At 36.3% G+C, this 72,089-nt stretch overlaps 7 protein-coding genes across 7 annotated transcripts; 1 reads left to right on the forward strand and 6 right to left on the reverse strand.

Annotated features, from left to right (window-relative positions):
- Window positions 1-4,154: 4,154 nt before the first annotated feature.
- LOC141282010 (lectin-like) lies at window positions 4,155-8,096 on the reverse strand. Its single transcript, XM_073814208.1, has 3 exons — window positions 7,758-8,096; window positions 6,316-6,401; window positions 4,155-5,008 (listed from the first exon to the last, which is right to left on the reverse strand). Exons 1-3 carry the CDS (start codon window positions 7,966-7,968, stop codon window positions 4,910-4,912), a joined length of 396 nt encoding a protein of 131 aa, XP_073670309.1. The 5' UTR covers window positions 7,969-8,096; the 3' UTR covers window positions 4,155-4,909.
- Window positions 8,097-16,785: 8,689 nt separating this feature from the next.
- On the forward strand, window positions 16,786-43,983 carry ptprb (protein tyrosine phosphatase receptor type b). Its single transcript, XM_065271023.2, has 30 exons — window positions 16,786-17,253; window positions 17,638-17,917; window positions 22,621-22,884; window positions 23,258-23,512; window positions 24,199-24,468; window positions 24,682-24,954; window positions 26,440-26,706; window positions 28,644-28,904; window positions 29,583-29,846; window positions 29,928-30,191; window positions 30,293-30,556; window positions 30,716-30,985; window positions 31,641-31,904; window positions 32,045-32,299; window positions 32,914-33,183; window positions 33,586-33,864; window positions 34,171-34,320; window positions 34,911-35,172; window positions 35,322-35,428; window positions 35,731-35,836; window positions 37,321-37,401; window positions 38,218-38,299; window positions 38,413-38,503; window positions 39,214-39,290; window positions 39,480-39,614; window positions 39,752-39,874; window positions 40,169-40,332; window positions 42,698-42,833; window positions 43,390-43,499; window positions 43,619-43,983. Exons 1-29 carry the CDS (start codon window positions 17,200-17,202, stop codon window positions 43,495-43,497), a joined length of 5,676 nt encoding a protein of 1,891 aa, XP_065127095.2. The 5' UTR covers window positions 16,786-17,199; the 3' UTR covers window positions 43,498-43,499; window positions 43,619-43,983.
- A 434-nt stretch (window positions 43,984-44,417) lies between these two features.
- Window positions 44,418-45,286, reverse strand: LOC135779277 (histone H2B-like). The gene has a single exon (XM_065290012.2). The coding sequence runs from the start codon at window positions 44,885-44,887 to the stop codon at window positions 44,513-44,515; it is 375 nt and encodes a 124-aa protein (XP_065146084.1). The 5' UTR covers window positions 44,888-45,286; the 3' UTR covers window positions 44,418-44,512.
- Window positions 45,287-45,635: 349 nt separating this feature from the next.
- On the reverse strand, window positions 45,636-46,077 carry LOC135752598 (histone H4). Its single transcript, XM_065271094.2, has one exon. It carries the CDS (start codon window positions 46,075-46,077, stop codon window positions 45,766-45,768), a length of 312 nt encoding a protein of 103 aa, XP_065127166.1. The 3' UTR covers window positions 45,636-45,765.
- Window positions 46,078-46,440: 363 nt separating this feature from the next.
- LOC135779268 (histone H3) lies at window positions 46,441-46,997 on the reverse strand. Its single transcript, XM_065290004.2, has one exon. It carries the CDS (start codon window positions 46,960-46,962, stop codon window positions 46,552-46,554), a length of 411 nt encoding a protein of 136 aa, XP_065146076.1. The 5' UTR covers window positions 46,963-46,997; the 3' UTR covers window positions 46,441-46,551.
- Window positions 46,998-47,723: 726 nt separating this feature from the next.
- On the reverse strand, window positions 47,724-48,296 carry LOC135779274 (histone H2A). Its single transcript, XM_065290009.2, has one exon. The coding sequence runs from the start codon at window positions 48,132-48,134 to the stop codon at window positions 47,748-47,750; it is 387 nt and encodes a 128-aa protein (XP_065146081.1). The 5' UTR covers window positions 48,135-48,296; the 3' UTR covers window positions 47,724-47,747.
- A 700-nt stretch (window positions 48,297-48,996) lies between these two features.
- Window positions 48,997-49,620, reverse strand: LOC135779284 (histone H1-like). The gene has a single exon (XM_065290019.2). It carries the CDS (start codon window positions 49,618-49,620, stop codon window positions 48,997-48,999), a length of 624 nt encoding a protein of 207 aa, XP_065146091.1.
- Window positions 49,621-72,089: the final 22,469 nt, after the last annotated feature.

The following is a 72,089-nucleotide window of genomic DNA, read 5'->3' on the forward strand; positions in this document are numbered from 1 at the left end:
CTGATATCACATACAACCATGTTGAGCACTTTTAACAGTGTTTTATGTAATTTCAAAGGGTTACCTGTAAAATGATACCAAACTTTTGTATGTAAACCTCTGCATGTGGGTATGGGATGCTTTTGAAATTGGGTAGGCCAAATCCAGGCGAAAATCCCCAAAATAGCTTCAGGGTGTAAGAAGTTAATGGACAAACTTTTTTTACTAAGTTGTCTCCGTCAATTACATGTTTTTCCGGTGGTTGCTACCGTAGCTTCTCAATGTTTTTCAAAAGCAAGGGGTGAGCGGTGGACTGAGCCGTTGGTTGCAATTCACAACCTCACCACTGGATGGCGCTAAAATTTACACACTGCACCTAAATAGTTTTTCCACTGATTGCTCAAAGCTGAGCTCAGGTGCTTACTGATTGGTTCACAAATTACTCAATTAACCATTTAAAGCTTCAACAAATGTGAAAATCATAAAATTGTAATAATTATTTTTAAATTAAAAAAATCTAAATAAAACACCAGCAAAAGTACATAGTATAGTGTCTTATATAAAAAGGCTAAATGAAATTAAAGACAAAAAGATTACTTACTGCAATTGACTCTTGATAGTAGTTCTTTATAAACTTTATAAGCTGCATAAAACCTCTACATTGACTTTTATAGTCATGCTATTGTCCCACCCATTCAAGGTGAACACTAAATACAATTTAAAACTATGAGGCTTTGTTTCACTTTCTTTTCTTGGAAATGTGGAGCTTCATAATGTCAACAGGTGGAGTGCAGGGGGCAAATGTTGGTTATCTACTTTATTACTTACCAAAACCTTTATTGTATGTTCAAGGGTTAGTTTACCCAAAAATAAGAATTTAGTAACTGTTGCCCCCCTGGACAATGATCACTTCAGTTTCTTCTTTAGTTCATTTGCCCTGGTTATTTTTTCTTTTTGTTTTTCTAACAGATACCAACTGCACTTCTTCTCTATACGTTTACCTACAGGCCTTTCTTCCCACAGCGCCCCCTAACCATATACATATTTTTCTTATGTTTTCTTTACATTATATTAGTGCCGATTTATCTACAATATATAAAGATATAAAAACAAATTAAACAATTTTTTAACGTCATTATATGACTTTATTTCTTATTGTATCATTTGAACCCCCTATTACTTTCTATGCTGTTTGGCAATTGTCTAAATAAGAGACGCAGTATGACTTTAAATGTTTTTATGTGGCATTGTGTAACAAAAAGCATTTCTTTAACACATCCTTTTGTACATTGAGTACATCTAATGAACCACCAATCAATAGTAAATTATTTATGTTTACAACCAGTTATGGGGTCAAGGGCGTACAGTAGTTTTGATTTTGACATTGGTGGCGACGCAAATAATGTCCTTATATTAATCTTAGGTGTCATATTTATTAGGTGTCATATAGGTTACATATGTCAAAAACAACAAAAATAGAATATGCCTATTTTATTTGTGTTTTGTATTTAACTTTTTTGTGATGTCAGTGAAAACGCTGACTGGGCAAGTAAAATACTGAACCATCAAATTTCTTTCCAGTCTACTCCAGTAGAAAAAAATATAACACATTATACTTATTCAACTTACCCCATCTCACGGAAAGTCGTGTTACAGTTATAGTCACAAAATATTTTATTTATTTGTGTTATTGACAAGATTTTCCGCTGTTTTTCGTGCCACTGGAGCACATATGTCTATAAAAAGTTTTTCGTGTATTGTGGCACAACTTTCTTTATCGTGTCATTTTATATTTTGTTTTCTCATTGTTTTCCTTCCGCTTTTAAAACTATTCTCGCCTGGAGTTGGGGTTAGAGCTGGGGTTTTGGTTAGGATGTCACAGAAAGTGATTCTAACCCCAAGCGACAATGATTTAAAGATAGGAAAAAAACAATGAGACAACAAAATGACACGATAAAGAAAGCCGTGCCACAAACACAAAATCTATTTATAGAAATTTGTGCTGAGTGACACAAAAAAGACATTTGTGCTCCAATATCAATAACATGAATACATTAATCAAGTATTTTGTGACAAAATTTCATTACAAAAATGCTCAAACAAAAAACGAATAACAATAATTGCTTAGTTACTGTAATTATTTTACTGTAACAATGATTTATATTCATCTCAGTTCTGATGGGGTTTTTAAAAGTGCGTCCTGAATTTACAGCGCCACAGTCAAAGAAATTTTGGGTTGGAGTCAAAGTCGCACCCAGAAAGTTCCTTGTGCTGCTTATCATTGATGAGTAAATATTCATTGACAAAAACCTAAACACACTTGGAAAAAATATAAAATAAATATGTTGTATAATAAGTTGTATAATCTTGGAGGATTTAAAAATATCTAGAGGTGATATTATTTTAGTGTTGACAGGAGTTGTAACATTTGAACTTTTTCTCAAATCCAGCTGTAGTGTGAAGTTTCATATATCTTGGGACCACCGGGGTCTTGCTTCTATCTATTACGTCAATGGTTTATGTTGTACGAGAGTGAATATTTCTAGGGCATTTGTTTTTCTATTGCATTTATTTGTATGATGATTATTGTTATTTCTTGATACTTTTATAAATGATTGATATTGTCGGTGCAAAATGTTGTGCTACAGTATATAACTTCCATTATGTGGCTTATTGTTAGGCAGTAAGTGACTTGTTTTCCTATTTATGCTTATTGATTATTAATGTGGAAACTGTAAATAATCAATTGTCCATTATAACCATAAAGTGCCTGTTTAGTTTTTACAGGTGGTAAATAGACAGTACTTTGATATGACATTATTTGTTTTGAGTTCTGTTCTATCACCAATGTTAAACTCTCAACCCTAAGCCATGTTTACATTTCAGCCCCACACATTCATCTAATCTGCTTCTTTAAGTCAATGATGTATAAAACTATGATTACAAAACATATAGTCATTACTGCCACTAAATGTAAAAACCACTGTGTGTGATTATGCTGTGTAATTATTATAATGTCAATTATTCAATTTTTGACTCTACACATATAAAGGAAGAGTTTACCTAAGGTTTACCTCATCTTAACCTGAGGTTTTTGAAAGCAACAGCTTGTTATGTTTTCATTGAAAGTTGTGTATTCAAATTATGCTAAAAAAATGGAATATTACATAAAACATTTGCAAATAAAGCGTTTCCTTCCATTGAGTTGAAGAGACCAAAATCATAACTTCCAACACAACTAGTCCTAAATATCAAAAAGAGAAGCAGGTGAAACCACTGTATATAATCATTTTTGTTTATAATAAATTATTTGAGCTTCATACTTTCGGAGGTAGATTCCTGCAGTCAAGTAAGAGGCCAATCACACCAAATGAGTTTTAAACCCTTGGAAACACAAGGCGTGCCACACTGCCTTTTTTGGTCACTTTAAATTCAATTCAACTAGATTACAACTGTAATAAAATTAAATGGGAGCCAAAATCATCACAATTAAAAGAAAAAAAAAAGACTTAATGAACTTTACTCTGTGTGCATTAAAATGATTTAATACACGAGTTCTACAGTTTGAGTTGAATTACTAAAATATATGAACTTTTCCAAGACATTCAAATTTATTGAGATACACATGTATATGCTAATACCTTGCTTATCAAAAAAATTACTGGCCTTGTCCCAAATGGCTGGACGTATGGACTTCCTCAGAGTCCAAACTTTGATGACATCATGTAGTGCAGACCTTAGAGACCACAGTCCACGAGGGGGCACTGGAGTCATCTTTTGGGAAAGACTCGAGCATCAGGCCGGAAATAGGAAGAGAAGTTGCCCATCAGTGTGAACTCCTCCCATCTATCGTCTGATTGCTCTTTCGCAAGGACTTCTGGGTTGGTAAAGTGTGAAGCTTGCAGCAGTGCAGGCTTTGCCGAAGACCACATCAATGGTGCAAAGGGGGAGCTGATGAGCAGACTTTGGAGCGTAAATATTTTCAGACGGGACACCCTATGGCAGGGTTTCCCAAATCTTACCCTGGAGGGTCGCATAGTTTAGCTCCAACCCTGATCAAACACACCTGAGCAAGCTAATCAAGGTCTTCATGATCACTAGAAAATCACAGGTGGGGAAGTTTGATTAGGGTTGGACATAAACTCTGTAGTGCTCCGGCCCTCCAGGGTAAGATTTGGGGAACCCTGCCCTATGGACTCATAGACTAAGCTAGGACGCGCAATTTAGGGCCACGAGATCGAAAGTCCACATGAGGTGCACCATTTGGGACAGGGCCATACCTTGCTGAACGTAAATTCCCATCCATCCTTGCCACCTGCTCCTGCATAGACTAATGATAAGATTGCAGAACACCACAGACATAGATAATGCCACAGACAAAACTTGAACATTTGCAGAACCTTGCTGAACAAAAAGCCTCTTTTTAATAAAAATAGGTAAAAACAAGATCTCTTTTAAAACACCTTTGACAAAATGGTTATTTTGGAAACCAAAATGATCCCTTTATGGCATCACTGTAAACCTAAATAAGCATCTTTAATTTTAAGATTGACACATTGCTGTAGACTGTAGGCCAGTTATAGTCTTCTGTTCAGTGAAATTAAATAAAATAAGCTGCTTAAAGGCGGAGTCCACGATGTTTGAAAGCCAATGTTGATATTTGAAATCACCTAAACAAACACGCCCCTACCCCAACAGAATCTGGACCTTCTGTTGATAGACCCGCCCCACACATACGCAACCCAGGCAACGATGACGGTTAGTAGACACGCTCCTTACTGCTGATTGGCTATAAGTGTGTTTTGGTAGTCGGCCCGTCTCCTTTTCCAAAGCGTTTTTCAAACATCGTGGACTCCGCCTTTAACTACAATTCACTTGCATACATTTTTTGATTAACATATTTATGACTCCTCTCCTCAGCACCATCTTCTTAATGATATTTTAGTGAAAACACATTTCCATCTGGCTGCACTCTCCATCTCAATCTTGTGTCCTCCTCTATCCCCTGATCCTTCAGTTTCTGCTTTATCTAAAGAAAATAAATCATGTTGTTAGATACACATAGACCATTAGATTTAGTTTGTTTATTAGAAATGTGAGATCACCATTGAGGGGTTTTGTTCAGTATTTATTTATCCCCGTAGGGAAATTGTGTTTGCAGTGAACACTCACAGACATTCGTCAGATTCACATTTGAAATTTATTTATGGTTTTTTGATTTAATGGTATTTTCTAACCATCGTTGCTTGGGGGTTAGAATCACTTTGTTAAATGTTTATACATCCCAAACCTCAACCCTAACCCCAACTCCAGGCGACAATAGTTTTAAAAGCGAAAAAAAAAAAAAAAAAACATGTAGAAACTAATACATAAAAGTACATCCTAACCCAAACCCCAAATCTAACCCCAACCACAAGATACAATGATTTCAAAATAGGGATAAAAAACATGAAAACAATACAAAAAATGACACGAAAAAGAAAGCCGTGCCCAAGGTACGAAAAAAAACCTATTTATAGAAATTTGTGTGAGTGACATGAAAAAGACATTCGTGCTCAAGGCACAAAAAGCTGAATTTCGTACCATTGACACAAATAAATTAATCAAATTTTTGTGACTATAACACGACTTTCCGTGAGATGATGTTGCGTGGACCTAGCAGTTCAAAAGTATTGGATAGTGGGTGCCTCTTATTATCCAAAATGATGTTAGCTTTATTTAACACTCTTTATTTATATCCTTCATATATGCTAATTTTCATCTGCACACTTATTAAAGAAATACTATTGCAAATACACCTGGTAGAAATTATTGTTTAGGTAGATGTTACATATTATAATAACTGTCTACTTAAACATATGTCGTTTTTTAAATAAGAAGAAGTTTTACTATTTTATTAATTCTTAAGTTAATTTGTTTAGTGATTATTTTCTTTATGTTTTGTTTATTGTTTTCTTTAGTTTTATTCAAGTAAATATCTTGCGATAGTGTTTTACTCAGAACACTTGTGTATTGAAGAAGCCTCAACAATGGTAACAATCAATCAAATTATTCTGATCAACTGAAACAAATGCTGATACCCAGAATGCATTGCTGCAGTATGAATTTTTATTTTATTGTCACCGCTGTTCAGTTTCTTATGCTGATTTTGTAACATGGTGAGGCAGTCAGGGAGTCCAGGGAAGCGAATCTTGAATAAATTGTTATGTATTTTTTCTTAGACTATAGAGCATCACACACCAGCTTGTATTCTTAAAGTGGTCAATCATAATGTTTTGCATCAGGAGTGTGTGTATATTATGCATTTAGGTTTAACACAAATACATTCATGCTTACCCACTGTAAGATGATCTCCATCACTGCAGTGTCATATGAATTCAGACCAGATTTCACCTCCACTTTCACAACCTGTCTCTTTGCACCTGTTAGAAGTTGTATTTATTTTAGTCTGCTAAAAATTAGAAAAAAAAAATGGAAAACCAATGCTGACAAACATTCAGGGCTCGTCGAGAATATCTCACCAATATGAAAATTATTGAATAAATTACTCATGCCAGATGAATGTTTTCTTTTTAGTTTATTTTTAACTGAAAATGTTGGACTGCAGCTTTAAAATATTAATTTTGGGTAAGCTAATCCTTTAACCCAGAACATAAAATGATCTTTAATAATATTCTGTGTTCGATAGGCTCTCCTGATTTTGCCAAGTGGTTGATGTTTTAAGGTCAACATTATGTTGATCCTGGGACAACATTTCAATCAAGATTTCAGAAATAAGTTTACAATTTGGTTCAAGTTTAATCTTACAATCAGGATTAGATTCTTCATTTCCCTCTGATTTTAGGGTTCTGTTATGGTAAGGGTTTGGTGTGGGTTTTAGGTTTTATTTACAAAATACCATATGTTGCCCTGAGGACATCTCTCACTTAGCAAAATCAGGTAGAGGATTTACCAAAGTCTTAAAGATGACATACAATAGAATGATTGAACGGGGTATTTATCCTTGTTCTGTGATGTGACATGTAGACAATTTTTTTTTGTTTGGGTCTGTAATGCCTGAGAAGCTTCCTAAAAATCTCCCTCAGATAGCTCTATTAAGGTGGGGGATTTTAAACAAGTGGTTTTGCACCTATTTGGCTCCCCCTACTGGCTTAACTTGCAATCTCATTACTGATTGGGTGACTTTGCTGCCACTCAAAAAATGTAGCCAATTATTTTAAAGTGGAGGGGCAGTTAGATGCCTGTGATGTCATTAGCATCAGTTTTTCAGATTGGGCTGTTTTCTGGCTGACATTTCTAAAAGTGGAATTTCTATGAGACTGAGATGTTTAGCATGTCAAGCACATTTTGTATGTTTGTGAATTCACGTAGACTACCATTATTCAACAAAGACAAGGTAAAAAAATTTTTTCATTCTTTGTCCCCTTTAACCACTCAACAGCAATATTAGGAAAATCTCTAGGCATATTTTTGTTATGCAAATGTGGCTCCTATCTACTTGAGTGGGGAAGACCAAAACATAAAACCTTGTTTCTTATGTTGGTCCAGCCATCGTAAACAAAGCAATGATTGGTAAATACAGTAGGTTGGGCCTGTCTCACTATACGATGCCTGCTACTAACTTCTACTAGTCTCTATATGACAACTACAGATAAGCAGTCCAGTACCAGTGATAAGGTCTGGAAATATTTCTTTTGATTTTTGCTTTGAAGGGTTGATTAATGAAAGTGTATTTATGATGCTTGTAATGTATGATGGGGATCAGAGATGAAACTTACGGATCCTACAGATGAAAGGAAAGGCTTCTGTGCAGAGCTGATCATACATCAGACCATCATTATTTACAGCACCACAGGGTGAGTTCTGGCCGGTTATGTCAGGTTGTCCAGTCATCCATTTCATGGCGGTATTGTTAAAGTCTGTTCCATCTGACCACTCCCACCAGTCCCTGAACAGACCAATCCATACTATACCCTGTCCTGCGGTCATTTGCACCAGATAGTCATTCTCACCTTGACTCCGGATGGTAGCCAGGTCTGTGAAATGTTGTCTACAGTAGCTCTGAGCGTCAGACCAGTTCAAAATCAAATTTCTGATAAATACATATCTTTTGCTGCCCGTTCCATTCACTGTAATTAAACATAAATGAAGCTGATTTTAAGGTACATTGTGAACTTTTAACAAGATATCTTCACAGAAATGCAAAATAATATGTTACCTCTAGGAGACATAATCAGCAAACACAATACAAGTTTTCACTGCTATGCAGATTATACACAGCTTTACATCTCCTCACATCCTAGCGTAACCCACCAAGCTTTCTAAGCTAACTGACTGTATTAGCAAAATTAGTGACTGGATGGCAAATAACTTCCTTATGCTAAACTCCAGTAAGACAGAGATATTAATTCTCGAACCGAATCGCTCCAAACACAATTTGTCAAATTACAAGTTGCCCATAGATGGCTGCACTGTGGTGCCGTCTTCCACAGTCAAGAACCTAGGTGTGATGAGCAATTTATCCTTTGATAGTCATATCTCCAACGTCTGCTGCATTCTTCCATCTTAGAAATATCTCAAAAATACGCCATATGTTGTCTGCATCAGATGCAGAGAAGCTTATCCATGTGTTTATGACCTCTAGAATAGACTATTGCAACTTCTTACTCGTGAGATGCCATGCAAATCAGGTAAACAAGCTTCAGCTAGTTCAAAACGCTACTGCAAGAGTGTTTACTCGTTCTAAGAAGTATGACCACATAAGCCAAATTTTGGCATCTTTACACTAGTTACCAGTTAAATATAGCATACAATTTAAAATATCACTAATCACCTATAATTAAGTCTAAACTAAAAGAAATTTATCTTGAACAAAGCATTTACATAATTTGTCTACTAAATATATTTAACACGCAATAGTTAGGGTGTCCAGAACAAGGCATTCACATAACTCGTCCGGGTAATATACTTATGCCGCAATAGCTAGCCTGTCTGAAATGGAACATATTATAAACCACAATACTGTGTGACACTTGCATTACATGTGAACGGCCCCTACGCTGATAGGATTTTGTTTCTCTTTCCCTGTCTCGTCCTCAATCCCGAGGACAATGAGACAAACAGACCCAGTTCCGGCTATATATATATATTATTAAATACTTTGTTTAATGTGCCTACTGCTGTGACATCATATGTTAGAGCGTCATTGGAATGCTATACATCCCTATAAATTTATTTATTTCTCAGTCCACCACAAAATCAAAATGAACCACCAAAAATGAATGTTTGGACAATACGGATGTTTGCGTCGCAAATGTGCCACCACAAACCGCAAGCCTGGAATCCCAACTGAGGTTGTACTAAAAAAGGTATCGGGTACTACGTACTGTATCCAGTGCAAAAGCCCTCAAAAGTAAGCTGACCCAACCCAAACCGTGGGGTCATTTCATGCAATGAAAAAGCGCCAAAAGGGACCTGAAACAAACTGAGATATGCCCATATGTAATCAAATCTGAGACTGTGGTGATCTGCATGAGGATACTATTGAGCAAATATTTCTTACCATCAAAGCAAAAAAATTGATAGGTTTCTCGGCAGTCGCGATCATTCCATGTGTTTTGCTCAAATGCAACACATTCCTGATGTGACAATTTGTTGTTTGGTTGAAAAGATAGCCAAATCACAAATGTCATATTTTCATTTTGATAAGACCACCGCCAGGCAGTAACGTCATTGTACAGTCCAGTCCAGGCCACTGAAGTAAATACAGCGTTGTCTGCTTTTTGTACATTTGTCCAGTTTTCATTGCTCTGAATGGTGGCCAGATCAATGTGATTCTGTCTGCAGTAAGCTTGTGCATCATACCAGGCCTTTGTTTCCTCTATGACAAGATAATCACACCAGCTCATCTGTGTAAACAGACAGAGTCCTGTTGAGATAAGAGTGTTAAAGTGTAAGTTTACATTGTTAAAATGTTAACATGTACTTGGTTTAAAAACTTTTGTGTGCTTATCTGAAGACACCAAATTACCCTGTACTCAAACCCTAAACACTTTTACCCCCTCAAATTGTTGTGAAATAATAAATTGAGAAGAATAAAAAAAACTAAATGAATCCTAAATCTAACAATGCCAACGAAAACAGCGTGAGGCGCACTTGAGAGTTTACATTTATTTCAGTCTTCAATCTTTTGGATTTCTTTATTGTGAAATTGGGACAAATAATGAACAATAACACTTTGTGGCAGTGCAGCACGAGAAATTTAAAATGTATGTAACATTTATATTTTAATAAAAATTTTTTTTTTTTTTTTGTGCTTTAGAGGGGGTCCCTCAATGCTTAAAGGAGTTCAAGGACCACCCCAGCCGTCCTCAATTAGAACACTGTTCTCCCAGCAAAAACTTGCCGAAAAGATGTTAAAACGTCAACTTCTAAAATCGAAACAAAGTTAAGATTTAGTTGAAAAAATAAAGCTAAAAAGATGTATTTTCAAAGTCGTTTAAAAGACATCAATAAAAGATGTCCCTCTACCTAAAGCCCGGTGAACACTGTGAGATTTTAGCCACGATTTAGCTGTCTGGGACAAATTTTAAAATCCTAAAAGATTTCTGGAATCCTAGGCTAAAATCTGTCGTCTTTGATCACTAGTTTGACATGTTCACAAACAGCCAATTAATGACCGATGCGATCAAAATTATCCTCTGCCAAAATTCTGGCAGTGTCAGAAATTTTGTGAGACAATCCTGCTATGTGACATCTCCCTACGACAACCGGCAAACCAAGACCCAATAGAAGCACAGAACCAGATGACGCAATTAGTGCGGCGACAACAACAAATCAACGCAGACAAATGTCAAAAAGAGCCAGATAGACTGTACTGCAGAAAGAGATATACTTGCGGAGTTATGGAAACATAAAGAGTGTTTGTACAATGTGTCATCGCCACTGTATAGGATAAAAATGAAGCAGCCTGGAGATAAATTGCGCTGGAAATACAAATGCCAGGTACTCGTCTCCTTCGTTTTTTCTTCTTTTATGTTTGAGACAAGTCATGATTAAAATGAATGATAGATGTTGTTTCGGTTTGCTAGCCTTCGCTTTAGCGTGTGTTTGCCCAGCCGTCGTCGATCGATGACGTAAAACTGCGGAGGCGTTTGCTTGCGTGCGTCCGATTTTTAAAAGTCATTAAACTCGTACAGTCTGACATTGATGGAAACTGAGATCATACAGTGTGACATGGACCTAACTACGATCTTGATCTAACAGTGTGGCAAGCGACAATCCTAAAGGACTTTTTAAAATCGCACAGTATATACCGGGCTTAAGGTGAATAAAAAAATCCCAGATAGCAAGCAAGCATTTAATCAATGTTAAAGTATGCTGTCCTCTTATTAAAAACACAGCTTGATTCTTTGGAATTAATTCATTATTGATCGATCTCAAATCAAACTTTGAAATGGTGTTTCCTCGACATTGCTCATGTTTGTGTAGGGTGAAGACGCCTGACTCCATTTGTTATTGTTTATTATTTCTCTAGTAAAACCATGACATATTTGTGGCTACTGTGGCTTTACCACAAATAACTATATGATTACTGTACTAAAACCATGGTTAGCTTAAGTCAGAATGTTTAACAAACTTTGCATAGGATTTTCTTTAATGTTCTCATGCGTGGAACAACATTCACATCCAGCTAAATTTAAATGAGTGCTGCTCACATAGCAGAACTGCAGGACAGAGCGCTTTTCTTGGTTTCTAAGTCAAGCATTTCATTTTACAACTTAAAAATAGCTTATTTGATCTCTGGTTTGATTTCTTTATTGTAACTGTATATAGCTTGTTAAATGCACTGTCCTAATGTAAGATGCTAAGATGACATATTTGTTGATATTAAATTATAGATTGGATTTACAGTATGTGTTTTATACACTCATCTAACATACATTAACAACTTTGTTGGGCTGTCTCATCATATTTTATTTTGCGTACCTGTCAGGTACCAACCGTGACGAAAAACGAATATAAATCCTCTTGCATTTACCATTTTATCTACAGATTAACATTTAGATTTGTAAATATACGTCAGCACTGAAAACTGAAATTTAAAGAAAACGACCCCCAAAAACAAAGCCTCAGTTATGTAATCACTTGAAAAAAAAATCAACTTCAAATTTTCACCTAAAGTAAAAGTTGATCAAACTTTTCAATATTTACAGTGTGTTTTTTTGTGTATTATTTAAAGTTGCTTATTATATGACTTACAGATAATAGTTTATTTATTTTTACACACTGACCTGTGAAAAACAGCAAATTAAATAGTCTCTCCATTGGTGATGGATTTACAATATGCAATGAATCTGAAAGAGTAGAAACATCATATTCATAACTAAATAACATATTTCAATAAATTCATATATAACCTGAACGATAATAAAAATGCAATGAAAAACAACAAAATTTTAAGAAAAAAATTTTTTACCTTCAACACAATCTGTACCTGTACACTTGTTTTGTCAGTGGCATCTGTCCTCTTCAGGAGTGAAGTACACTGCATCCTCGTTTACCCTTTATTTAGCTTTATACAAATGCTTATGTATCTCCTTTCATCTGAGAGATTAAAAATGCAAACATGTTTAAGTTTCCATTCGTCCTTTGCAATGTTATTTGAATGGTCAACTGGGGACAGAAAATGGAAGTTGACTGATTGGACATTTCAAAGATGTGTACATCTGCACCCGCCCTACACAAATATGCACACAAATGTGTCATGGGAAGATTTGTATGTTCTGTACAGTAAATCTCCTGTCTTGGCTTTCATGCACGTTCTGCCCAATATGGCTGTGCTTCAAAACTTTATCATGGCCTTGGAAAAGGTTTTCTCCTACACTTGTGTGATGGGTCAGCAAATGAATGCAAAGAATAAAGCTAGAAGTGCACTGGGGTTCGGTAAGATACAGGGTAAGGACCATTAATGAAATATTTGATACCACTAGGTTTGATAGGGTAATTGATAGGTTCAACATTAAAGGAATCGATATTAATCTAAGCCTTTACATTTTTTGCTAATAAAATCTAATGTATTAATTATTGCATTCAAATTATGCTTTTAAGATGGAAAATACAAAAGCAAAAACAACTTGTTGCTATATAAACTCTGACACGTAGGTTCGGTTAGCTTAATCCAGGACTAGCCCTTAGTTTAATTAAGAAATATAACTAGTTTTAACAAACATGCCTTACTAAAAATATTACTTGTGTGCATTTTGAGGCAAAACAAAGGGTACTGATGTATTTTAAGATATGTCAGTGCAAGATGTTTTCAGTTTGGACAGCTCTAACATTTATTTACGTCTAGGACTAGTCTAATCCCTGTCCGGAAAACCGCTCCATAAAGTGAAATCACCGAAGTGATAGTATTTAGCCCCCTAAGTTTGTATAATCGTATAATCAATAAATAAGGTTATCTCAAATCTAATATGGATAATCACGCGAGTAGTCTTAGAATAATTTTTGATGCCGAGTTGAAGTTTAATAAACTTGTGTTTTTTTCCAATTAAGGAATATGAAACTTAAATCTTTTATTTCTTTTAATAATTTGGAGGTTGTAATGCATGCTTTTATTATGTCCAGATACTGTAATTGATTTTACTACCGTATCTCTCATGCATCACTTTCGCGCATGCAGCTGGTTCAGAAGCTAGGCTTTTACCAGGAACTATTAAATTTGTATTCAGTCTTTTTTTAGATTTCTTCCAGCTATTTTGGAGTTAGGAAGAACCAATAAATATAATAACCAAATATTTTTCTTTGAACATGAAGCAGTGTAATTGTCCATGTTTGTGTTCAGCAGGTTCCAGTTATACAAAATTAAGTATTATGGTGCAAAAAAAAAAAAAAAACAAGTGAGGTATGTGGACATCCAGGTCTTAGAAGGTTAATGAACTGGCACCAGGTTATATTAGTGATCTTCTTCAACTAAATACTTCTAGGCCTCTACGATCTGGACAAAGATTTCAACTAGTTCTCCAAGTTTCAATTAAAATCAAAAGGGGACAGGGCCTTGTCAGTCGCAGCTCGTCGTTTATGGAATAATTTATCTCTCCTTGTCAGATCTTGTGCTACTATAGCATTTAAAGCATTTTATAGTGTTTTATACATTTTTAGATTATATGTGTCTAGTATGTAAAGCACTTTGGTAAACATATGTCGTTTTTAAATGTGCTATACAAATAAATGAACGTAAACCTGAAGCATCACCATTGTGTGATTTAATAATTAAATGTGCTAAAAAAGAAATTAACTAATGTGTATAAACATACTTAAAGATTGCCTATTCAAAAGTATTAATGCTCTTTTTGCTTTGATCCATAGTCAATGTGGAATGATTCTTACATTTTATACTACAAAATGTTTTTGTTAATGTCAACCAACAAAAATCTATGAATTTTATAGTCTGTTTTGAACTTGGACATAAATACATGTAAATCAATCTATGACCTACATCGATTTACAAGTGGCAAGCATGATGGACATGCAAATCAATATTTGCTTTAGCAAATGACGTGCAGAAAATGAAACTCAATTTGGCTAAGAGCAGAAGTGGGCAATCCAAATACAATGCTGTGAGTATTTTCTTATTCCATGTCTTTAAACTCATTGGTTTATTTAAAAAATATCAATAATGATGATCTGGGTATGTCAACGTTAATCTATTTTTACATGGACGCTTTATTCACTGTAAAAAATACACAACATTTTTGTCAAATCAAGATACAATTTAGTGTTACTTTAAAAAAAAATAAACATTAAGTTGAGCAATTCAACTTGATTTTATAAGTTCAGCTCTGAGTTCATACTTTTTTATGATGTGTAACCGCTAGTGTTGTGTCACACATTCAGCACAAGAGAAGAAAAAACACTTCTTGTGCTGATCACAAATCAGTATTTTAACATTGACATGCAGCCTAAGAAAACACAACAAACCCTTGGACAAATTACATCATACCAGGTACAGCAAGTGGCAACTACAGCATGGTAAAGGGTTTTCTGAAAGCAAAAACAAATTAGACTACTGATTACAAAACATTATGGAAAGGAAACCTAGCGGACCATAAAAAAAAATGCTACCGTGTTTGTTTTTATAACATTTGAAAAAAGTTTAATATCCTGTTGCAAGCGATTAAATTATTCTAGACTAACTAGACAGAATTGTGAATATCTTTATATTTAAAAATGTACATACAGCATCTAATAAAATATGCACAACTGAATTGTTGTTGATCATTTATTTTATTTATTTATGTATTTGGCAGACATTATAAAGTATACATTTAATCAGTATGTATATTGCCTGGGTTTTAACTCATGACCTTTTGCGCTGCTAACGCAATGCTCTAGCACTGAAACTATATACAGTAACATAGTGAGATAAAGAGATCATTTGTTTATGATTTAAACAATATGTAGATTAAAATTAATATTATGTATTGTATTTAACAAAAAAGTGCCCAAAATGTGTCCCAATGTTGCCGTTTTGTCACAGTTTTTGAAAAATTCACAACAATAATAGTGTAGCTAACAAATTATGAGACATGAGAGTTGAATTATCTTGTTCAATATATTATTATTGTTGTGCAGTTATCTAAGAACTAATCAGAATTTTGTTAGAAGTGGTCAAGACTTTACAGCCACATCTGAACGAGTTACACTGAAAAAGAAATGAACTCATTCCCCACCAGCCATTTTTGAAAAGTTGTCTAATTTTGTTAGAGATCAGATTCAGAACGATGATCAAAACATACAAAGTTTAAAATGAGCAAATAACATTTTGGCTTCAGTTTTTTTCATAAATTGGGTAATATAATAATGATTGTGTTATTGCAGATTAACATTAACATTAATCAGGAACATCTTATGCATTTTTTCCCTCTTAATTGATGATATAACTCCTTAATGGCGGGGAAAGAGTTAAATCGACCTATAGCTATACATTTTTGCCCTTACCTACAAAGGGGCAATTTTAACATGTTATAAAAATTATCTATGTGGTATTTTGAGCTAAAACTTCACATATGCACTCTGGGGACAACAAAGATTTATTTTACATTTAAAAAAATCTCATAATATGACCCCTTTAAAACATTTTGTCCAAGTGAAAATGTACAGTTTTGCTAGTATTGCTTCTATATGCTAATGACTAAAGCATACTTTATCTTTTAATGTGCTTTCCCTTTGCTTCTTAGAACACCCACTGTCACTGACAAATGTTGTTTGGTCGGCACAATTGTTTTTTAATTTTCATTGAATGCATAGCCCGTTTTTTTATTGTATTGTTGTTTCACCATCTTTTGTCAAATATATTTTATTTGTTTATTCTAAATGTCATGTGATCATTAATATATCAGAAAATTGAGAACTCACACAAAATGGACAGTATTTTTTTTAAGTTAAACATGCAAATGTGATATTACATTTTTATATTTTGTTAAATCTCAGGGCATTTTATTTAGGGTAATTTATATAGGTCAAGTTCTTTGCATAAGGAGATGTTATTTCATTTACAGAATAGTATCTTATATTATCAAAGGATGTAAATAGACACTTAACTAACTTTGAAACTAACCTTTTTTACACACGGCATTAAAGCAGAGGATTTGTAAACACATATCATATTCATGTTTCTTTTAATCATCTTTATTTGTTTGGTCAAATCTAATTTCCACCCATCCTTCTACGGGAGCACCGAGAACACAGGAAGGAAATGGGCTGAACCGCAAGAGTATTTGTGGAGAACAAAGTCATTGGTGTCTATTGTTTCAGTGAAAGTTTCAATTCACTGGCATTCATGACCTAAAAACATTCAAGCAGGCTTGTACAGTACGCTAAAGAAAATACTTTTTGACATTATTTGAAAATGGCAAAGGTGAACTATGATAGATGAAAGACAACCTCGAGAAAGACCGTACAATGCGTCTCCACCGGGCTACTGAAAACAATGTTTCTGTAGACGTTTGATTAAGGATATCCTTTGGAGACGGGATTGTTTTTTCTTCACACGTTCCTGATTGCTGTCGCTGATGAGTGAAAGTGAGCAGTTCCCACGGAGGTCCTCTCTTGCATGTTGGATTTGGTTAAATCTGGATTATACATCAAAGAATTATGTGCCTTTTCCAACAAGATTTCTATGTACTTACCAAAACCATCTAAAAACCAACAATAAGAATGCTGAAGAGTAAAGCAGATCGGGTAGCTGTTTGGGTAACATGTGGAATCTTGGTAAGTTTTAATGAACTTTTACCTGAAAGTCTCATTTTGTTAACTAATACATTTTTTTTGTGGGTAGCTAACACATAACATTTTATTTTTATCAAGATTATGTTTAATCATTATGTCCTTAATCTTTATTTAAATTTTTGTATAACCTAAATGTATATTTATGTGTACATACATACGTCTCCATCTTTTTTGCTGAGTTCACTTTTTTTCCCAATTTTGACAAGGGTTTTATTAATGAAATTTCTTAGTATTAACTTATTATTAACTAAAAATTAAACTAAAGTAAATTAGCAAATAAGTTTAGCATGTGACTGGGTACATCTCTACTACATTTCCTTTTCCAAATGTAAATATTTCAGTAAGAATTATTTTAATGTTTTTCAGAGTACCATGGTGGTTTTTACATGCCAATGTACCATCAATGTTGTGAAGACGATCTCCACCACCAAGTCCATAATCATCACATTAGATAATGAAGATGTGAAATGCCAGTACAGGATTTATGTCAGGGAACGACTCAATGATTCAACAGACTGTCGGCAGGCCCAGCGACACGTTGAGTGCAATATTGAAAATTTAGATCCTGGGACCTGGTATCACCTGGATATCATATCAGTGGTGGATGATCAGCAACAGATGCGACAGAATGTGTCTCTGCCAACTAGTAAGAAATCATGTTTTCATTTCAAAAATATATTTCACTTTTCTAAAGTATTGTACATCATATCACAGCACAAATACAAAAGGGCATGCATGTATTGAAGGAAGAGTTCACCTAAAAATGAAACTCACGCCAGGTGTTTATGACTGACTTTTAGCTGAACCCAATACGAAAGGATGTTCTCAGTGTCATTGTAGTGGCAAGCAATGAGATTTTGAAGAGACCCCTATGTCCATCATAAAAGGTTTCACTGAACTGATGAGACACCAAAATATACAAACACTAAAAATATGAGTAACCCAAAAATAAATTTGATAATATTTGGTAACATGTCGTTTTTGCAAAAAATACTTGGTGAGATGTCTGATAGCAGTGGCGGCTCGTGATTGCTCTTCCGAGGGGCGCAAGTTAAAAATAAGTGTTCGGAGTGTCGTGTGTTGCTCGTGTTTTCAAAATATGTGTTTGTTGCATCATGTAAACCATGTGCATCACGTGTTTTGTCAAAATAAGTGCCTGCTGCACAAACCGTTTATGATAAAAGAGACGCTCACGTTCACAAAATACACACAAGACACTCCCTTAACACTAAACTCTGATTACGCATGAGATTATACGAGTATCTGGCCAACACAAGCATCTTTTTCATCATAAAACCTTTAAAGGTGTCTGCAACAGGCACTTATTTTCAGTCAGTCATATTTATTTATAAAGCACATTAAAAAACAACAGCTGTTGGCCAAAGTGCTGTACAAATGTAGACATAACAAAATACAAGAAAACTACATAAAACACGGCAATAAGTACTACACAACAATTATGCTACTGTGCTTACTCATAAGTCATGACCCTAAGTGACAGTAAATAAGTACGTTTTAAGAAGAGACTTAATATCACCGTAGGTTTGTGCGGATCATACTGGTGAAATATGTTCCATCTTCCAGAGTTTTGAACGAGTTGAAGACATGACAAAAGAGACTGTGAAACACCTAAGTATAATACATAACAAAAGTCCAATCTGGATGAAATAAAAGCATGTATTACAGTTTCCATGTCTCTTGATGTTAAGAATTAATTCATTTTTGCAATATTCTTTAACTGATAAAAACAACTTCTGACTACCGCATTAATCTGTTTATCGAAGGTTAAAACAGAATCAAAAGTAACGCCTACGTTTCTGGCATGTGAATGGAGATTATCTTATAAGTGACCCAGTTTACTGGCCACAACCTCTGTAGAAGCAGGGGAGCCAAAGATTAAAACTTCAGTCTTAATCTCGTTTAACTGAAGGAAGCTGGCAGACATCCATTCTTTAACATCCCTCAGAACATCAAACAAACACTGTAAACTAGAAACATCCATTGGATGCAAGAGAACATAACACTGAGTATAATCTGCGTAACAGTGGTATGAGACACGATGCTACTTAAATATACAGTAGCATACAGAGGAAGCATGTTTAAAGAAAATAAAACAGGACCCAAAATTGAGCCCTGTGGAACCCCATACAAAACTGGTGCGCATGATGATGTATATTTGACAGTCTCTACGGAGAAGGTTTGATCTTTAAATAGTAAACAAATCAATCTAAAACATGTCCCTGGATTCTAATAAGCTGTAAGCATTTTATAAGAATACCATGATCAAGAGTATCGAAAGCCACACTAAGGTCCAATAGAATTAAAACAGCACACTTGCCAGAGTCAACAATCAACAATAAATAATTTTAAACTTTAAACAATGCAGATGTACTGTACTGTGTTGAGGTCTGAAACCAGATTTTGAGAAAACACGTGATGCACATAGGATCACTTGACATGGCGAACACATATTTTGAAAGAAGGAACCACACACATGACGGGCTACATACATGTTGTGACCAACCTTACATTGTGCGCCCTTGATAAAACAAGTCACCGGCTGCCACTGGATGTAAGCAAAGTCAACAGTGATTACAAGCTGTTTGCTTTATTTATTTATATTATTTCATTTGTTAATTTTAAAGCTATGTAAGGGATAATGTAGAGGCAGCCGGTAGTTATCGGGAAATAAGCCCCGACAGTGTGATCAGGACCAGACGTGAAGCGGAGGGTCTTGTATCACACTGAAGGGGCTTATTTCCCGATAACTACTGGCTGTCTCTACATTATCCCGCTTATTACACGGCTACTTGCCACATAAGAAAAAAAACTGGACATGAATATGAATTTGAAACATTTTATTGGCATATTTGTTTTATATTAACATTTTTATCCTTCCACGAAACTTTGCACAGATGCATAAAATGATCGTAATACCTTATTAAGATCCTCTGCTTCATACTTGTCTGTCTCCATTGTTTCTCTTTTAGCCAGTCTTGGAGAAGTTTTAATGCCCATTCTGTATTTTTTTGTGTGTTGGCTTCATAGCTGTCATGCTCTATTTTGTCAAGTTCAGTCTCAGTAAGCTCTCTGTGTCTTGTCGTTGTTCGTTCTTCTGTCCACTGTTTAAATGTTTTGTTTTTTCCGTACATGTTAAAATGAATGTCAAACTTTTTCCATTCTTAATTGTGGTTGTCCAGTGTTTGTCATAAGATGGCGCCAAACAGTAATCTTTGTTGGCGCGGAGGGATTTAAAACATACAAGTAGTACCGGCTATGCGTTATTACTTTGGAGCGGTTATTAATTGAAAAGAACGAACCTGCAAATGTCTCAACTGACCAATCAGAATCAAGCATTCCATAGAGCCATGTAATAAGGTGTTTTAATGGTGGGAGAGGTGAACTACTGTAATAGGATAAAAATACACGGCAAGCATCTCTATTGTCATCGTCTGGACATAAACTTTAAGCCTTAAGTATTTAATTTTGGTATGCAAGTGTGTAACATGCAATATTTCTTGACACAAATGTGCAGGTGTTCTATTACCTTAGCATGTTACTGAAGGGGCTGTTTACTCAGTGGACTATTAAATAAGTGAAAATCACAAATATGCACAATGTTACATTTCGACTTGGGCCAGCAACCATATAGCAACCACTCAAAACATCCTAGCAACACTCAAAACTGCATCAAGCTCTGGCAACCATCCCAACACCCTAGCAACAGCCCATAACATCCTATTAATGTGATAATCACAATCCCTATAGCAAAGCCCTGGACACCACAGCTATCACCCCAGTGACAACCCAGAACACCTAAGCAACATGTAAGGGTGTTCCGAACAGGACTTTTAGACCCAATCACCAATCGAGCAAAAAAAATCAAATAAAAAATTAAATAAAATTTGTCTGTCAGGTCATCATTTTATTTACATAACAATACATGATGTCAAAAGGTTGCCATTAAAATCAACTATCGAGTTTTAAACGGTAAACAAAAAGTAAATGTGAAGTTATTTCGGCAAAGAAATTTGAGAAAACTGAAAACAGATTATGTAAAACCAGACTTGTATGCACTAAGTAACTCCTAATAGAGCAAATGGCTATAGTAAGTGTAATATTAAATGTGAGGAAAGGTTGGTCAGTACTGATAATGTGCTGTGTTTATATATACGTGTCTGGGCTGGAATCCAAAACAGAAGCTTGACTGTGGGTCAGTTCTCCCCCTCCCTTCCTGCTCATTGTTCTTTTGTTCCAGTATGTACAAAGACTCTGTACCCCTCATTAGAGGGTCAATCTGATAATTGAGGCCCTTATATAACATCTATAGTCACCTAACAAAATATCTAGATGCTTACGTCACACCTAAAATTGTGGAAATGCCATTAAATATCAGGGCATTAAATATCAAAAAGTATAAGATTTAGACTAAAAATAGCTTAGAAGAGGAAATTAACTTTTGCTTTTGAAGTGTGGATTTGCTGTTCAGTTCTGTTACAATTCAAATGAAAGATAATCAATTAAATGTATTCTTTTAGCACTTTTTTACAATGTTACATTGTTTCAAAGCAGCTTTACATGAAAATAAAGATAGAACCATGAAATTAATTATTCAATATCGTTACATGGCACTCTAGAATGCTTTATTCTGATTGGCCAGTTGTGACATTCCATAGTATTTTATTCCGAGATAACAACCGCATAATGAAACTAATAACACAGCCTCATTCGGGTACTGCCAGTCAACAGGCACAGTTTATTAATACCTACAAATAAATATACTGTAGTTTAAAAAAGCATCAAAAATAATTGGGAATGGGATTTTAGTTACTAATGATAAAAAAGTTAGTTACAAATGAGTCTTTTTTGGACTTTGAACTTGTTTTACCGCGTCTTGGTTTCCCTCGCAGGAGGTTAAATTTTTTTATTGAACTAATAAAGGGTATAGAATCAAAATTTTGTGTCTATATATTTACTCGTATAGTAACTACCGTGTAAGTGCTTACCCTTGAGGTTTTGATCACCCCGAAGAGGATTATTCTGCGATAACAACCGACTGGCTTTAAATTATCCCTAATTTAATTATATACAAATTAAAATACATATTAAATGTTCTATACTATTTAATGAAAATAAAAAAAAAATGTATAATCATAATATATAAAATTATTTTTTGGTGAAGTGCGAGGTCAACACATGCGCACTTAATATGCAGTTAGCTTTGCAATCTGCAGAGCCTTTCTTATTTTTGTGGTTGGTGGAGGGGATTTCCATTTTTGCTTTTCACACAATTTGTATTATAATATTAGTCCCGTTATTGTTGATGGTACGTCTGTGTCTTCTGTTTAGGACCATCAGTAGTAGAAAATCTTCAGGTCTCAGTTGATTCAAACAGCTTGGAAGTTTCCTGGCATCCTGGCCCAGGCGAAACAGAGCGGTTTTGGCTAGTGCTCATAGATGGCAAGGCTACAGGTTTAAACTGGAATTCAACGCTTGCAAACACATCAACCTCATATGTAATAAAAAATCTGATTCCTGGACGACTCTATAACGTAACTTTGATAACGGAGGTTGGAGAAGTACAAAATTCGGTGTCAAGACAAACACAAACAGGTATTTTATATTGGACATTTAATTAAATATGAAAATGTATAATATACATGCTAAATGTACTTTCTTCGCATACTGTATATGTGTATCAAATATCTCTAGCTGTATGACTTCCTCTGCAGTATTTTAGGTTTGTTACACCCTTTCCTGTTTTCAGCACTGAAAGGTCATCTTTTCTCCTTGCATTATGTCACTTTACTTCTTTGCATTATTTTACAAATTCTTGCATTCACAATCACTTCTTTAACATATGTGCATCAATAAATTGTTGATAATAAGACCAGGGCCATTTAAAAAACCATAAGGAAAGTTAATAATTATTCAGTCATGTTCATGTTGACTTTAAACAATAATGTGACTGACTTCTTGTCTACAGTACCTGCTGATGTCTCGAACCTCAGAGTGGAGAAAAACGGCAACCAGAACATCCTCAAGGTTTTGTGGGATAAAGCCTCTGGTGATGTGGACAGTTACCTTGTCAGACTGACTTCACCTAAATCAACGCCCATTGAGAAATCTGTGTCTTCAGACACTACAGAGGTGATATTTGACAACCTAAGCCCTGAAAAGACCTACCAGGTCTCGGTCAACACCATCAGTGGTCAACTGTCTAATAAGATGTGGGCTTTAGGTAAGTTTAGCCTTAAAGTAATGTGTTTGCCCCAGGACTCAAATATTATATTGAACATGAAGTGTCAACCCAGCACAGTAGATGGCAAAATCAAACATTTAAACTATTGGTTTGTTTTCTCAAATGTTCTACAAACCTAGATTTATCTCTGAAACTTGAAGGGATATTTCCCAAAAAACAAAGTTGTGACTGCGTAGTTAGCGTTATATGCTAGTTAATGCTATATTCTAGCGTTTAGGCTGAAGTTCTACTATTGACGTTACAGTTACGTTTTGCAGGTCCATACTGAAAAAAACACAAACTTACCACTCAGAAACGTCCATTAACAATCTCCAAACAATTGAGTATTCCTCAAAATCTGATACAGACTCAAACATAAGATCTGTTTACACACACACACAGAGCTACTGAAGGAGAAACAGCCAATCAGAGCAGAGCTCAACATTATTATTAATGACCCTTTAAAATAAGGTAATAATAGATCATTTCATTTTAAAGACGAATTCTAGGGTTGTAAATGGAAAAAACTTACTCTAGATAATTTTTTGCACTTAATAAACACAAAAACTTTCTATGCAGATATCAGATAACAATTTAACAGATTATTTCAATGCATTTTTTTGTAGATTGGCACATCATTGTGTGTAATATACTGTATATGTTAATTGTATATATTAATATTGCAGCTCCAGGGATTGTGTCAGGTGTTGTGATAGAGAACCTGTCTGAAAATGACGCAGTGAAAATCTCCTGGACGCCCCCTTCAGGAAAACTGGATCAAATCCATGTGGTGCTTTCAAATGGAAGTGAGATCTTAGCAAACCAAACAGTGAATGGAGCATCAAAAGAAATGATTTTGTCAGGATTAAATCTGCAGTCTGGAAGATTATACGGCGCTGCGCTCAGTGTGGAGAGTGGAGGCGTAGCTTCTACAGTCTATTACCAAGGAGAAATAGGTACAACTTGTGTTTCAATACTTTCCAATAAATGACCGGTAAAAATAAATGTGCTGTAACAAGAGACTGGAATATGTTACAAATAAATAAATAAGTATATGGCCACAGTATATACTGCATATTGCAGAAACAGTAACACTTATTTTGTGTATGCTACAATCAGAACTGTGTGACATTTTTTTCTCTCTCTCGCTATTGGTAATTTTTCTTCAGGTTTTCCACCAGTGTCACAACTACACATTCGTCACTCAGATGAGACCTCCATCAGTGCTCTGTGGAATCACAGTTCTGGTTCATCTCAACGTGACGGCTACAGCGTTCAGCTCTATCAAGGCAACAACTTAACAGCTAATCAGACACGAACCTTGAGCCGTGACATGAGAGAGTGCACCTTTAATATTCTCACACCTGGTCGACTTTACCACATTACTGTAACAACCATCAGAAAGAACCTTCGTAGTTCTGCAACACTGGAAGGAAGAACATGTAAGGCAAATTATTTCAAAATCTTTTTTTGTGAATTGTAATGTAAGCCTATTTGCTAATGTTAGCGCAGTATGAAGCATATTGTTATCATTCTGCTACAAACTTTAGTCAGACTAGATGCCAAAGCTAATTTGGCAAGAAGTGGTACAAAAAAAATGTAATCTTAAAAGCAGTGGTGGCCAGTGAGTTCTTTATCAAAAGTGCACAATTCGAAGCTCGTCACAACATGTATGTAGCCCATCATGTTTGTGGCTCATCATTTCAAAATATGTGTGCACATCATGTGAATCACGCGACATTTCAAAATATGAGCCTGCTGAAGGCACGTCTAAAGGGTTTATGATAAAAGAGACGCTCGCGTTTGCCAGATACTCGCTTAATCTCATGCGTAATCAGAATTTAGTGTTAAATTAGTGCCTTGCGAGTATTTTGTGAACGTGAGCATTTTTTATTATAAATCCTTTCGAAGTGTGTGCAGCAGGCTCGAAATTTGACAAGAGGCATAATGCACATTGTTTACATGACGAAACAAACACATATTTTGACATGACACTCCGAACACATTTAAAAATTTGCCGTCACTGCTTGAAAGTATATTTAATTTATTTTGTGGATTTTTTGCCAACTAGTAATTCTCAGACAGCAGACGACTCCGTCCCGGAATCGTGTCAAAGTCAGCAGCTCCGGTGCTGATCCAGTGCAGATCCAACCCCAAATCTTCTGCTGTCTGAGAGATGTTTAATGTGGTTTACTGCATGTAAAACACAAATACACAGTGCAATAAAATAAACAAAATGTAATGTGCAACCATCTCCTTACAATACAAATATCATTATAATAGTAAAAATAGTAAAGTAATGTCTTAATACTTCTGTTAAAATTACGAATTGCATTCAATAAATAATTTTTTATATATAAATTATTAAGAGAAAACATTTGCATGAAAAAAATGTGTTCCTGATGAGTTTTATTGGTTGTCTGTAATACAGTGATTACCCAATTTATTGAAAAAACTGAAGCAAAAAATGACTTATTAATTTTAAAATGTTTATGTTTTGATAATCATTCTGAATCTGAACTCTAACAAAATTCCTTTACAAAAAATGCAATTATGAAAGCTATTTTTGATAAATATGATAAATATTTTTGAAGAAAAATACCCATATTTAAGTGTTTTTACGCCGAGAAAAAAATTTATGTAGGATGAAACGTTTTTTTTTTTTTTTTTTTTCGTTTTGTTTGTTTGTTTTTAATTGTTTGTTTGTAAGCAGAGGATCTGTTCTTTCATTTGATATATTTGTATGTTTATATATTTTTTAAAAGAACATGAGTTAAGATGTTTTCACTGTGTTGACATACCCTATTGAAATAAACAGATGATATATTGATATATTTAGATATATTTTAAGTAGAATTACCAAAATATTAATTTTATAAATTTTATATATATATTTTTTTTACAAAATCAAATTCTTCTGTTCTCAGTGCCTTTGAATGTGAATCATCTGAAATTAAGCAACAATGGAAATACAGACAGTCTGAAGGCCAGCTGGGAGAGACCGCGTGGCGATCTGGATTTCTACCATCTGCAACTCTTACGGGACAAACAGGCGGTCTACAACATTTCTATTCCAGCAAACACCACATCAGTCCTAATGCCTCGTTTAATACCTGGTGGTTTGTACAAGTTACTGGTAACCACTGTTAGTGGAAGACAGACGTCCATACACGCAGAGGCTGAATGCCGCACAGGTATGTGGAAATCTGCTGAAAGCTTATAAAATATATAAATGTTTTATTTATATGAGGTGGAAGTACCACACGTTATATAACATTTAATTTTATAAATAATATTAATTTAATAAAAATTATGTTTTAAAAAACAGTGATTGAAATAATGACACAACACCATCAGAGCCAATATGCATTGTAATGATTCCACAACATAATTTAGTATTCAATATATACAGTTATATGGAGCCATAAATTATTTTATTCTTATCACATGAGTAATACTGTGTAATAGCTAAAGAAACAATTCACACAAAAAAACTCTTTCATAATTTATATGTTGTTTGTATGATTTGGCAATAGAAAGTACCAGACTTTTACTCTATAGTCAAAAACTATTTTTCCAGACATCAAATTCCTGAGCCCTGCACAACAATAACCTGTTACAATCCAAAGGGGATTTGTGGAATTGCAGGAAATGCTATATAAAAGCAACAGGCCATATTTAACACATCCTGGTGTGCTGAAATGCTTTTTATGTTCTCAGTGTTGATGTATAATGAACTGTGAAGTGGCCCAAACAATAAAAGGGCAAATAGACTGAAAGGGGGCGTGAACACAAAGGCATTTAAATGTGGCTGAAAATACTAGGTGGACGCCGACTGTAGGAGCTTGCCAGCTTTGGTTGCTATGACACCTTTGCTTTGTTTATCAGTCTTGAACAATGAACCGGTTGGTTGTTGTGAAATGTGTTTCCGCCCCTCCTCCACTGTGATTGGATGGATGAGTGAGAAGTGACATTGATGAGCTGAGCGTTTTACACAAAATAGAAAACATTTGTTAACACTCAGCGTTGAAAAAATGCATAGTGGCGGCACTCAGCATGGACAAAACGCGCCAGCTGCTGGTGTTTTTAAAAGCGCGACGCTTTTATTGGAAACAATTAAAAACATAATTGTACACGTCTTAAACTGCTTTAAAGGATACAGATAAAAACACATCAGCCTACTCTCATAAATGTACTTTATTGGTACCTCTTAACAAATGTGTTTACTGATGAACATTACTCAATGCAATACAATTACTTTAACTCCCCGCCAGCCATTTTTTGAAATGTTGCCCACCAGCATTTTTTGGTAATTTTCACAAAAGTTTAACAAAATGCCTTACAGGAAAATTTTCTACTAAAAATATATAAACATACAAATATATCAACTGAAACAACAGACCCTCTGCTTTCAAACAAACAATAATCAAACAAACAAACAAAAGGGGAAAAAATCATCCTATATATATATTATTTTTCTTTAAAAAAAAAAAAAAATACAATTATAGCTGAAATAATTGCATTTTTGTGAAGGAATTTTGTTAGAGATCAGATTCAGAACGATTATCAAAGCATACACAGAGTTTAAAATTAGTAAATAACGTTATGGCTTCAGTTTTTTTTTCATAAATTGGATAAGTGCATCTATTTATCTAGTGGATAATTGCGGTATTGCAGATTATAATAAAAAATCATCAGGAACACTTTTGTTTATGCAAATGTTTTCTCTTAATTATTTATTTCGCACATGCTATTATCCAAAGCAAATTACAGTGCAGTAACTATAAAATATGGTGGCACCACTAGCATCACCAATTTTTTTTACCTGTTTTCCATTGGTCAGTAAAGAAGACAGTCTTCCCTAAACTAATCATGTTTACTTTGTTGGAGGTAACACGTTTACATTATAATATCGTATCGAGTTACTTTTTAAAATAAGCAATACTGATCAGTTTGTTTATCATCAAATACAATTAGCCCCCATGTTTTGGGAAATATGGGTTAGGGTTTAAGGTCTGTCAATTTTAGGATTTCTATTGATTTTATGACAGAATTCTTTTTTTTATATTTTAATAAAAAATACTGCTTACAAACCATAAGATTAATGCAAACTTCACTATCTCTGTTTCAGTGCCTGCTGCTGTTTCTATGGTAACCGTAGCAAATAACAGTCCAGACTTTCTGAATGTGTCATGGAAGGCTGCCGATGGAGATGTGGACAGTTATATGGTGACGTTGAAATACCAGGAGAAGATCGTACACACGCTCGCTGCATCTAAAGCCACTAGAGAGTGTGTGTTCAGCAGCCTTGTTTCTGGACGACTCTACACAATTGTCATCACAACAAACAGCGGCAGCTACAGAAACCAAACGGTTTTACAGGCGAGAACAAGTATGAGAAAACAAACATAGAGATCCGATAAGAATAATTCTCATAATTTACTCAACCTCATGCCTTCCTAGATTTATGCAAATTCCTTTCTTCAACTGAACACCTTTACATATTTTGTTTTTTTATAAAAAAAATTAATATCTTGTCTTCGTATAGGGTTCAGTGTTGAAGCAAAAGTGAAATATTAATCATTAACTAAATCCAAATGTTTTATGAAGCGAAATTATGTCATTGTGATTGAATATTCATGATTCAATATGATCAATATTAACGTCACTTTCACTTTTAATCATTTTCACTCTTAAACTTTTCGCTTTAGAAGACATTTAACCACTAGAGTCATTTTATCAATTTTATGATAGATGCATTTGCTTTTTGGAGCTTCCTCAATTGTTTGTGTTGATGAAAGGAAGTCACATCCATGATGGCATCATGGAAGGTTTATTATGGGAAAATACCGTATTCTTGTTTGGGTGAACCACTCCTTTCTCAACAATAAAACTTACACCTGATCCTGTTTTGTCCTTAAAAATTATATGCATAACATGGTAATAACGATTGTAATCTGATTGTAGAGTATAATATCATTTTTATCCATACATTTAAAGAATATTCTCTTTTCTTTCCATGTATTTAACATTTTATGAAAGACTGATGTTGTGTCATTTCTTTATCAAGACCCATCCACTGTGAAGAACCCAACAGCCATCCACTCGGCAAGAGATGACTTCCTTAAGGTTTACTGGAATCAAGCATTGGGGGATTATGACCATTATGAAGTGAGGATTGAGTTTAACGGCACACGTCTTCAAAGTCAGAACCTCAGTAGGACTCAGAGCGAGTGCGTGTTCAGTGATCTGGTTCCTGGTCGACTTTATAAAGTGACTATCACCACATGGAGTGGACCATTTAATGCTACAGTTTCTATAGATGGCCGAACATGTGAGTGACCTTATTTTTGATGCCTATCAAACCATAAAATGTCATCAAAACATCATATAATTTCACTTTTGTATCTTTCAGTCCCAGGTGCTGTGCGGAATTTGTCCCTGCTGGATAGTGGAACCACGTTTTTGAGGGTGACTTGGACTCCTGCTCCAGGTGATGTTGAATACTACGAGGTTCAAATCATCCACAATGACACTCCAGTGTTACCGGCTGTCAATCTGAGTGGCAGAGTTAAGGAACACGTGTTCTCCTCGCTCACACCTGGTCGGCTCTACAAGATCGTCCTGTCCACTCACAGCGGCTCATTCCAGCGCGCTCAAATCACAGAAGGCCGCACAGGTAAACGTAAAGCTTTACGGTGGATGTAGTTATTAAACTTGAATGCACAGAATGTAAGTTAACATTTCACGTTCGCCTTTTCTCTTTTTAATGCCACACAGTTCCCAGTCCTGTTCAGAGTCTCAGTCTCAGTGCTGGCCCCAGGGATGGCAGTCTCACGGCATCTTGGTCTGCTGCCGACGGAGACTTGGACTTTTATTCCGTGTCTTTGTTTCAGGGAAGTAATGTACAGGACAACAGAAATGTTCCTAAACACGTCACACAGATAGAGTTTCACCACCTGTTACCTGGTCAGCTGTACTTGGTGACTGTGCAGTCGATCAGTGATGCACTGACAAACAACCGCACAGCCAGAGGAAGAACAGGTAAGAAAACACCCATGAAATGTCTCTTAAAGGGACATTCCACTTTTTTAAAAATATGCTCATTTTCCAGCTCACCTAGAGTTAAACATTTGAATCTCACCGTTTTGGAATCCCTTCAGCTGAAACAATAGTTTGTGTTTATGTGTGTGTGTGTTTCAGATCCTGCCGCTGTTACATTCCTGCAGGCAGATAATGAACTTAGCACAGACAGTCTTCGGGTGCGCTGGAGACCAGCTGTGGGCATTTATGATGGATACAAACTGCAGTTACTGGATGAGAGCGAGAGCGTGATCGCAAACATGTCCGTGCCCGCAAATGCCAGCCAGCACCTCTTCAGTGGTTTAATTCCAGGCAGTTGGTACAAAGCAAGTGTTCAGACCCTCAGCGGTGCTTCTAGAAGTAAAGAGATCACAGCAGATGAACAGACATGTAAGATATGAACATTATATTAGAGTTACCCTACAAATGTGTTATGCCGTATCGTAATTACTGTAGTTTCGAGATGACAACATGACTGGATGCTGTCAGAGCCATCAGACTGGGAGTTATGCATTTCTATAACAAGAGTGTAAAAGTGTGTAAAACTGCACTTGACGGCCTTTTGTGCAGCAATTTTTTTTTTGACATACTAGTTAAGGCGGTAGGGTTTCCCAGCTAAGGCGGGCTGCCCGAACTGCAAAGTGCTGGTGGAAACCCTGCAAGGATGGGAATGATTTTTACATGTTCTTAACCTTGTAATTTTGATATGGCGTCCCATACATATGAACGCCCCATATATATTAAAATTTGTTTGTATATAAACTAGTGGTGAAAAGTGATGTCTAGCTGGAATATTTGTACAATATTTGCCTCAAGTCAAACTATGTGAAACCATATCACAGGATGAAAAAAGTGGGAGCACCTTGTGTTTTCCAGTGTGAATTGATTGGATATCAAAAATTAGTTTGTATAATTCCCAGGAACCACACATAAATGCGACTCTAAAACGGTTTGGATAAAGCATCTGCCAAATGTATAAATGTAAACGCAAACAACAGCTGCAGAACAGTTTACAACTTCACCAACAATCATCTTATTTCCTCAGGTCCAGCAGCAGTGTCCGGACTGCATGTCTGCTCCAACACAAGCAGTGAACTTTCATTCTGCTGGGCTGCTCCGGAGGGAAGGGTCGATGGGTTTGACCTGAGTCTGCACGATCAAAATGAGACCCTGGAGTCCAGCAAGACGCTGGAATATAATGCTCTGAGCTGGACCTTCACGCACCTGTTGCCCGGGACGCGGTACAAGATGATCATGATCAGCAGAAGAGGAAAACTGAGCAGTCAGGTGTCTATATGGGCACGTACAGGTAAATACTGACAATGCTCTCAGTGTAATGTTTGCTAGTTTTAGCCCTGGTAAATGTCTACTGCCTATGTATTTTTGAACTCAATACAGTAAAAAAAATTACCGCCCTAAACAAATTGTCAATTTCTTATTTCATTCCAGCTCCTGCCACAGTCATTAACCTACGTGTTGAGCATCAGGGTCGGACTGACAGCCTCCTCGTGAGCTGGACACGAGGTCCTGGGGGTCTTACTGGATATTCGGTCTCTTTAGATGGGCACAAGCCGATTTTTGAGTTGGGTCCAGTTAGCACTAAGGTGGTCTTTGAAAAGCTGGTGGCAGGTCGGCTTTATACCGCTATAGTTCAGACCTGGAGTAAAGATCTGACTAACATTACAACTGCAGTAGGACGCACAGGTTTGTACACTTTTAACCTTAATGCCCTAATGGCACATTCAATATGTGCTGAAGCCTCATTATCTAATAATGAAGTTTGGAAGATCAAACTTTGATAACTAAAAAAATAATAATAAATATGGATATCATTTATACATTTAAGTTATGTTTAATAAAGGCTAGATGTGTTATGGCGGAGTCTCTAAACGACCATAACTTGCTAAATTTTCTACCGATTTTCATGAAAATTATTCATTAAGTATGCAGTGTCAAAGCTACATCTCTGACGTTTAAAACAAACCAAACCGTTTGAAAACCTGTAGAAAATTGAGCAAGTTGTGGTCATTTAAATGTACCTGCATCATTAAAACTCAATGCTAGTGAGCTGCCTGTGGAAAGATGGCCGCCAAATTCGGACGTTCCACTCAATTCGCCAGCAGCGCAGGCGAGACATCTAGCCTTTTTTATACATATCTATGCATTAAACTATCAAATCATGAATGTGCCATAAACTTAAAGGCTATTGGCCATTAAAAACAACCGTTTCCTTCAAGCAATTTCATAAGGTCTTTAAAGTAAAGCAAAGTAAAACACAATTATGTTTAAGCTTAACTACTCATGATGTGCCATTACAGCTCCTGCACCACCATCATCAGTGTCTGTCAGCGATTTATCTGAGTCGCTAGAGATAACGTGGAATATTCCAGCCGCTGGAGACTATGATGATTTTGAAGTGACGTGCTTTCCTCACGACAAAGTTAATGTTTCTGGGGATCATCCCAATCGTCGCATCCTGACAGGACTTTATCCCGGCCGGCTCTATAATGTCAGCATTCGCACTATCAGTGGGAAGACAGGTGGTCACGTGACCTACAGTTCTCCGGTTTACCACACCATTAGAACTTGTAAGTACAGGATCATTAACATCCACTCACTGACCACAAGACCAGGACTGACAAAACATATAATGCTCTGAAAGTAATCCACTTCTAGCTTTTAGATACATTTACATTTAGCCATTCAGCAGACGCTTTTATCCAAAGCCATTTACAAAGATTAAGAAACAATAAAGCATTTTTTTTATATACAAGAACTCCATTTAGAGGAAACTTTCAGTATTTTGTTACCAACGTGTGGATATGCACATTTGTTTGTTTACTGGTAATTTTACAGTAATTTAGCAGTATTACTGTATGAAATGGTATAATACCTCAGATTGCTTTAGGAAATCTGAACCCTGAACACTTTAGTAAACACTTTGGACCGATGCATTTGCTAGGCCTTCTTAGAAGTTTTTTCTCTTGCAGCTCCACTTCGAATCCCAAATCTTCACTGTTACCCGTTGAGCTCCACCTCTTTGTCTTGCTTCTGGACGCCTCCAGAGTGCGATTATCACAGCTACATTGTTGAATGCTACAAGCAAGACAGCCAGACTCCAGTCTACAGATACACACTGGGACGCACGGCTCTTTCACAGCAATTTGACCAGCTGGAACCTTTCAGAAACTACACCGTCTTCATCACCGTCATCTCTGGGGACAAGCAAAGTTCAGCTGCACACAACAGCGTTATCACCATGATTGACCGTAAGTAGCAATATAACAATAACATTCGTATTAGAATACATACTTCACTTCAGGATTGGTTAAACTGGGGTTTGTGAACCCCTGGTGGTTCATGAGGGAATTGCATGGGGTGAGTTCATTCATTCACTTAGCTGATGCTTTTTATCCAAAGCATTGATAAAACAATTAGCGTAGCTACGATTATACAAAGTATTTTATAATTTACTGCTTTTTGAAAACAGTTCCAAAGCAAACAAACTTTAACTGTTATGTATGAATTTGTTTAACCCACAGATGAACTGAAATGTAAATTTTAATATTTTTTAGGGCCTCCCACGCCACCGATGACGGTGCGAGTCAGCGAGCAAGCGGCGATTATCACACATTCCACTATTCTGTTTAAGTTTAACTGCAGCTGGTTTAGCGATGCAAACGGGGCTGTTCGCTTCTTCACAGTTATCATCGCAGAGTCAAATGGTACGACCACATTTTTTTTCATGACTTACTGACTTCTGACTTTGGATTTAAAGAAACATTACAAATGGTATTTTTATTAAATAAAAAGATCAATACACTAAAAAATCTAAATCCTGTCAAATTGATAGTAATAAAAGCAAATTTGTAACATGAATAGCTATTGCGGCATTAGTAAATTACCCAGATGAGTTATGTGAATGCTTTGTTCCTAATAAGCTAACTATTGCGAGATAAGTACATTTACTAGACAAATTATGTGAATGCTTTGTTAAAGAGAAAAGTCTTAAGTTTAGATTTAAAGTGATCGACTGTGTCTGATTTTCGGACATCAGTTGGCAAATCATTCCAGAGCTTAGGGGCTAAGTAGGAAAAGGATCGACCACCTTTAGACACTTTTGATATTCTAGGGATAGTCAAGAGACCAGAATACTGCGAATGAATGCTGTGCGGAAGACGTTGGAGATTTGACTATCCAGGGATAAATTGCTGTCGAACATCACACCTAAGTTCTTAACCGTTTCCCTTGATCTCTTTAACGCCTTTAATGTCTGTAACAAATGTAATCCAGTCTTATTTGTTTCAATTTGCAGAAGTTGATTATGTCCAACCAGAGCAGAGACATCCGCTGCCCTCTTACCTGGACTACAGACACAACCGGTCCATCAAGGCTTACCAGACGGGATACTTTCACAGTCTGTGCGGCGAGCTCCCTGACAGCAAGATCCGTGTTTTTGAGATAAACCTTGGAGCTGGGATGAAACGTTTAGGCGGAGCTTGTAAATGGGATCCTGAATCGATTCCACCTGGGACACATCTCTGCGATGGACCGCTCAGACCAAGAACTGCATATAGGTACCGATGAACTGTTTCGATTATTTGTTATAAGGTCTAAAGTTTAAGGTGTGTAGAGGGTTTATTCAACTTATGTAATGTTCCCAAAAGTACAGTTTCATTATACATCACAGTTGATTTATTTCTTGATTTGGTTTTGTTTAATCCAGATTAAGTGTGCGTGCCTTTACTCAGCTGTTTGATGAGGAGAACAAAGAATTTGCTCAAGTACTGTACACAGACACCTACTTCTCCATCCCATTATTAACTCAATCAGGTAAGACAATCACATGTTAGTGAACTTAAGGATTTAATAACAGGACTATTGAGGATTTTGTGTAGGTAGTGCGAGGTAAGGTTGTTGTTGTTAGGATATTGCTCTGCTCAGGTGCATCCTGGGATGATTTTAAACAGTATTGAGGAAGATGCCACGTATTGGGTGTTAGACACTTGTTGGCTCTTAGATAGACATACTTTATATTTCTCTATGAACTCATTTTATGTCTTCAGCTGTAATGGATGAAATATTTGACTATCACTTTTCAAGTCATATCTCATTGTAATGTTTCTGTCACTCAGCGCCAAGGAACGGAGTTATGGGAGGCATCATGGCTGCCACATTTCTGATCACCATTGTGATCGCTGTGACGGCATTACTGATATACAGGAAGAAAGCTCACAAAATGTGAGTATGCACACTGCGCACACACTTTTATTCACAAACTGTGTTATTACTGTAGCTAAATAATCTTAAAAGATTACATCACTTTTATAGATAAACATTCTGATAACTTAATCACCCCATGTCATCTTTCTTTGTTCAGTCAAAAAGAAAAAAAAATTGTAGAAAGCATTCCAGGATTTTTCTCCATATAGTGGACTTTAGTGGACCTCAACAGTTTCAATACAGCTTCAAAGGTCTCTAAAGAATCCTAAGCGCGGCATAAGGGTCTTATCTAGTCAAACAATCAGCATTTTTACCAAAAAATTATTAATTAAAAATATGCACTTTTAAACCACAACTTCTCGTCTTGCACTAGCTGCGTGATACGCAGTGTGACCATTCGTATGACGTAATGATGTGGAAAGGGCATGACAAATGTGAAACTACCGCTCCAGTGTTGAGAAAGAGGAGCGTTTAGACGTTGTTGTATGTGAAATGATAATAATTAATGTCTTTGTGTAAGTTTATTCTTTAAAATAGTCTCCAAGTGTGTGTTTCATATATGTGGCGCATCACATGGCTAGTGCAAGACGAGAAAATCAGTTTAAAAATACTTTTTTATTGCGAAAATTCGCTAGATAAGTCCCTTAAACTGTTGAAGTCCACTAAAGTCCACTATATGGAGAAAAATCCTGCAAAAACTTAATTTCTTCTAGAATAAACAAAGAGAGACATAAACATCTTGGACAACCCATTATCACGAAATTACGTACCTATAGTCACGTAATTTCGTGTTTTCCGTGACACTGACACGTTTTTCCGCCTTTTGCGTGAACATGTAACGTATTTCTGTGAACGTGTCACTTTCACGTATTTGTTACTCAACTGTTTTGTCCTATTTTTTTTACCTTTGTGACTTCGGTCTATGGTTAGATTTACATAAAATGACATCCCTACCCAAACAAACTCTAACCCTAATGCCAGGCGACAATTGTTTAAAAATCAAAAATTATAAAAAATAAATCATGAAAAAAAGGTATAAACCAATACCTAAAGTGATATCCTAATGCAAACACCAAATCTAACCCTAAACCAAAGCGTTAATGGTTTGAAAATAGGACAAAACAGATAAGTAACAAATACATGACAGTGACACGCAAAAAGGCGGAAAAACGTGTCAGTGTCACGGAAAACACTCATGAAATTACGTGCCTATAGGTACATAATTTCATGATACAGGGTTGTCTTGGATGACATGGGGGTAGTAAATAATCTGGATTTCATTTATGAAAGTGGAGTAAGCCTTTAAAGCATTATGAGTTCATTAATTGTTCAGTTCTGAATAAAACAAACCAGCTTCAGATAAATGACAAAATTACAAACTTTGAGTTAAAGAGGAAAACACATTTTTAGTTAACATATTTAAGGAGTTCATATATTAATAAGTACAGGTGTTGTATGTGTATTTGTTTACTCTACACGTGTGTGTGTCTTTATATGTGAAGAGCCGTACAGGAAAGTCCAGTTATGAAGTTGTGTATGTGGAAGGAGTTGCCAACATCACAGATGTGTTCATCCATACGGAGGTATACATTTCCAATATATTTATAATAGAAGCAAATAAATCACATGTTTACTAAGTATTGTTGATATCGGAAATGTCTTTTGTTTATTAAGCTGAACAACATTTCACAATCCTACTACACTTTTCATATTCGTGTACACCATTGTTGTCAAAATCACATCCCAAAATCCTAGACCTACTAAAAAAAGACATTGCGTCAGTAGATGATCGTTCCATGTGTGTACACATGTACAAGAGAAGTCACATGACTTCTCTTTCAATTGACTTCCATTCATACAGATTCAAACGGTGACAGATTGGAAACGCAAGCAAAAAATTGCATTCTGAATTACACATGGCAAATATAAAGTTTGGTGAACTCTGCAAACTTGTATCATGTAAAAACGTTGTGTGACCAATAAATGATTCCTACATCACAGTAAAGGTAGTGTGACCATGGCATGACTCTCAAAACGTTGACGATTGAGGCAACCATAGCAATGTTCTCTTATTTTGACCAAAGTAATAGTACAGTGTTAATTTCCAAATTTTTTACTAAACCAATGTCTACAGACGAGTTGTATATGTTCATAAACCTGCTTTAAAGAACGCATTCTTGCGTTGTCACCGTGTCCACATATTATAACAATTTTTCTGCTTTGCTCATAAATCGATAACCTTTTTTTGCCAATTATTTATTATGAATGAGGAGCTTTTCCCCATTGCTTCAGCTGTTGGGTCCATTTTAGCTCCAATTATGGTATTTACAAAACTACGGCCTATATGTGTTCATTGTTGAGTTTGTGTGAATTGAAATTGTATTTTATCTACACACTAGCCCGGTCAGAGAGGTCAACTTTGAGAGTCATCTCTCCAAGCTTCAATCTGATTCTAGTTACCTGATGTCTGAAGAGTTTAAGGTAATGCACATCAATTACCAAAGCATAAGAAGCAGTAATAGTACAGAAACAGACTTGATCATGTAAATACTGTATATACAAATACACTTATATCCTTTCCCCACATTATAAAGGATCTAAAGGATGTGGGAAGGACCCAAACCCAGAACGCTGCACGTTTACCTGGCAACCGGAGCAAAAATCGATACAACAATATATTGCCTTGTAAGTAAAGATATTATCATAAACATTTTGTATTGTGTAGCTTTTCCCCATCTAATCGTTATATATAAATAAAACATGTACATGAGAAAATTCTTTTATACATTTATGAAATTAAGTGGGTTTTGTAATGCATTAAAGGGATAGTTCACCCAAAATGACAATTCTGTCATCATTTACTCAAACCTTTATACATTTCTTTGTTTTGCTAAACACAAAATAAGATATTTGTAATCAAGTAGGAAACAGGAGCACCATTGACCTTCATAGAAGAAAAGAGGTGAACCCAATAAAAATTCATCATTTACTCAAGCTCACGATATTTTGAGCAATGTTTGTAAACAAACCGTTTTTGAGCACCATGGACTTCCATAGTATTTTTCTTTTCTTCTATGAAGGTCAATGGTGCTCCTGTTTCCGACTTGATTACAAATATCTTATTTTGTGTTTAGCGAAACAAAGAAATGTATAAAGGTTGAGTAAATGATGACATAATTGTCATTTTGGGTGAACTATCCCTTTAATGAGCTTTATTCCTGCACATGAATGTATGGACTGGCAAAGTCCAGCTCTAGTTATTGTGGTTATGCTGCCATCTTGTGCTAGTATGTGGTAAAGAATCTGAGATCATGGGGATGTACTTGATCAAATGTTATATAAACATGAGCAAGATCTATCAATCACTCATGAAGTTCTTCATTGATTAACTGCAGATGACTCAACGCGGGTGAGGCTGTCTTGCTTGGATGATGATCCCACCTCAGACTACATCAATGCCAACTACATACCTGTAAGTAGAAAATAATTCATGCTTTCTGATTGGTCATTCAGCGACGCATGGTCTTTACAAGATAACAGGTGGTCTTGGACTTCATAGTAACACTTATTGTATATGGGTGGATGTGGCAAAGTTAATGGGTATTAAAAAATAAACATGACAATGATGTGCTTTGCATCTTCTGATCTCTTTCTTTAACAGGGAAATAATTTCAAATGGGATTATATTGCCACACAAGGACCTCTTCCAGGTACCAAGGATGATTTCTGGCGTATGGTGTGGGAACAAAATGCACACAGCATTGTTATGGTGACCCAGTGTGTGGAGAGGGGCATGGTGGGTGTCATCTAGTGTTGCTTTTTAATCATGATTTTGCCATCTGAGACAACGTTTAGATGGACAGATGACAGTTACCACTACTTCAATAGATCTCACTGGTGGAAAATAACATGATTGCATGTTTATGATTTTAGGTGAAGTGTGATCGATACTGGCCGCCTGACAATGAGCCTTTGTGTTATGGTGATATTGTGGTGCAGATGATCTCTGAGAAGATCTTTCCAGAATGGACCGTTCGTGACTTTAAGATTTCATGTGTGAGTGTGCTCAAATAACATTTTTGGATATAGAAATATTTTCCTTTCTACTAATAAACTGAAAAGGCTTTTTTTTGCTAAAATGAAGCCGTGAAATCTGGATATGCTGGGACAAAACTATCCATTCTGAATAATTTACTTTAAATAGTCGATGATGTTAAAACGTGATTACACTGATATGCTTTAGTTAGTGTCAACCAATAACATAGAAAACAATCATAACTAATCATACAACAAACTTTGATATTATTTTGGAAATCTTTAATTAAAAATGTCGATGTGTGTGTTTTTAAGGAGGGCCAGCTGAGATACCCCAGGGGGGTCCGTCAGTTCCATTACACCATTTGGCCGGATCATGGCGTCCCTGAGACCACCCAGTCCCTCGTTCAGTTTGTGCGAACAGTCAGAGACTTCATTAACAGGACGACCCGTGCTGGAGTCAGTGTAGTACATTGCAGGTAAGAGTGTTTCATCTACACCAGTCACCCCAAAAATGGGTTGCAGGTCAGGTTGGGTGTAGATTTGAAATCTTTTTGACTTTTTTTGACGGTTTGTAGAACGTTCCGAAATTAAGCAAATGCAATTATGAATAGGTTATGTAATATGCCTTCATCTTTAAAGGCCAAAAATTACAAAATATAACTAAGTTAGAGAAAAAAAGACCCAGCCTTCATAAATATGTGATCACCTTTAGTAAAGACGAACGTTATTTACGCTGGTCACATTGTATTTTGTGCGGTAAGTTACCGTACTTTCCGGACTATAAGCCTCACCGGGGTGTAAGCCGCATCATTAAAAAATGCGTCATTAAGTTGAAATAACATATGAAGAGTTTGGTTCCAAAACGATAAATCCATTTTGACAAATTTCGGTAAAAACGTGTTTTCTATACCAAGAAAGTGACAAGATGAAAACCACTATTTTCTGTTACAAACTTTCACATATAGCATCTTTAGGTTATATAAAATTCAAATCCATAATTTGATTTTCAAAGATTTATTATAAAAACTGATAATTTTTTCCACAAAATGCAATAAGTCCATGATAAGTTTTTATTCAAAATCTATTGAATCAATCGCCTATATAAATGTGCATTAATCTTTGCCATGTTATATTTATTTAGTTGACTAGTTGTACACACTAATTAAAAATATAAACATTAATGTCATTAATCAAAACACTTACTTTGTGATTTTAAACACTGTCATTGCTGCGGTTATACTTGACGCCGTCGCTTAACATTTTTCAAAGCGATCAGCTGTAAAATGTTTTGGTCCTGCTCGATTTTCGTTGGCTTTGAGTTAAATTATGGAAAGTTTTTCATAAGATCCCCTGGGGTCAATGTGTTATCATGACAGAAACTTGATGCTGTCGGCCCGGGCAAAAAAGCACCCGTCTCCCGAGTGCCTCTTGCGTAAATTATTAGATGTTGATGGCTTACGTTTCTTTCCCGTCACAGAAAACCATCACAGGTTTATCAATGATATTAAAGTATTATTTTGTTTTTGTTTGTTTGTTGATCACGAAGTACATAGTAGATGAGGAAAACTAGGACTCCGTGTACTCAACGCGCCGCCATTGTTTGTTTACAATGCGTGGAATGGTGCGCTGTAATTTATGGAGTGGATTTATGGCATTCTGTTAAAAAGGAGGAGTAGCGTTTATTGCATTTTGGGAAAAAAGGGAGAAACGATGACAGAATAACACGACGGATATTGAATTTTGCGTAAAAAAATAAGAATTTACTTTTTAATACTGACCTGATATAACTGATTCTGGCAGTAACTCATTTTTTTGAAAAATGGCATTTATTGCGTTTTGGAACCAAACTCTTCATATTTAAGTCACAGTGGACTATATGTCGCGTTTATTTAGAAAATTATTTCACAAAATCCAAGCCGAAGAACAGACATTTAATCTGGAAAGGCAAATTATTCAACTAAACAATAGCAGACAGAACAGAAGGCTTAATAGATGTCTGTACTTTAAAGTAATATTATCAGTTATTTAAACGATAAACCATAGCATACAGAACTTACCTGGAAGGTTAAATAGGCTAAATTAACCGAACAAGCCAACTAGCATGAAGTTCGCATAGTTGTCATTCCACATTACAGAATCCATTGAATTACATAAATAAAGAAGCAGCATATGGCGGACTTTCGCGGCTGTAGACGGTAATGTTGCCTTTTGCCTTATAAATGTCAAAATTAATTCATACTGACTTACAAGGCGCACCTGACCGTATGACGCAGCACCAGCCAAGTTATGAAAAAAAAAACGCGGCTTATAGACCGACTTTTAAAGACATGTTTTAGTAGGGGTGTAACAATACATCAGTATGGATCGATACATAGATTTTATTTCTAACAATCCGATGGATCAGTGCCACACGTAAAAAAATGATTTGAGGTACTTTTATTTTGACACTCCTCATTCCTCATGTAATGTCCATCTACACATTTCTGCCAAAGTGAAACTGTTTTACCTGCTAGTGTCAGCAAGTGAATGCGATTCAGCAACCAAGCGGCAATATATGCAGAAAAATATAACATTAAATGTTCTATATTTTGGTTGCATTTGTAAGTAAAAATGTACGGCATGTAATATAGATATATAGATAAATTAATCAGATCAAATTGTAATAGCATCAAAGCGTTTGATGTATCAGCAAAAATTGCATCGCTGGTGTAAAATGTTTTTTTTTTTGTATCGAATCGTAGCTTCATTATTCGAATCAAATCAGAATATTTCAGAATATTTGGAGTATGTTCACTTTGGAAGCGCATTGACTGAATCATTTTATTTCTCTCTCTTTCTCAGTGCTGGTGTGGGCAGAACAGGCACTTTTATCGTGCTAGATCGTGTTTTACAGCGACTGGACAGTAACCACACCGTGGATATTTATGGCTGTGTCTTCGATCTACGCCTGCATCGGTTATGCATGGTCCAAACTGAGGTACGGCTCTGCATGTTTGTTTATTAGCAACATTCCTACTTCTGTCAAACTAAAAACACATCTAACATTTCATGAAGTTCAGACATCAGAAGTCTAGTAACATAAACACAACTGAATACTTAAGTCAGTGGCGGACAATGTCTTCTTTTCCGAGGATGCAAATAAACAAAACGTGTTCAGGGCGTCATCTGTGAGGCTTGTCATGTCAAATTATGTGTTTGTGTTATGTGCATCACGTGTCATGTCAAAAGGGTTCCTGAAAAAAAAAGGTGCCAATGCTTAGACTTAACTCGGATTACACATGAGATGAGTATCTAGCAAAGATGAGCATCTCTTTTACCATAAACCTCTATGAAGTGTCTGTAGCAGGCACGTATTTTGACATGACGCGTGATTCACATGACTAAGTTTTGCATTCATGCCTCATCGGAAAAGAAGTCACGAGTCGCCAACTGACTAAAGCAATTGTCTAGAAACTTTTTTTAAAAATAATTAACAAATACAAATAACTTAGATTATACACATTTTACAATGTTGTATGTCTTCTCTGTTGCAGTGTCAGTATGCGTTTCTTCACCAATGTGTGCGTGATGTTTTGCGAGCACGTAAACTTTGCTGTGAACGAGATAACCCTCTGTTTCCCATATATAACAGCTTATTATAAGGGTAAGTCAAGCTGATATTTAGTATAACAGCACAAACGAGTAGCTTTTATGTTATATCCAGTAAATTACTGACAAAATGTGGTCAGTCATTTTTTTGTTTTTGCTCCTCTAACAATTTAGCTCCAAAGGAAGCCACAATGTTGTGTGATGCCGAGCATCAGCTAGCAGACACAGACCAGCGGAGCGACACACAAACACTTCTCCAGTCCCGTCATAATAAACTACAGCACTCTTGGAGCGAAGCCAGTCAGTTTGTCTTCACAGATTTTTGTATATAAATGTTTAAAACTTCTGTGCTATTAAATAAAAATATTTCAAAAATAAGTTTAAAAACAAAGCATAGCATAAGTCTCTTCATACTGTATCTATGTAGGCTACTACAGACAATTGTTTGTAATAAATTATGTTCTAGGGTAGTTTTGTATCCTTTATAACATGTATTTGGTATTGTCACTTGTAAATTACTAAATGAATTCAATTAATAAAATATATCAGTAATTCAGATGTCTTCTGTACATTTATTTCTTACACATGTGGGTCGGTGTTTAGCTGATTAGTATGATATACAGATAGCATGATTTTAGTGCTTAGCCACTGATCTCTATTGTGAAGCCAAAACAGAAGTGACTTAAACTGAAATAAATGAGTCAATCCCATAGAAATAAAAAAATTTACAGCTTGGTACAGTGTTTTTGGTCTACACGGCAAGTTTTTCCTTTATGACAACTGTGATACATTTATTTTTATAGATATAGGAACTGTCTTCAGAAGTGGAAATCAATTTTATATCATGAAAGTGGATCATAATTTAAAGTATAATTCCACTACAAAAATCTGAATGTAAATTAGAATCATAGAGAATGGATAGAGTTCATATTCCAAACACTAAAACAAAAAACACGTTTTATATATCAAAATTATACAGACATTTAGATTCCACAAAAAAAGCTCTTTTCTGGAAACGGTGGGTGGCTCTTAAAAGAGCCTTTGGGTTCAGATTGGGTACTTTCTGCTTTACTTGGAGCTCGTGTATTTGGTGACGGCCTTTGTTCCCTCAGACACGGCGTGTTTGGCGAGTTCACCGGGCAGCAGGAGACGCACGGCGGTCTGGATCTCTCTCGAGGTGATGGTGGAGCGCTTGTTGTAGTGAGCGAGACGAGAAGACTCACCGGCGATGCGCTCAAAGATGTCGTTGACGAAAGAGTTCATGATGCCCATCGCCTTTGAAGAAATGCCGGTGTCGGGATGAACCTGCTTCAGGACTTTGTACACGTAGATGGCGTAGCTCTCCTTCCTGGACCTCCTGCGCTTCTTTCCACTCTTGGCGGCGCTCTTGGTGACGGCTTTCTTTGAGCCCTTCTTGGGCGCGGGCTTTGCTGGTTCAGGCATGATGATACTTCAATTCTCAAAACAAGAAACTGAATAATCTTGTGTTAGCGTCCAGGGTTATTTATCCCCAGCTCTATGTAAATGTTCAGCAAACAGAGACCGTGCTCTGATTGGATGTCTTTGTTAGCTCAACCTTTAAAATGTTTCTATTGGTCAGCTCAGAGTTTGACGCGTCAGAAGGAGAGCCAATGAAAGCCGACTTACATCCAGTCTTACATTTCAACGCCCTTCCCCCATCCTCTTCATTTTTCTTTGTTCCCATTTCCCGCTCTTTAACTCGCTTCTCTTTTATTTTTGTTATTTCTACTTAGGGAAATAATTTGGTTCTTCCCTATAATGTGCGCAATCTCCTATTTAATTATTAAACAAATATTGTAGAGTATAACAGCCATACCAGTGCGGTTTTTTAATGTTGAAAATTATTTTCTTCCCAACAGCTCTTGACTAATTCATAGCTAAAAACTATTAAAAATATATATTCTAAACGAATTTCTCTGCAATTTCGCCTTTGCTATAGTTTTGCTCAGATCCTCTTTATGTTCTCGTATTGCGATTATCTGGACCACAAACTCGTCTTTAAACGACGAGTTAAGCAGACTCTTAACACTCGTCAAAATAATCCCCCCAAAAATAAGGAATAAAGTAAGAATATAATTACTAACCGAGGGATTTGTGCTCAATGAAAAGTTTCGAAAAATAGTTTAACACAAACAACAAAAATTATCTTATATCAGTGTCAGAAAGTGTACGTTTTATGAGGAACGCAATTTAAATAAACATTATAACAATTAAACTTATATCATTTGAAGGTTCAGCTCTTTAGATAATAATGTGGGTGGCTCTTAAAAGAGCCGTTGGGTTTTCATTTTTTTAATCGTTTAACCTCCGAAACCGTACAGTGTGCGTCCCTGTCTCTTCAGCGCGTACACGACATCCATAGCGGTGACGGTCTTTCTCTTGGCGTGCTCGGTGTAGGTGACGGCATCACGGATAACATTCTCCAGAAACACCTTCAACACACCGCGGGTCTCCTCGTAGATAAGACCGGAGATACGCTTAACACCACCACGGCGAGCGAGACGACGGATGGCGGGTTTGGTGATACCCTGGATGTTATCACGCAGAACCTTACGATGCCGCTTAGCGCCTCCTTTTCCGAGTCCTTTACCGCCTTTACCTCTTCCAGACATGACTGCAGCTAAAATGCGTACCACAGTGTTGCAGCACAGGACTTTTATAGTCGCCTACAGGACCTGGTGGAGACACCATGCGTTGAAAACAGCTGACTACGCTGAAAACAGGCCCCCCCTTTATTTCATTTAAAGATACACGTTTTTTATTTTCTGTCACTTTTTTGTTAAGTTATATTTTATAAATCAAAATGTATAATCTCATTCACAAGTTCCAAGAATTTTTCAAATGTGCAACAAAGAACTTTACAACAGAATGATTTTTCTTTAATGTCTTCTGCCTAGTGTGTCATTTTTTTGCAACATATGCTTTAAAACGACATTTTTAAATGCGTGGTATGGCAAATAAAGGCCCAACGCATTTAAAGAAACCAGTTGCACTTATATTCAAGCTAAACACAAATGGAAGTTGTCTCGTTTAAGGTATTTGGGTGGCTCTTAAAAGAGCCTTTGGGTGTTGTTATGATCACATGTTTATGCGCGCTCTCCGCGAATACGGCGGGCCAGCTGGATGTCTTTGGGCATGATGGTGACTCTCTTGGCGTGGATGGCGCACAGGTTGGTGTCCTCAAACAGACCGACCAAGTAAGCCTCACTGGACTCCTGCAGGGCCATGACAGCAGAGCTCTGGAAGCGCAGATCCGTCTTGAAGTCCTGAGCGATTTCTCTCACCAGACGCTGGAAGGGAAGTTTGCGGATCAGCAGCTCGGTTGATTTCTGATAACGGCGGATCTCTCTCAGAGCCACGGTGCCGGGCCTGTAACGATGAGGCTTCTTCACTCCACCGGTGGCCGGGGCGCTCTTACGGGCGGCTTTAGTAGCGAGCTGCTTCCTTGGGGCTTTGCCTCCAGTAGATTTACGAGCGGTCTGCTTGGTTCTTGCCATTGCTGCGTCTAACCTCTTCTGAATTCAACGAAGAAACTGTACTGATTTCTTCGCAGGCGGTTCTCTTTTAAAGCCCAGTACGGGCGAGTACGGTTACGCGATTGGCTACTGTGTGACATCTGAGTATGACGGCTGGCCAATGGCTGTGCGTCTCCTGTTTTCAAACGAGAACGAGTGGTTTCCCGCTAAAAGCCGTTTGTTTTATTTGCTCCTACACATATTACACTTTTATATTTATATTTAACAAACACTTTTATCCAAAGCAACAGCAGAGGAATCACAAAACATTACAGCCCTCAGTGTATACAGTTTTTTATTACACGATGAACTAATTATCTATTTTATTAAATTATTTTGAAGATGTCCGTTTCAGGTTAGGGTGTAACAATTTTTAAATAAAACGATATGGTAAGAAAACTACGTAACTAATACACTGGGAAAAGAATGAACATCACTATTCATATAGTGTCTTATTGTTTATAAATCTAGCGGGAGAGCTTGGGTCTAAACATGGGGACCTTATAGCGATTAGAGGCACTACTCTGGTATAATTAAAGAAAATAAAGTTAGTGTGATTTACTACCATAGAGGAGACCACTTAAAAGTAATGGTCTTCAGAAAACAAATCATTTGATAAACCATTATTTAATATTCCCTATATAAATATTTGAAGTGTGTGTGCTTTACATGGTTCATCAAACATATATTTATAGAAACAAACTCTCTCGTAGTTTAAGTGGGTGGCTCTTAAAAGAGCCTTTATGTTTAAGTGAACTTATGTTCGTTTATTTGGACTTGGCGGGCTTCTCGGTCTTCTTGGGCAACAGCACAGCCTGGATGTTGGGCAGCACGCCGCCCTGAGCGATGGTCACACCGCCCAAAAGTTTGTTCAGCTCCTCGTCATTGCGCACCGCCAGCTGCAAGTGACGGGGAATGATGCGAGTCTTCTTGTTGTCACGAGCGGCGTTTCCGGCCAACTCCAGGATCTCAGCGGTCAGATACTCGAGCACTGCGGCCAGATAGACGGGAGCACCGGCACCGACACGCTCAGCATAGTTGCCTTTACGGAGAAGTCTGTGAACACGACCGACGGGGAACTGCAGTCCAGCTCTGGATGAGCGAGTCTTGGCCTTCGCTCTCGCCTTACCGCCGGTTTTACCTCTGCCGCTCATTTTAGTTCTGATCTGACAAACACAAACTCAGGAGAGAAATGTAAGTCATGCAACTGGAGCCTCTCGTATTTAAACCCGTCTGTCAGTCGCCTATTGGTTGGATTCTGTTAAACCTGTAAACCAATCAGTCAACTTCCCTCCAAACTTTAACCCCACCCTCTCAGTCTGCATGCATCTTCAGTTAACAGAAATAAAACATTTTATGGTAATTACCAGTGTTAAACAAAATAACAGGATTTTGTACTGCATTGTCGTTTTAGTATTTTTATTCTACGGATCCATAGATATAATATTTATCTTTGCTGTTTTGTTTGTAAATATATTTAATGTTTGTTTCTTTTTTGGCAATGCAAAGATCCATTTTAACCATTCCAACAAACCTATTTTATTAATAAATTGCTATAGCTATAATTAAATTCAAGATTACAAAATCGGATTGCATGCCCTTCTTTAACCGGTTGCTGGCCCTAAATTCATGTAAGTGCTGCTACCAGTCCCAGATTAAAATTGGATCTTGGGAACAACTGATATATATATATATATATATATATATATATATATTATGTACTGTCTCAAGATCCACACCAGTATTGTTTTTTTTTTAATGTCCTAATATAACTAAGGCCTAGTTCTGGATTTATCTAAACCCTGTCTGGTTATTCACCACTTGATGATAAGAAACAGCCAGCTAAGTGCTTAACTCTGCCGCTCAAGCACAGGTTCATTTAACTGTTCAAATTAAAGTACAATATAGTGTATATAAACACATCAATAAATGCAGATATGAAACCCTTTTGTGAGATGGTGGGTGGCTCTTAAAAGAGCCGTTTGTTTCCAGAGCAAAACACCTCAGCTGGTGACTTTACTTCTTTTTGGGTGCGGCCTTTTTAGGCTTGGCCGCTTTAGGCTTTGCCGTCTTGGGCTTCGCAACCTTCGCCTTTTTGGGGCTCTTTGCTGCTTTCTTAGGAGCGGCAGGCTTCTTTGCTTTTTTGGGGCTCTTGGTTGCCTTCTTGGGGCTCTTTGTCGCCTTCTTAGCGGCTGTGGCAGCGGGCTTCTTTGCCTTCTTCGGAGATTTCTTTGCGGCGGTCTTCTTTGCTGCTGCAGCCTTGGGCTTCTTTGCAGCTGCGGGCTTTTTGGCTGCGGGCTTCTTTGCTTTAGGAGCGGCCTTCTTGGTCTCTGCTTGCTTCTTGTTCAGCTTGAATGAGCCAGACGCGCCGGTGCCTTTAGTCTGAACCAAGGTGCCTTTAGTCACCAGACCCTTGATGGCGATCTTGACGCGGGAGTTGTTCTTCTCCACGTCGTAACCGGCGGCGGCGAGCGCTTTCTTCAGGGCAGCGAGGGAGACGCCACTTCTCTCCTTGGAGGCTGTCACAGCTTTGACGACGAGCTCGCTCACGCTCGGACCCGTTTTCTTTGCCTTGGCTGCGGTTTTCTTCTTGGGCGCTTTGGCCGGTGGAGCAGCTGGAGCTGGAGCGGTTTCTGCCATTCTTCTAAACAGATCTGAACTGTCACAAGAACTGAACTCGATCAGTAATGCTGAACTGCCGAGAGGCGCCGCGCCATTATACAACACATGAGAACCTTATAGACTCAATCTGTCTGTGACTGCGCGCCTTCTCGAGTTGCGAGTGACTGTGTTTTCTCCTCTGAAATATCGAATAAAAACCGTGGTGTTTTATAAGTTTAGCGAGGTGAAAACAGCGCGAGCACAGAGCTGAGATTCAGAGCTTTATTTAGAGACCAAACTACACGAAAGTAAACTCTTTATTTTGACACAATCAGATCAAATGCACGCTGAGCATCTGTCTCCGGATAAAGCAGAGGACGGATTTCATGTGATTTGTGGTTTTGCAATGATGTTGTAATCTATATAATTATTTGATTATTTGTCTTTAATAATATTTAGAAGCGTTTTTTTAGTTTTGTTTGTTTATCCCCTCGTTATAACACCTCTGTGCCCTTGTTTCCAAGTAGTGTTTGATCATACAGGACACAATATCTACATAAGGGTTTTTACAATGTTTTTTGCGTTTTAAAAAGAATAAATGAATTGAAAGAAAATGTGTAATTTTCAAACCAATAATATTGATTGATCATAACACGTTTATATCAAATTGTGTAATTATAAATCACAGGTTTAGACAGAACCAGAATATAAAAGAATAATGAATAGTCCATGTCTTTAATTCATTTGTGACAAGAACTTTGTTGCACCCTAATGTTCCTGTGAGTATCATTGTAAGGTTTTGTAACTGAGGTGAACTTTAAAACATTGATATTCCATTATTCTAAATAATATTTATTTTTTAAGGATAACACTGGAGATCCTGATATAATTTTGCTGCCTGTCTGTTCCAGAAATCATTGGGTGGTCTGTGTAGGTTCCAAAATAGTTATCTTCAATCTTAAAACAAATAGATAATGTTTAAATGTTTGTCTTTTGTTATTTCATACATTGGAAATGTAAATAGTTTTAGCAGACAGTTGATGTCAAAGTGTACACTGTTTAGATTGTTAAGCCAAAAAAAGAGAGATCTTCTGGCTTGATTCCCTCTCCGGATCTGCATTGCAGTTACATAAACAAATACAGGTCTTATCATTGAAATGTTCAAAGTTCATGAGTTCGGGGGATATGGTGGTTCTGTTCCAAATATACCCCTATACATATACATACATTATATATATATATATATTCCAATGGCATATTCCTATATATTTATTTGATTGCTTGATTCAAAGTCTATATGAAGGTCAAATATATTTATGATATTAAAATGATATTAACATACTGCTATTGTTTTTGACCCTCTGTGGTTTATGAAAATCAAATAAATAATAATTAAAATAAAGTCTTGTGTGTTTGGTGAGGTGTTGTGAGTGATCCACGCCACCAGGAAGATAAAGATCAGATGATTTACAGAGTAAAATGTGTACAACTGTCAAACAAAACAAAGAGGTTAAATAAACTTATGCAAAGTTTAACCAAACGATCATTTACACTTCAGCTGTAAAATACAAAACGACCGACAGGGGGAGCAGAAATCCTTTCAACAGAACAACCAGGAAGAAGACTTAAAATGACTGGCAGTGGATCATTTAAAGCTCCTGTTTTTTCTGTGTTTTTTAAGCTTTGATTTCTGTTTACAGTGCGGAATAAAACACGTGTTCATGTTTACTGTGTATTTTTTCAAACAATTTACTTATCTCTAGCGCTGTTTTCACTGTCCTTAAAACAGTCTGATGTCTTCCTTGTTCCATGAAGTCCCTCCTTCAGAAATACGTAAGGAGTTGCGGTTGTGTAGCTGATTTACAAAAGATATTTTTTTAAAAGATCAAGCTGATCTTCACAAAAGATTATTTGGGGTAAAACATTTCTTGAGATTACGAAAAGGTAAAATAAGATTGACCTTTGGACTCAACTCAATACTCAATACTAAAATGCTTATTAAGGACTCACACACTGTGAAAAGAGTAAAACTTTTTTTTTTTAAGTTAAACAGTTTCTATTTGCTTTTATAAGTTGTCAACTTATCACAGATCAAAACTTTATTAGGTGGAATTAACTTACAGTGCATAAAGCAACTTAAAATAAATAAATAAATAAATAAAACATTATTGGTTAGACGACCCTTGCATTTGGGTCATTTATCCAACATCAGTTATACACCAATTGATCTCATTCAAAACCCAAACTACCTTTGCCATCACAATTACTGACAAACCTAAACATAATAAGACATCAACAAATGAAGACATCTTGAAGATGAAGGAGATTTGTTTTGGTTGTCTGTGTCATAGATTGTAATGGATTTCATATAGTTCACTTTTTTGATAAATACATGAGGGTCTTACAGTTCGTGAGACAGACAAATTTGTCATTTATTGCACTGCTTCAATATTTGTTTGTATATATTTGTATACTCTAAGTGGGTGGGAGTGGACAAAATGGAAATAGGGAGCTGTTTGTTTTACTATTTGTTTATACACACACGATTAAATAACCTCTGTTTTATGTGTTTTACACTGTGGTGGCATATTTAGGATTGGTTTTAATTATTTTGAATGTTGTGAAACATAAAACTCATATTGCAGTGTCATGTAATGCAGTAATATCTCACTCAGTGCCTCACATTTTATTATTAAATATGAAAAATAAGGCGATCCAGACCTCAATGGCCTCATAGCTGGCTATGGTCATGATCATACGTTGACAGAAAAGGTTGATGTTCAGCTTCATGGTACCGCCTGATCTCATGGTTTGGTTTTGTTAACTCAAAACTAATCCTGTAACCCTGAGTTTAATCATCTTTATGCCCTGGAAGGTTTTTTTGTCTGGTGTTGTCCTGTATGGCTGTTGCGTTCGCCCTGTATTTTTTTTTTTGTTTAGCTTTGTTTTTTAATGCCTGGATTTTTTGTTTGTGTGTGAATAAAACTTGAAGCTGCATTTGGATCATCCGCCTGTTTCTCCTTTGTCCACAAGTTGCAATTAAAATATACAAAAGAATATATGATCATATTTGTTATTATCAAATAACATTTTACATATCTTTAATTACTAATTATTACCAATGTAAGTGTACATGTGTATTTCATTTCTGAAGTGTTACCAGTGAACACATTGATGTTAAAAATTGCCATCAACATTGACATAAAATTGGCCATATCTGTCGTGAGCAGACCGCAGATATACACTGTGAAATGTTTGCTGTAGTTCTGCAGTTGTTTGCCAGTAATTTACTGTAGATTTAAATTGATGTTATTTACTGGCAATAGTTAAGACCAATGAACATTAACAAGTCTTTATCTTTACAAAACAAAACTAAAATAACAGCCACATGCAAAGCATTCTAGGAACCAGAAATCCTCATCGAGCCTTTTCTGTTTTATTTCCTTCAGATTTTGGTTCCCAGAATGCTTTGCATGAGGCTGTTATTTTAGTTTTATTCTGTATTGATAAAGACTTGTGTTAACTTTGAAAAAACGGTAAATAACATCAATATTAGCAATAAACAGCTGACAGTGTGTTACTGTAATTCGATATAATGTTTTGATAGTGTTGTTTGTGTTTCTTGATGTCAGCCTCGGATGATGATGATGGATTTGACTGCTGTACGGCACCTGGATAAAATGCAGTGACTTGTATTACTTGTTATAAACAACAGCATCAAAGATTTTCGGCCACTTATATAGCAATCCACAAAATCAGTAAAGCTCTCTAAACAAACATTTATAAACACCTAATCCTTGCTGTTTAATTCAAGTGAGTCACAGCAGTATGATAAGATATACAGGCAGGTAACCACAGTAACAATCAAATAACACACACCCAGAAATACACACGCGACAGGTAATCAAAGTACAGAGGAATTTTCTCTATGACTATGACTATTCTCTATGAAGTCATGCATTAAAAAAGTATAATGTTCTTGTTAAAGGTATATATGGCATCCCCTTCGTAAAGTGCCCATCGAAGGGGGAAATACCCTGTCTGCACCCAGGGGCATCATGCACCCAAATTTTTAAGGGGGCACAGTGTGCATACAGAAATTTGTGCATACACATCAAACAAAATGTTATAGAGTTTTCAGTCTTTTCCATGACACTTACATTTCTAACAATCTGAACAAACCTGCTTTCATGCAAAAACCTCTAAAATAAAAGTGTTGACTAACTTTGATATCAAATACTATTCAATCGGAATAATGACATATTGGCATCATATTTACATCTGAAACGGCATGTTTTGTTTATTTACATTTCCTTTAATGACTTGTTTTATTGTGTCATTAATGCATTCATAACTGCATTATCCTATGAAATTAATGTAATTTTAAATCCATAAAGTATATAAACAACAAAAATGACATAAGCTATAGCCACGTGATTGATTTTAATGTTCAATAATGATTAAAAAATATGTTTAAATAAAATTATTAAAGGATAAGATTTTTGCATTAAATTTGACCTCACATGTGATGCTGATGACGTCTGCAACTGCGTTGACTGCAGCGCCTGCCGTCAGAATAAAGTAATGTAACACAATCAAAATGGCAAAAATCTCTGAAAAGTGACAAGGATGCAGGACAGAATTAATAATATTTTGCATATTAAACAGATTAAAAGACAAGTAACAGATTAATGGACGCTTCTTTTATTTTGAGGTTGCATGCAAAATCCATTTGGTTCAAGCGCCCCCCTCAGTTTGAATGGGCATGACGGCTCTGTCTGCACACAAAGTCTTTTTCGCAATGAAATAAAAAAAGTAATTTGTTTTGGAATATTGTGTTTTTTTCCAAATGACTTATCTGTGAGCTTCATTATTATTATTATTTTATTAATGTGTTTTAATCAAAAACGCAAATATCCTTCCCAATGAACAATAGCTAAAACAAAACAGAAGATGAACTCAGAGTTCATGAAAATGTTCTTCTGAAAAGAAATCTGAATAGAAAATCTGAACATCTGAATGGAAATGAGTTTCAGTTTTACATAACATGTATTTGTGTATGAATTAAGCAAATCAAAAGGAAATCAAACCTGAAATGTAGAGACAGTACAGACCACTTCAGCTTCAGTCGTCACTGTTCCTGCAGGTAAACATGAAGGTTTTCATTACAATTCAAAGAGGTTTTGTGTTTGTGTTTTTTACTTGCACACTATAAAATCCAGTGAGTTAACCTTACTTAAAAGTTCAAGTAACTAAAAAAACCTGCAGGGAGCACTATAGATATAGCCTTGCTTTATTAATGATTTGAATGATTTAAGTTATGTAGTATAAACTTTCAAGTTTATTGCACTGTTAAGTATTTTTATGAATTAAAATGTTGCTTAAGTGCTAAACTCTTAAATAATTCAGGCATAATTCAATCTAAACAATGATGACAGTAACGTTTCAATGTAAAAATGTTTTCAACAAAATTATTGCAAATGTTCAAAGTGGATTATTTTAATGAAAGTTAAGCACACAACTAAATTAAAACATTGATCACCATAATATTGACTAATACAGACAAAACTTATTTTCAATATAATCTCAACTAAAGTTAAACCTCTGTTAATTATTTTAAGAATGTTTGTGCATGTATAAAATAAAATCAGATTGAAGTGAAGATGGTTATGGTGTTTTTAACAAGAGTTAAACGACTTGTTTAGGCATACTCTGGTAAGATATTGATTTTTATTTTGCCTGGTTGTTTTAGGTTAACATCACCAATTTCATAGTTTTATGAATTCTATAATAAAAACTATAGAAGTGATACTAAGTTAAGTTGACTACTTATATACAGTTAGATTAGAGTTTAGAGTAGATGTTAATTAGAATTTACAATGAAAGTTTATAAATGTGTTTGATTTAATAAACTCTTTTCGTTTATTATTTAGGATTCACTGCATACTGTTAATCCATCACCAATGGAAAGGTTGATTCATTTTCTGCTTTTCTCAGGTCAGTGCTTGTGTCACTTTAAATACTCTGTATGGTGGACTCATAAAGATGTAGAGCAGCGCTCATTTAACACCGGGGATTTTGTTCTGCAGAATAATCCATTTAAGTTGCACATTATAGACATAGACAAAGTTCATTTTTAAATGTTTCTGTATACTATTTATGGTAACGGTTCACATTATGACCAACAATGTGCTGCAAAATCAAACAGAATTTACAGCGTACCTACAGTATATGTAAAAACAATAAATAAATAAATTCATATTCTGGAACTAAATTTATTTTGTGCAGGTTTTAATATAAAGTTATTTAAGATTATGTTAAGAGAAGTTTTTTTCTGTAAAATAATATATAATATGACGTAATAATACTTATAAAAATATAAATGCAGTAGTAATGTTAGGGTTACCAATATTTTTCCCAAATATATAATTTTGTGTTCTGCAGAAGTCACACAGATGGTGTGTAACATATGACAGAATTTTCATTTTGAGGTGAACTCCTTTTTAGCCGGCACTTCTAATTTTGAGCATTTTCTGGAAAATGACAAACCCAAACTAAAACTTCTGCAGCTTTTAAACCCTATGGTCTATATTCATAATTCTGGTCTTGTTTGAAACTAGACACTTGACATATTGATGCCCAATATTCATAACAACTTAAAGTATTATTGGAAAAGAATAAATCAAGGTAAAATATTCATGAAATGACTATGAAATGGTCAGGTAAGACAGATGGGAACACCATATAGTTAAACTAAATGTTGAACCATGTTGTGATTCAAATTTGAGAACGATACTCCAAAAAATGTAGTTTCTTTGAGCTTTTATTTAGAAAAAAGTCCAGGCATCCTTTCAGAAAAAGTGCACCTGGAGACTCCAAATAGACACATGATAAACAATTTACATGAAAACCAAATGAGAATGAGTCAGGACTACATACTACATGATGTAAATCAATTCAGAACGTATCTCCCCACCGAAACACATTAGATTTTAGTTTGGGTCAAAAGTTAGAGACATACAACTATTTGTATTAGACACTATGATGTAATATACATGAACAGGAACAATGTAGCTTCACTGCTTAATGCATCTCTATGTGACGCGTCTTTGTTTTTATACAGTCTGGTCTTTTTGCACCTCGATCGTGCGTCTTATCACCTTCTCCAAAACACTCTCAACACAAAAACGTCATCTGCAGTAGACAATCCACAATTTAGATGTTAATGAGAGATTACACGGCCTGCTATGCTAACAAAACAAAACATTTGTATGCGTACGCATGTATCTGCATGTAAATGAGAAGATCTTTACACATTTTACAGACACATTTTACAGACACAAACTGAATCCTTGTAATCGGTTCATAAGTGGTTACTACCACAATCAATAAAAATGTTGCTGGATAGGCAATGTCTGGCTTCATTTTGACGTAATCCAGTCAAAAGTTAAGGTGCACAAAATGACACCTCGCTTACCCAATGTGCGCTTCCAGGACTTTTTAAGTTCTCAAACCTTATCTGAATGAACAGAACAGAAAAATTAAACTAAAATATTAATCGTAAGAGTCTAACGCAGCAGGAAGATGTGACTTTTCACTTCATTGATAAAAATCACTATTATATAGAAGATAAACATGATTGATCATACTAACTGGAAGCGTGCATGTAAACGAAGAAGGGTCTTGAGGGATTAATCCCTATGTTTCATTGTTTTGGATTAAAATGTGAGATGCTTTTTGAAGAGTGGACCCTTACATTGCAATATATGCTGAAGTTTCTTGGATTCATCCGAAATGTTCAGAACCATAGGACATGATAGGTAGCCTAAGTACCGACATTCAAATTAATATGAAGACCGTCTGCATTTCATTTTATACTTTTCACTCCACCGTACACCGAATCTTGAGTGTTTTAGCTTTCAAATAATGCAAAGTTTGTGATTGTTGATTGAATATGTATGTTTGATGTAAAACAAAGTACAGAAACACCTAGGGTCCGCCCACGGTCCGGTGCGGGTTAAGATTTATTTCAGTGTAAAGTGTTCTCAGTTTAACTCAGTTGAACATTGTTATTTTAATAAACACAATTAAAAAATATAGCTGCAAGCAGCGATCAGCGGGGTTCAAGCGATCTGGGACCTTAAAGGGGTCATAGCGTGAAAATCTGACTTTTTCCAAGTGTAAGTGCTATAATTGGGTCCCCAGTGCTTATATCAACCTAGAAAACATGAAAAAGATAAAAAATAAAATAATCGAGAGCACAATTGAATTTCAATTACAACAAACCACCATCATTGTGATCAGTGTTTGCATTTCATCCACTCATTTGCATTTTAAAGGAAACACCCAAAAACTGCACAATTTTGCTCAGGCCTACAAAGTGTCAATTTTAACATGCTATAATAAATGATCTGTGGAGTATTTTGAGATAACACTTTACATACACACTCTGGGTACACAAACAATTTATTTTACATCTTTAAAAAATCTCATTATATGACCCTTTAAGACCTTTAAGGGCATGCCTGTTTAGATTTGCTGCATTGTTATCAAATATACTTAGAATATGAAATACTAACATGTTACCAATTAGGTAAATTTTCTGAAGAGAAAATTATGTGGTGCATGCTGTTGCAAGATTTGTCACACACAATGTTTCAAAAATTGTTAACATGAGACAAAACAGCCCACCACAATTTCTCTACGATGTTCTGATATAGAGATATAGGTCTCACATGGCTAATCTATAACACAGCAATGATGAAGAATAAGCTAAAACACATACATGCATTTACACACAGAAGCAGAAATGGCAGGGTTAGGAAATAAGACTTTGAAATAAATGACCAATCTCCATATGCTTGGTGTCCTTTAAGAGTTCATCAACCTATTTAAATGTTTATCCTATGTTCGAATGTCACATGACTGTTAAAACGGATACCGTCAGAATGATTGACGAAATGTTATTTTAACATAATAATACTGACTTCATAAAGTTAAATCATGCATCCATTGATGAAACCTGTGAACACAATTTCATTGAGTATACATTTTAAATAATAAATAATAATTTTAGCCAGCAGATGGCAGAAGATGACCTTCTGCCATCTGTTGGCTAAAATTATTGTTTTCCTTTTACAATTAATTTAACATAAAATTAGTATTGAATATTTAAAAGTAAATAAAGGTAGACACATTTTTAACTCAAATCCTGATAAGCATGCTCTTAAGTATATTAATGAGGGTCTGTGTTTCACACAGAGAGTATATATTTTTCATATAATCCTTTTATTGTGTTATTGTAAGAGAATACTAATTTATGGATTTGGAAACAATAAAGCAAAGTTACATATTTTAATAGAAACATTTTTAGGCTCTGTCATGTTAAATTGTCAAATAGTGGTATAGCTCTGCAATTATTTTCATGTGATTTTAGGCTGGGCCAATAAATAACTGATCCAGATATGTTTTCAATATCAAATTATGTCAATAACAAATGTCATGTTATTTAGTAGATTTGCAGCAGATTTGCTGGTGAGCATTTGTCTGTGTTACTTTCATAAAGTGCTGCTTTTTAGTCGGGTTCTAGCAGGTCATTTATGTGAATAATAACCAATTGCATTATCACATGAAGTTTTTGGTGCAATATTTGAAAAATAACATATAAAAATGTAACAACTTTGTATTATACATCATGTCAGGACACGTTTATGTCATGGAAGGTAGAATAGAATCCTAATGCTACTGATGTAAATAAATGGAGATAATGAAAAACTTTAATCCATATCTTTATGAGTTCCTTTAAACACACATGCTGCAATTCAGTCGTACAAATGGCACCTATACCAATGTGTGACATCACATGAAATCTATGCTTACAAAAGCAGGTATTCAAATTCATTACATTTTGTATTTGATATACCTTTACACACAGAGGACAGAAAAATGTACTGCACTGATTTTATTGTTGTTGACTGAAAAAATTCTAGTAGTTTTGAAAAGTTGTTTTTGTAATTCAAAGCTAAACAACTAAAGGAATAAGACGTACAATTGGTGATAACAATTTGGCATTCATATTTGCTCACAGACTACAGGAAATTGTATTGCATTGGCTTTAGTGGTGTTGAGTGAAAAACCAAGTATTAGTTCACAAAATAGTTTTTTCATATAATCATAAACATATAGAGCAGTGGTTCTCTACTCCGTTTCTGGAGAACCACTGCTCTGCACATTTTGTATGTTTCTCTCATCTGACACAATCAGTTTAGTTAATAGAGATCTCTACTATTGTGCTGATTATGTGAAGCAGGTGTGTTGAGAACTACTGATCTAGAGAACTGTTTACTTTGCACACATTGTGTTAGATGCAAAGATTTTCAGAAAGATGAACTAAAAATCCTCACAGACACTTGGAAACATAAGACCAACAGTCCCATGAGTTTAGTTGTAATCACACACCATTAGGCTTGACTCGTACATGGTTAATACTGGTTGGCTGTTGAGTGGCATGTTTTCAAAGATAAATAATTATCCTCATAGACCATTATAAGAACCTGAAAGTAGATGTAATGTGCAAAATAACAAGTAGGTCAGACAAATATTTATGTGTCATATACATATGCTATAGTTATGGTTATTTGTTCTTAAGTTATAGCGCCACCTAATGGACAATCTCTGCAATTTTTTGCATGTGACCTCAGCTTGGGTCTATACATATGTGTACCAAGTTTCATGTTGATATCTCATTCCTATCATAAATGATAGCAATTTAAGTATTTGTGGCCCCGCCTCTTCGTACTTTTGACCGTAGTGTTGCGACGACGAGTGCAAAGTTCAACTTTTTTTTGATAATTATTGATATTCAGTGTCTAAGGAATATTCCAGCACTGGATTGGTTCAGATCGGTCAAAAAACCTAGGACTAGTTCGCAAAAGTAGGTTTAAGAGAAAATTATGAATATCTAACAAACGATTCGACTGAGACAAGTGCTTCTTGAGGAAAAGTTGTTCATTAAATGTAGCTCTATTAAATGATATAAAGATCTTGTTGATATCTGAAACACTGCATAATACACAATCACTTAAACATTGAAAAAACGTGATAGCGCCTCCCGGAGGCCGAATTTTTTCTTACTCTGCACAGACCTTCATGGCCAAGAGACAAACAGGTCCACCACGTTTCGTTTCGATCGGCCTCCGTTAACCCTGCCCAATAGCTGCTTTTTCTTGATTGGCCGATGGCGGCCATGTTTTTTGAGCTACGCGAAATTCCTTCCCCACACAGATAGTACCCTAGACCAAGAGCACCCGTGCCAAATCTCAAGTTGATCGGTTCCATATTTTTCTAGTTACAGCTCTTCAAAGTTGAAGTAGTGTTATAGCGCCAACTAGTGGTCAAGCGATGCAATTTTTTGCACGTGACCCCAGAATAGTCCGCTGTATATGTGTACCAAATTTGGTTTCGATACCTCTTTCCAATCCCAAGTTACAGCCATTGAAGTCCAAGAGGCTCCGCCCATTGGGGGCGTTTGGGCGTGGCTTGACGACGACGAGTATAAAGTTCAACTTTTTTTTGATAACTTTTCATATTCACACTCCAAGGAATATTACAGCACTGGAACGGTTCCGATCGGACTAAAAACCTAGGACTAGTTCGTTTTTATTTTTTTCGACAAAATCGAAAATAGCGAAAAAAAAATTATGACGGAAATGAAATCGGAGATATACGTTTTGTTCGTCTTGACGCAAGGAATCCAGGGATATAAGACACTTGACATTTGGACAAGAATTCTGGGAGTTATGAGCATCAACGCGTTTGTTATCGCTATAGCGCCACCTATAGGCCAATCGGGTTGATACTCTATCAACCTCTCCCCAAATTGGGTCCTACCATTTGGCCAAGTCTCAAGTCTCTAGGCCTTACGGTTTGGTCTGCACGATCCGTTCTACGGCAGAAGAAAAATAATAACTAGAATAATAAAAATCCATACAAATACAATAGGGTTTCAGCCCTACGGGCTTGAACCCCTAAATAGAAAATTTGTATAATGTTTTGTTAAAAGTGTAATTTTGACATGTGCTTGGATGTCTCTGGGCTAAGCCCTGGATTTCCACTGACCCTAGAAACACCCCTGCATGCAGGTATTTTGCATGCTTCGAAAGCCAGGCGTCAACTGCTATCGAGAAGCTCTCTTTTCTGCTCGGAAGCAGCAGTGGAGGCTCACGGATTTCCACCTCTTTATTTTCTCTCAGTTTTTGAATGTGTGCGTCACACGCAGGCCTATACCACTGTTTTCACTGTCCTAAAAACTGGCTGATGTCTTCTTTGTTCTATGAAGTCCCCCCTTCAGGAATACGTATGGTTAAACCCTTTGATCAGTGTTGATAAATGAAGACCAGAAGTCAGAGATCAAATTTATAGAAGAAATTGTACTGAAAATTATTTGCGGTTCACTCAGCAGAAGTCAGCTTATACACTCAACAAGGAGTTCGTAGGCCAATCTACTCACACATACAACACAGAGGTACTTGTACTTTAACAGAGATAATAAAACTACGTCATAATATCAAACTTCTGGTTCTGATTGTTTGAACTATAAATAAACTTACAATTCCAGTTTAGGTTTAGGCACAGAATGAACTGTAAAGGCCACTTGTCATACCATTATTAGTGCAACCTTCCTCAGAGCACTGTTTGTTTGGGAAGTAAACCATGCACTTCACAAGTTGCCGTTCAAGATGTTGACACACAAAAGCATTTTTCAATGCATCTGTCCCCAAGATTTCCAGTCATTGACCAGCATACTTTCATGTCTTGATTCTCTCCCGACACAGGCCGTTTCTCCGATTTGCATTCGACGGGCGGGCATATTACAAAGTCTTACCATTCTTGCTGTCTCTCTCTCCCCGTGTCTTCAAGAAAGTTGCTGAGGAGGCTCTCGCACCCCTGAGAGGGAGCGGTGTTCACATCCTAGCGTATCTCAATGACTGGCTTATAATTGCTCTATCTTGGCAGAAGCTTTGCGAACACAGCGAATTTGGGAGAAGAGCAGAAGATCTCTTTTCTTGTTATGCAACTGGACTCACTGGTCAAACTAACAGGTCGTCTAACAGAAGCGAGTGTACAGTCCAGTGGCTTGCTTGAATATGTTCAATGGCAAGACAGCGATCCCACTGAAACTATTTCAGAGGCTCCTGCACCGTGTTACCATTGCACCAGCGTGCCATCGCACTTTCACTCCGTGTACAAGACCCATCATTTCTCTGTGCTGGTGTACCCCTGAAACAGGTCTTCAGGCATGCCATAGTGTGCACAGATGCCTCCCCCATGTGGTGGGGGGCCACATATAATGGGCTTGCAGTCTCAGGGGTGTGGAGGGCACCCCAGCTGCACTGGCACATCAACTGTCTCAAGTTGTGGGCTGTATATCTTGCACTCATTCACCTTATCGATCAGGTTCAAGGAAAGTATGCAAAGGTTATGTTCTCATCACCTGTCACATCTCACCCGTCACTCTCTCCTTAGGAGTCAGAAGAATCTGAGGTCCCTTTGTGCTGTTCACAATCCGGGGTCGCTCAATGTAGTGACAGACGTGCTCTCACGAACAGCACACCCCGGCGAATGGCGACTCCACCCCCAGTCCGTTCAGCTGATTGGAGATGTTTCGGCAGGTCGCAGATCGACATGTTTGCCTCCCCGGAGATAACCAGCTGGCTGCGGGGCTTGCGCAAATATACGTTTCCCCCAGTGAGCCTTCTCACACAAACACTGTGCAAAGTCTTGGAGGATGAGGAAAGCATTTTACAGGTTGCTCCTTACTGGACAACCAGAAACCGGTTCCCAGAACTCATGCTCCTAGTGACAACCATGCTCCGAGTAAGAACCTTCTGTATTAGGGAGGGGACACAATATGGCACCAGCGTCCTGACCTGTGGAACCCCCACGTTTGGTCTCTGAACAGAATGCAGAGGTATTAAGTGATTTACCGCAAGCAATATCTAACCCTATTGCTGCAGCTTGAGTGTCGTCCATGAAACATGTTTATATGCTGAAATGGAAACTGTTCATCAAGTGGTGTTCTTCTCAATGAGAAAACCCCCGAGAATGCCCAATCAATGTAGTGCTTTCTTACCTTCAGCATCGGTTGGAGAGGAGGCTGTCCCCCTCAACCATTAATGTTGACATTGCTGCGATCTACGCTCACCATGCCCTGATAAACACCATGATAGTGGGACAACACAACCTGGTCATTAGGTTTTTAAGGGCTGTGCGAAAGCTAAATCCCTCACAGCCCCCCTCTATTCCTCCTTGGGACCTGTCCATGGTGCTAAAAGCCCTTCAGGAGTGTAGAATAACACTAAGGTCCAGGCCCGACTACGTGACCAAGGTTCCCACCACTCCCAACGCTGACCTTTGAGGAGGTACTTTAATGTCATGACTTTTATTTGCAATTAAAGTTTAAGGGCCCTATTTTAACGATCGATGCGCATTGTCTAAACCACACAGCGCAACGTGTAAATGGGCGTGTCCGAATCCACTTTTGCTAATTTAACAACGGGAAAAATGGTTTGTGCGCCGAGCGCATGGTCGAAAAGGGTAGGTCCTATTGTAATGGGAGTATTTTGGGCGTAACGTGCAGTAAACCAATGAGAGTCTCAGCTCTCATCCCCTTTAAAAGCCAGTTGCGCTGGCGCTATGTCTAATCCCTATTTAGATGACGGACTTTGTAAACTGAAAAACTAAGCGGAGAAAGAAGATCCCCAGTTTAAGATTAATGTTAAATAATTGTGTCGTTTTTCACTTGTATTGAAATTGTTATTTTTTTATTAAAACCTTTAAAACCCGTTTTCTTTTAGTCATGGAAGTAAAAAAGCAGGCTTGTAATTGCTTTAAATGTATGGCTATCCAATATCATCAAAAAATAATTTACAAGCATGTAAGATAAGGTTTCTACTTTAAAAATACTTTATTTGTAACAAACAGGAGATAAAGAATTTGTAAACGGCTCTATGTTTCAGCACTTTGGACAGCGTCAGTTTTTTAAAGCATTACTTAAAAATGTTTCTCATCTCACCATATCCACAGGTACAGAGTAATCATATACAATAAATCCGTGAGGTAGCATTTAAAAAAACATTTAAAAACAGATGCATTTGTTTAAAGCAAAGCATTTATTTACTTACCAGGCTGCAGGTGAAGCAACTCTTTGCGCCTTCTAACGTCTCATAATTAGTCCTCATTTATGTCCAAGAGATTCAATAATAATCTTTTACATTCAATCCTTTAATCTTTCATATTTAAAAGCATATTTTGTGCTGCTGCTGCGCATTCATGTACTTTGTGATAAGCAAACCCGCGTTGTCCTCCCGTGTATAGGCGCATTTTACTAATGTGCTCTTTAAATAACATAAAACACATTGCGCCATTGACTTTAGACTTTAGACCAGGTTTTTGTTGGTCAATGGCGTAGTCTATTTTAGTTGCCTCAAAATAGCAACGCGCCAACAATGCGCCTGAACAGACCTCATTTTCAGACCAGAACGCCCATGGGCGCAAAAGGGGCGCAAATGCATTTGCTATTTAAACAACGCGGCGCTAAACGTGAAAATTAGGGTGGAAACTAGCGAAAGACACTTGCGTCGCGCATTGCGCTGCATTGCGCCGGGTGTAAGATAGAGCCCTAAGTGTTGTCAAGATTATGTATATTATTGTATTTATCCTATAACCATATATAAAAAGGGGGTAACAAAGCACTAATTTAATTTACAGCCTGCAAATGTTACAGTTACACCACGACTTCCCCATTTAAGTAATTAAAGAGAGAAGTTACTATTTTTCGTTTTACTTGCCTTGAAACATGAATAACCAAATAAATACAGTGGGACTATACTGTATTATCATATATCGTATTTGCTGACGTGGCTTGTACATCAACTGTTTACAATACACTTTTATCAGGTAAGTAGTGAATATGAACAATTAAAATACTATCATAATAAAAAATCAATAAATTTCTCCATATTACCCATAAACTGGTGCCTAGTACAGTAAGCCATTCATACCATGTAATATTTTAATAGATGTCCTGTAGTTATAAAATGCTTATATTTTGTATTTGTTCATTTCCTTTACCCCAAACGTAGCACATTGTTCACTTATACCTACCAGTATGTACTGTAGAGGTACTCTGTTACAAATAGGTACGCTGTAAATTCAGTTTAATTATGCAGTACATTGCGGGTCGTAATCTAAAGCATTACCCTATTTATTACTCTCAACAGGATTCTGGAAGTTCACACAGAGCAACTCAAATGAATATATTCTCATCCAGGAGAACATGACCTGGGACGATGCAGAAGTTTACTGCAGAAAGTATCATATCGACTTGGCCTCGGTTGCAAACAATGAACAACAGACACATCTACGAGAAGCAGTTAGTGCTACGCTGCCTCCACTGGCTTGGATTGGACTGTACAGACGCAATAACACTTGGTTTTGGAGTTATCAATCTGAGAAATTGACATTTGCATTCTGGAAGTCTGGAAGGCCAAACAACTACGATGGAAGAGAGGATTGTGCTGTCATCACTGCCAGTGGATGGGAGGATGTGACATGCGGTGAATTGTTTCCATTTTTTTGCTACAATGGTAAGAAACATGTCTATATAATGTATATACTTTGAATAGTCAATCATTTTTACTAAAGTGACATAGCTCCAGTTGGAGTATTACATGGCTCTATATCTGTGTGAGACACGAGGCCGCAGGCAGTTTGTCGGCACAAATCTGTGTGTGTAGACAAATCTTCATGACAGTGTTGTCCCATGGTAGATATAATGGGCCCTATCTTACCTCCGGTGGAGTGCTTTTTGCCAGTTTCAGCCTGACGCTGTTATCATTTTCATGTCCAGCGCTACGCTGTTTAAATAGCAAATGGACTTGCACCCATCTGTTGACTCATACGTGTGCTGGTCTGAAAATGAGGTGTGTTCATTTTTTCTAGTTACCCCAAAATAACAATACACCAACAATGTGCCTACACTTATAAACTTGATAGTTTTATTCAAGTTTTAGTCAACGAAAACACAAAAAGGTTTAAGTCAAGTTTAAGTCAATTTTAGTAAAAAAAGTTCTTTATCAAATTAATTTAGGTTAAAAAGTATTAGAAATGGGCTTAGGTTTGAGAAGTAGATACATGTAAAACTTTAAGCTTACTGTGAAATGTGTCACAAGCCGATTGTCGAGTAAAATTGAATGTATTTGATATGCTAACAGTGTGACTTGTTAGTTACCTTTAAAAAATCAGCATGATGAGCCTTCAAGTGCTGCTTGAGGTTTGTGGCCACATTTACCGTCGTCTCCCAATATGCATTACGTTTTTCTTTCTGATGGATTATACTGAAAGTGTGTCCATAAATCATCTCGTCGTTTCCGTTTATTGGCATCACCGCCACGGTCCTTCAAACTCGCCTCAGCCGCAGGTGTGTTGTTGTTGTGTGAAATCTGGTGCGCTTCATGGTGGCAGCCGGGTGGTGGGCGTACCCAAAACAAGGATAGGAAGCGGCAGCATTGCTGATACTTTTTAGCTAAAAACAGACAGATTCCACGCAAAATAGGCAGAAATTACATGCATTGTGAACGTCAGACTTATAATTATTTTCGTTCCGTCTTGTCTCGTCAACGAAAACTAGAAAGCATGTTTTCATCACCTTAGAGCCATTTTTAGCTTGTCATTGTCCCATTATCGTCATGAAAAAGGTGTGTCAACGAAATAATTTTGTTATCGTCATCATTGACGAAAACAACATTGGATAAGCGTCTGGTCCGAACTTTACTTCCGGTTTCTGTTTGTTTAATGGTCTGACTAGTTGCTGAAACTGAACTCTAAAACAAATACCTTGTCGAAAATAACAAATGTTTTGGGTTCCTATGTAATCTACGTGTTGTTTATTTTGCTCGTTATATAAATAAACTACTTTAAAATTACTTTGTTATTACTTATTCTCAAGAGTTTACCGGAAGTTACATAATGACCATGAAAGTTGCGTGTTTATGTTGTTACTGCTGAAACAGTCTATATTGTTTTATGTGAATGAGTATGCAGAATGATTTTCACATAATTTTAAAGAAAAATACTAGACTACTAAATCCTGCTTTGAAAAGTATTCGGAAAACATGTTTAGTATGTATTTATGAGACTTACACACTGAGTATCACATTCGGAAACATAGATATGTATAATAGAGGCTAGATGTGTTACGGCGGGGTCTCTAACGTCATCACTTGGCGGTCATCTTACCACAGGGAGCTCACTCACTCATAGCATTGTGTTTTGATGATGCATGTACTTTTAAATGACCATAACGTTCTACCGATATATATATATATATATATTTTTTTTTTTTTTTTTTTTTTACTTAATTAGTCCCTCTGGGGGTAAAAATGACCCCAAGTGAAATGAATGGGAAATGCAAAAACAAACACACAGAGGTATGACTGCCACTGATAGCATTTCTTATAGAATTTGGGGGAAAAAATAGCCACAGATGCAAAACAAAGATGTAAAATACTCTCACACGCACAAACACAGACTCAAAATGCATCAAAAACTACAAAAAATTATACTATTTGAAATAATATTAATTTTTAATGTCCTTTCTAATGTTAATATAAACAGACATTCACAAAATGTATCAATAAAGTAGTGATGTTGAGCAGTTGGTCACATCCAGTGAAATGAATGGGTCTCTATGGGCCTCTGCTGGTCTAAGTGATTTATTTTCTAAACTGTAACCATAAAACTGTTTTTTTTTTTATAAACACCAAATGGCTGAATTCAACACATAATATCTAGATCAATTTCTAAAAACAATTTAAATCAAATTTAGATCATAATTTATGTGAATTTTTCAGGCAAGCTAATGGTGTAGTTGAGGAAAGTAAACAGGTATAAAAGTACATGCATCATTAAAAAACAATGCTACGAGTGAGGGAGCTCCCTGTTGTAAGATGGCCGCCAAAGGCTGACGTTCCACTCAATTGGTGAGCAGTGCGAGCGAGACCTCTAGCCATTATTATACATATCTATGTTCAGAACCCCGTTTATTAACTGCTTCCAGTGAAGTCAGAATATTACTTTTTTTTTTTTAAACACATCTACATAGTATGGGTTTTGTCGATCAGTGACATATCACTAACAAATTTATGTTTTTCCAAAACCATGCATAAACATTTTCTCTGAAAAATACAATCATGCTCATATAATATTGTAGCCCAGTTTGTGCTGAAAACATTTTTATGTTTTTAAGCAACTGAAAACGCACAAATGTCATTGCTGCTCAAAACAATCGCCTTAACTCGAGTGATGTCAATAAACTTTCTGTTAGAATTTAGAAATATTAAAAACTTAAGCAAACGGCAACAAATATGTTTTCTTACCACTCGCCATTGTAGCAGTCAGAGAATTTGACCTTTGATCATTTTATATTTATATGCTAATGAAATAAATTAGGGCCGTTTACAAGGCAGAGTTGTAAGAGCATTCAGCTGTGCACCGTTTTAAGATCATTTGTGATTTATAAACTGCACACCTGGAAAAGAGGCGTACGCACTTTTTTTTTGTGCGTACGGGCCTTTTCTCTGAATCACACGTACGATCATTTCAGAAATGGTCTTAGATGAAATGTAGGATAGTTCCTACATCACACTTTTATAAATGAGGCCCCAGGTGTGTTTAAACAAGGAGACATCTTGTGTGAAAAATGAATGCAACAAATGACCTCATTCTCATCTTATTACAGAAAGCGGAGCAGGCAGTTTTGTTTTTATCCCTAAATTACGTTCACGGTTTGCTGCTCGGATCTACTGCACACAGAATTACACAAACCTGGCCTCCATTCGAAATCAAACTGAAAATGACCTGCTGGTGAATATGATGGCAGGATATGAAAAGGCATGGATTGGTCTAGCGAGGACCGACTGGTGGTGGTCAGATAGATCAATTACCTACCCGTTCCCCATGAACTGGAGCCCTGGACAACCTGACGTGACTGGCCTGAACCCACTTTGTGTCGCTACAACTCTTAATGGATTCGATGATCGACTCTGCCCAGAGACCCTTCCATTTATCTGCTTAAAACGTACGCTTCATGAGTAAAAAGATTACAAATGTTTTTACGAAATTTCACCTAAACAAGTCACAATTGTAGAAAAACATCTAAGTATAAACCACTGTGTTTTTTAAATTAAAAATAACAACTGACAAATGTTCAAATGTATTTTTTTACAGATGTAACTTGTTGTTTGTTGCTGTCTGTCCATTACTGATTGGTGTTATATTCTTACAGATACAAAGAGTCAGATTGTGAGAGTGGAGGTGAAATCGAGTCAGAATCTAAATGACCCTGCGGTGATGGAGATCATCTTACAGTGGGTAAGAGGACACATTATACCACTTTTACAAGATCTTGGGTGAATGTGTTTATGAAGTTGTGAAAAACCCCACAGATCATTTATTATAGCATATCAAAAATGCCCATATTCTGGTGACATCAAATGCACAGTGTTTCTGTGCGTGTACTTGCGTGTACAAATGTATTTAACTGTGCCTCTCACCTATTTGAAGCGTGTTTATATTTTATACAGAGAGTGACTGAGAGTTTAGGAACATTAGCACTACAGCGTGTTAACAAACACATTTACAATGACAATTTGCAGACATTGACATGATAGAAATGCAGTTAGATTATTAGATCAGAACTGGTGGTGTAGACCCATCTTTCTGAATGAATTATTATGTAAATTCAGCATTGGACCAAACCTTGTTTGCAGGGGATTAAAAAGAGGAGTGGTTGGATTTTTACGTCTTAAATTTATTTTCTTAAGGAACAAAGCATTAATGCATCTCAGTAGAAATAATGACATGAGGGTCAGTGACAAAAACGGTTTGGCATGATGAGAAATGCAAAAATCTTTAAAAAAGCACACATCAGGTATATTCCATGCACATAGTGTATTTATGTTAATTTTCTGGAAAAAAAAATCATTTGCAGCATTTTTTGAAAGTTAAGACTGAATGGACCTGAAAATGACAAATGGTGTAACCGTCAATTGTGCCAAAGAATGAGAAATATTCAATATTGTATCCACCTTGATGGCATTTAAGCATAATTAAAATTAATAATAGTTTTAAAATATAATTTATTAGTTATTTCTAAATGTTAATTGTAATGTGTTTTTGTAATATTTGTCCTGACATATTCTGAAAAAAGCTCTGTTTTCTAAATAATCTATGTAAAAATGTATGTAAAAAATGTATTACACTAAACTAGATGATAAGATTTTATTCCAAATATTTTTACAAATATATTTATATTTTCATTAAAAAATATACCAGTTACACCACTTGACACACACCGGTTACACCACATTGACATTTTTGCGAATATCCCGCAAATATTCTTCAAAATGAAATAAAACCAGATGTTTTAGATTTTGTCCTCAAAAAAGAAAATGTATGCAAGTAATGTGCAAATTTATTTTGACATTGTAACTCTTTTACATTCAAATGAACCATACGAACACAAATAATTAACACCAAGTCATTTACCCATGAAACAATTTTATAGGCACACACCGACAATCTAACCCCCCAAATATCAGCCCATATATCAACTGTGACAATATACTGACTCATATATCAGTCAACTACTGGTTTAAATTATTGACAAATCTAGTTAAATAAATCGACAGATGTGTGTGTGTGTTTGTGTTGCTCGAACTGATTTTGCCAAGTGGTTGATGTCCTCAGGGCAACATATTGTGTTGACTTAAGGACAACATTTTTTCAAAATAAAACCTAAACCCACCCCAAACCTCAACCCTAACCAAACCGTAAAATCAGAGGGACATGATAAGTGTAAAACAACTAATCCTGGTTGTAAGCTTAAACTTAAAGCAAGCTGTAAACTTATTTCTGAAATCTGACTGGTTGATTGAAATGTTGTCCCAGGGTCAACATAATGTTGCCTTGAGAACATCAACCACTTGACAAAATCAGGAGAGCCGTGTTTGAGTACTCATGACTGATTCTGTTCTTCAGATAAAGCAGAAACTGAAGGATCGTGGGATAGGGAATGACACAACATTGACATGGAGAGTTCAGCCAGATGGAAATATTTTCTCATCAAAAAATGAGAGTGAAAAGAACCAGAAACCCTGTCCAGACCTTTTCTTTTAAATATATCAGTTACCACATCTGATATTTAGGACTGTTAGTCATTTAAATGAAATGTATTTAAATTTAACTGGACAAAATGCTTTGTGCACACCGCCAGTTACTTGTGCTGACAGACTGACACGATCTCAATCATTTAAATTAAAGCTTGATGACTTCTGGAAATACAAGCGACATTGGCAACATGAAAGTGGGTGTGTCCAGCTACTAGACAAAGTTGAAAATAGTTAAATGTTATGCAAATTATCCTTTGGGAGCAACTTCCAATGAGAGTC

The sequence above is a fragment of the Paramisgurnus dabryanus genome, chromosome 1 (genome assembly GCF_030506205.2).
Source record: "Paramisgurnus dabryanus chromosome 1, PD_genome_1.1, whole genome shotgun sequence".
In the NCBI taxonomy this organism is placed as follows: Eukaryota; Metazoa; Chordata; class Actinopteri; order Cypriniformes; family Cobitidae; genus Paramisgurnus; species Paramisgurnus dabryanus.

What these genes read in the sequence shown, in the direction of transcription:
- LOC141282010 (XM_073814208.1), bottom strand. Translation starts at nt 7,968, where the DNA reads ATGACCGCAGGACAGGGTATAGTATGGATTGGTCTGTTCAGGGACTGG. An exon ending in TCCTTTCATCTGTAGGATCC is followed by an intron (nt 6,402 to 7,757) that starts GTAAGTTTCATC and finishes AACTTCTAACAG; the next exon opens with GTGCAAAGAGACAGGTTGTG. An exon ending in TGGAGATCATCTTACAGTGG is followed by an intron (nt 5,009 to 6,315) that starts GTAAGCATGAAT and finishes TATTTTCTTTAG; the next exon opens with ATAAAGCAGAAACTGAAGGA.
- ptprb (XM_065271023.2), top strand. Translation starts at nt 17,200, where the DNA reads ATGCTGAAGAGTAAAGCAGATCGGGTAGCTGTTTGGGTAACATGTGGA. An exon ending in GGGTAACATGTGGAATCTTG is followed by an intron (nt 17,254 to 17,637) that starts GTAAGTTTTAAT and finishes AATGTTTTTCAG; the next exon opens with AGTACCATGGTGGTTTTTAC. An exon ending in CCCATTATTAACTCAATCAG is followed by an intron (nt 35,429 to 35,730) that starts GTAAGACAATCA and finishes TCTGTCACTCAG; the next exon opens with CGCCAAGGAACGGAGTTATG.
- LOC135779277 (XM_065290012.2), bottom strand. Translation starts at nt 44,887, where the DNA reads ATGCCTGAACCAGCAAAGCCCGCGCCCAAGAAGGGCTCAAAGAAAGCC.
- LOC135752598 (XM_065271094.2), bottom strand. Translation starts at nt 46,077, where the DNA reads ATGTCTGGAAGAGGTAAAGGCGGTAAAGGACTCGGAAAAGGAGGCGCT.
- LOC135779268 (XM_065290004.2), bottom strand. Translation starts at nt 46,962, where the DNA reads ATGGCAAGAACCAAGCAGACCGCTCGTAAATCTACTGGAGGCAAAGCC.
- LOC135779274 (XM_065290009.2), bottom strand. Translation starts at nt 48,134, where the DNA reads ATGAGCGGCAGAGGTAAAACCGGCGGTAAGGCGAGAGCGAAGGCCAAG.
- LOC135779284 (XM_065290019.2), bottom strand. Translation starts at nt 49,620, where the DNA reads ATGGCAGAAACCGCTCCAGCTCCAGCTGCTCCACCGGCCAAAGCGCCC.